General features: G+C 45.9%; 1 protein-coding gene across 3 annotated transcripts; it reads right to left on the reverse strand.

The window, feature by feature from the left end:
* Window positions 1-15,241: 15,241 nt before the first annotated feature.
* On the reverse strand, window positions 15,242-51,911 carry GIPR (gastric inhibitory polypeptide receptor). 3 transcript variants are annotated; one of them, XM_073561205.1, is made up of 13 exons: window positions 51,842-51,911; window positions 38,356-38,452; window positions 35,884-35,991; window positions 35,663-35,787; window positions 34,745-34,848; window positions 33,874-34,027; window positions 28,661-28,820; window positions 28,323-28,383; window positions 27,722-27,791; window positions 19,540-19,628; window positions 18,008-18,146; window positions 15,520-15,561; window positions 15,242-15,445 (listed from the first exon to the last, which is right to left on the reverse strand). In XM_073561205.1, exons 1-13 carry the CDS (start codon window positions 51,902-51,904, stop codon window positions 15,323-15,325), a joined length of 1,335 nt encoding a protein of 444 aa, XP_073417306.1. In that variant the 5' UTR covers window positions 51,905-51,911; the 3' UTR covers window positions 15,242-15,322. The 3 variants fall into 3 exon arrangements, with proteins under 3 accessions (XP_073417306.1, XP_073417307.1, XP_073417308.1); XM_073561206.1 differs by lacking the exon at window positions 51,842-51,911 and adding an exon at window positions 49,757-49,805; XM_073561207.1 differs by lacking the exons at window positions 18,008-18,146; window positions 19,540-19,628.
* Window positions 51,912-72,089: the final 20,178 nt, after the last annotated feature.

Below are 72,089 nucleotides of genomic sequence, written 5' to 3' on the forward strand. Positions count from 1 at the left end.
ACTCCGGATTCAATGGATCCTTCTCAGCTTTAGGAATGACCACAACAATGGCCTCTCTCATAGATGTAGGTAACATTCCCCTCTCCAACGACTCATTAAATACCTTCTCCAATTTAGTTATTCTTCAGTAAAAATTTTATACACCTCTGCCGGAATGCCATCCGCCCCCGGGGCCTTACTACCCGCCATGTTCGCCAGTGCCACCCTCAACTCCTCCGCTGCAAGCGGCCTATCCAACCATTCTCTGTCTTCATCCACTAGTCTAGGAAGCTTAATCGCAGTCATATACCTGTCCATCTCCTCTTGACCTTTATGTATCTTTGAGGAGTATAGCTCACTGTAAAATTGTTTAAATATATCCACGTGTAACCACATTACCTTCCTTAGTTTTAATTGCATACACATGTGAGGATTCCCGTTGAGCCGACGCTACCACTGAGAGCAGGTGCCCCACTTTTTCACCCGCCGCATAGAATGCCTCTTTCTGAAATGCCCGCAGTCTCTCTGCCTTACGGATGTGAAGTTTATTAACTTCCGACTGGGCCACTCTCATGCGGGTCTGCGTAGCTTTTGAACACTGCGCACCCAATGCCTCCTCCGCTGCCCTCAATTCCTCCATCACTGCTTTGTCTAGATTTTGAGACCTAGTCTTATATCGAGATACTTCTCTGAATAAAATCCCTCTCAAAAACGCCTTCATAGTATCCCAGACTATATGACCCTCTGCACTACCTTCGTTTATCCTAAAGAATTCTCCCAATTCCTCTCCTATCTTTCCCATATCCAGCAACCGTAACCAAAAGGGGTGAATTTTCCAACGCATACCTGCCAACCTCCCCCGTTCTCCCAATTGTAGAGATACCACCAGTGGACAATGATCCGATAGGACTCTGGGCAAATATTCCACTTCCTGTACCAAGTTATCCATCCCCTCATTTCCCAAAGCCACATCAATGCGAGACAAGGAACCATACGTCGCCGAGTAGCACGAGTAAGTGTAGTTCTCCATATTTCGAACTCTCCACAAGTGTATCCATCCAATTTCCCTCATGTAGTTTCCAAAAGGTGTCACATTCCCCTCCTCTCTGTTCCCTGTATGTTTACCCTTATCCCAGTGATCATTTGCAATATTATTCACATCGCCCATTACAAGCAACGGGACCCCAGTCCATTTCCCCGATATGTCCAGAAATTTCCTTTATCTTTTTTCCAGAAAATGGTGGAGGGATATACAAAGACACAATACATAATAATCTATTCAATATCTTACATACAATAAACACGTATTACCCATCCTTGTCTATTATAACCTCCACTTCATATGGAGTAGAAGTGTGGATTAAAACCGACACTCCCCTAGCATAGGCTGAGTACGTCGAGTGATAAGCCTTCCTCACCCATCTTTTTTGTAACATAGCTACTTTATCTTCTACCAGGTGTGTTTCTTGAAGGCAAATCACTGAGGGCCTCAGCTTCAGCAAATATTGTAAAATTGCAGCCCGCTTTGAGACGTTAGCGAGACCCCTAACGTTCCAGCTTAGAATTTTAATTCTACCCCCCATGATATGTTACAATACCAAACATTTGACTCGTTATAACTGAGATCTCGATCCTCCCCCCTGCCCCCCCACCTTCCCGCCTCTACCCCCTGTCCCAACCTTCCAACTGAAATCACTCCCATCCTTCCCTTCCATCCCCCTCCCGAAAAATTGATTGTCTCCCACAACTTTTAAGCTGGTAAGAATTCTCTCTCCCTCTCTATTTGAGATCTAGGAGGGCGTTTTTACAGCCTAACAATACAAGCTCTATACTCCAACTACTCTCCCGTCCACATTTATCAAACTGCAATAACCGTTGCACCGCCGAACACAACCCACATATACCAACATAGCATTATGTCATCACGGAGATGACCATTAACTTATCAAATTCAAACTGAATAACAGTTAGTCACTGTTTCAACATCACTCAGAGTATGCTTCAACGGGACCGTCCCGCTCTGATATTTTTAATGTTAGAGTCAAGCCAGTGTGTCGCCTCCTCTGGATTTTGAAAAAATTGCACCCGATCCAAGGCTACGACTCTCAGCTTAGCTGGGTAAATCATTGAATAGCGCAAATCCATGTCCCGTAGTCGTCCTTTAACTTCTCCAAACGTCATCCGGAGCTTTTGGACCACTGCAGCATAATCTGGATATATGGAGATGCGATTGCCGTCTATGGTTAGTTCTGCACAGTTCCTGGCTTTCCTCCGCAGAGTATCCCGGTCCCGATAGTTCAAAACTTTAGCCAAGATGACTCTTGGGGCTGATCCTGGGGGCAGGGGTCTAGTGGGCACACGATGTGCCCTTTCAACGGAAAACATTTTAGTGAGACCATCCCCTCCTACAGTATTTTTCAGCCATGACTCAATGTACTCAGTGGGGTTATTTCCTTCCGCTTTTTCTGGCACCCCCACAATCCTCAGGTTGCTCCTGCGGGAGCGGTTCTCAAGATCATCGGTTTTAAATTCCAGTTCAGCTATACGCTGCACATACTTTTTTTCCCTTTTCAACAGTTCATTAACCTGGTCTTCAGCGCTTCCCACCCGTTCTTCCACCACCTCCACTCTGTTCAACTTTGCGCACTGCAGCATTAATCGCAACCATCTCTCCCTTTTAATCATCCACACGACTGTTCAGAGCCGCAAGGGCTGACTTGTTGTACATTACCACAGAGAATATATCTTTGAGCGTCGGCTCTGCTATATCTAATGTGTCCGGCTGTTCAAGCTGGCCAGCACGTGCAGCCACATCAGGGGATCTCTGCTCCTCCCCACCGCTCCGCGGCTGGCCCCCTTCTTCCTGCTGTTTCCCAGGGACATGTGTTGTTTCAGGTCTCTCACCTTCAGCCGCTGACCGCTCATTAGCAGCCTCCTCTGACCTCGCAAAGCGCTCCAGCCGAGCGATCACCTCCATCTTTCTTTGATATGCCGCGCTCGCCCTTGCCGCCTCCTCTGCAGTCTCGGCGCCATCTTGGGTCTGAGAGCTTCCCGACACTGGCGGCTCCTTCTGTCTCCTGCGCGTCATCCTCGTGCGGGACTCCTCTCCGCCAGACCACACTCCGCTCACTGCTGCTCCCCGGGTCTCTGCACAGTCCTTAGAGTGATTTCAGCATTCGGCGGTGCCTCAGGTACCAATATTAAGGGAGACTGTGGCAGGAGAGCTCCACCGCACGTCTTCTCACATCGCGCGCTAGGCCACACCCCCGAGGATAACCATACCTTATCCCCCACCTGATAAGTCGGCCCCACCGAGCGTCGTTTATCCGCAAAAAACTTATATTTGCCCTGACCCTCCCCAATGTTTCTCTGAACCTCCCTCTAAACCTCCTCCAACCGCAAAAAGGCCGAATCAGTCCCTGGACACTCCGAATCTAGTCTGGAGAATTCACCAAAATGAGGGTGAAACCCATAGTTGCAGAAGAAAGGAGAAGTACCAGTAGACTGATTGACCCGATTATTGAAGGCGAATTCAGCTATAGGTATCACAGAGCACCAATCATCCTGTCTGGATGTGACAAGACACTGCAGGATCTGCTCCAAAGACTGATTGGTCCTTTCAGTCTGACCATTGGTCTCGGGATGGTAGGCCGATGAAAAGGTCAGACTGATGCCCAGCCTTTTACAAAAAGCTCTCCAGAATTTTGCCACGAATTGCACGCCTCTATCAGACATCACACTGACAGGCACACCATGCAACCGAATCACATGCTCAATGAATAGCTTAGATAGAGTCTCAGCATTAGGAAGGCCTGTTAAGCGTACAAAATGTGCTTGTTTACTGAACCTATCCACAACTACCCAGATCACGGTTTTGCCATTAGAGGTTGGGAGATCGGTGATGAAATCCATGGACAGGTGAGTCCACGGTCTATCCGGAATTGGCAGTGGCACCAATTCCCCGGCCGGCCGGTTGTGGGAGGCTTTCGCGCGGGCACAAATTTCACAGGAGGACACAAAACCAGTGACGTCAGAAGTCAACGAGGGCCACCAGAACAGCCTAGTGATGGCTTTACGAGTGGCCGAGATTCCAAGATGCCCACTCAGAGCTGAGTCGTGGAACTCCCGAAGCACCCTTAACCGATACTGGACAGGCACAAAGAGCTTATTTTCAGGTATGGACGGAGGAGCAAGAGATTGGGCCTCACGAATCTCCTGCTCCATTCTCGGGAACACCACAGCCACCACCACCCCACGCTGAAGAATGGAGGAAGGATGCTCAGGAGGCGATACCGGATCTAGGCTGCGAGACAAGGCATCCGTCTTCACATTCTTGGAACCTGGTCTGAAAGTGATGGAAAACTGAAATCGGGAAAAAAAAAGTGACCACCTTGCCTGTCTCGGAGTCAGACGTTTGGCGGATTCGATGTAAGACAGGTTCTTGTGATCTGTAATGACAGTGATACGATGGACAGCCCCCTCCAAAAAATGCTCCATTCTTCAAAAGCCATTTTAATGGCCAACAACTCTCGGTTACCCACATCATAATTTCTTTCAGCAGAGGAAAATTTTTTAGAAAAGAAGGCACAGGGTCTTAAGTTAGTTAATGTGGTGGGCCACCGGGACAACACAGCCCCCACTCCCACCTCAGAGGCATCGACTTCTATGATGAATGGTTTAGACAAGTCAGGTTGAACCAGTACCGGAGCAGTCATGAAACGTTCTTTTAACAAAGAAAACGCCGCCACAGCTGGAGCTGACCAGTTTTTGAGATCCGCCCCTTTTGGGTGAGATCAGTGAGGGGTTTGACCACTTGAGAGAACCCCTTGATGAATTTTCTATAATAATTGGTGAAACCCAGAAATCGCTGAAGACCCTTGAGATCTCTGGGTTGCACCCAATCCACAATGGCCTCTAGCTTCCTAGGGTCCATACAAAACCCCTCAGCGGACAGGATGACCCCTAGAAAGGACAATTCTGGAGTAAAAAGTTAACATTTCTCCAATTTGGCAAAGAGTGAGTTCTCCCTGAGCCTCTCTCGAAACGCATGAAGATGACCCATATGACTTTGTCTATCAGAAGAATATATGAGTATGTCATCAAGATAAACAACTACAAAGCGTCCAATAAAATCAGAAAAAACATGGTTAATGAAATTCTGGAATACCGCTGGTGCGTTAGTCAAACCGAAGGGCATAACCAAATTTTCAAACAGACCCTCAGAGGTGAGAAACGCAGTTTTCCATTCATCTCCCTCCTGCACACGGATGAGATTGTACGCTCCCCTGAGGTCCAACTTAGAGAACCACTTGGCCCCCGACAATTGATTGTACAAATCAGGTATCAGTGGGAGAGGATAAGTGTTTCTTATGGTTATTTTATTCAGTTCTCGAAAAGTGAGGCATGGGCGTAAACCACCATCCTTTTTTTTTTACAAAAAAAAGAACCGCGCTGCCACGGGAGAGACAGATGGCCGTATATGCCCTTTACGGAGGCTCTCAGAGATATACTCCTTCATAGCAGACCGCTCAGGGCCGGAGAGATTGTACAGCGGGGCTTTGGGCAATTTGGCACCGGGAACAAGATCCACGGCACAATCGAATGGGCGGTGTGGTGGTGGAACCTCAGCCTCCTTTTCGGAGAACACATCCTCAAAATCCTTCAGGTACTCCGGAATACCCTCCAGACTGACGGATGACATAGACACAGTAGCAAGACAATTTTCAGAACAACCAGGTCCCCATTTAACAATATCCCGGGACCCCCAGTCAATAACCGGGTTATGCCGTTGCAACCAGGGAAACCCTAACACCAGGCCAGCAGGGAGGTTATCCAAAACAAAGCATGACATGCGCTCCTGGTGTAGGGCCCCCACCCTGAGGATGAATTCTTTAGAAGTGAAATGGAGACCATCCTTAGTGAGAGGTGTAGAGTCTATAGCCACAATTTTTAAGGGAGTCCCCAACCTAACTGTCCCTAATTTACAGCGAGCCACCAGCTTAGAGTCAATCAGGCTCAGGGATGACCCACAGTCTACAAAAGCCGACATATGGAAAAAGCCGTTTTCAACACCAAGTTCCACCTTTAGCAGTATCTTTGAAAATGAAGAAAAAGGTACATGAGAGTCTGGGTGACCTCCACGATTATCACCCAGACTCAGCCGCTTGTTAGTCGGAGGACAGGAGGGGCAGTCTTTTTTCCAATGTCCGGGATCTCCGCAGTAAAAACACAACTTTCCATCCTGTCGCCGTTTCCTCTCCTTCTCCTGGGGGTTGGTGGCTCCCACCTCCATAGGTTCAGATGGAAGCAAAACATCAGGGTTAGCAGGGAAAAACGGAAACCCTCGCTGAGTAACACCTCTCTCCCGCAGTCTCCGATCCATATGGATAGCCTGAGTCATAGCCTCCTCCAATGAGCTGGGAGGTGGATGGAGAGCCAGAGTGTCCTTCAAGCAATCCGACAGTCCCTTCTTGAACAGACATCTCAGTGCGGAGTCGTCCCAGGTCACCTCAGTGGACCATCGACGGAATTCGGAGCTGTACCATTCGGCTAAGTGCTTCCCTTGCCCCAGACCCATAATAGTGTCCTCTGCCACCCTGGTTGGGGACACGTTCGTATGGCAACTCTGGGGAGGATCATTTGGTCGCGTTGCTGGCGTGGTTGGGTTTTGGGGCGGAAGAAAGTTGGTCGGTGTCTAAGGTGGGGCAGGTTAGGGCGGGTTTAGCTTTTGGATTTAAATTGAGGGGTCAAGTTGATTTGACCAAGTGTTTTTTGGTCAGCCAGGCCATCAAGGGGTTCAGACGTCGGGGCAATAGGGAAGATTGTCGGCTTCCGCTGTCATTTGGTATCCTTGAACGGTTGGGGGCGGTGTTGGTTGATGTTTGTGTGTCACAGTTTGAGTGTTCGCTTTTTCGGGGGGGCTTTTTCCCTTGCCTTTTTTGAGGCATTGAGGGTGGGGGAGTTGGTATCTCCAGGACGGTATTCCGGTGGGGGTTTGTTGGATAGGGACGTGTTGGTGGGCGCCAGTGGTTTGGAGTTTTGGATAAGGAGGTCAAAAATGGACCAGGAGGGTAGGGGAAAGAGTGTAGTTTTGGGCGCAGTGCCAGGATCTTTGATGTGCCCGGTGTGCTGCTTTCAGGATTACAGGTCGTGGCAACGGATTGGCGAGGGGCCATTGCTGCGTCATGCTGACTGTTCTTTTTTGTCAAGGTTTCAGTTTGTGGCGGTTTTGCGTAAAGGCCTGGACAGGTTGGGTATTGATGGGTCTAGGTTCGCTTCTCACTCTTTCAGGATCGGGGCAGCTACGGAAGCAGCAGTTTGGGGTTTGGGTTCTAAGGTAATACAGCGGATTGGAAGGTGAGAATCGGGACGTTACAGGTCGTACGTTCGCACTGGGGCTTTGGGTGCGGAGCTACGTTAATTGAAGGACGTTTGGTTATTTTGTCTGCGCTGTGGTTAATGTGGTTTCTTTGTCATTACAGGTTGCACTCCATCGCTGGTGTGGATCCTGGGCCATTCCTTTGTGTATTGGGGAGCTCGACGTGCGAATGTTCGGCGAGAAGGGCGGCAGCTGGGTTTTTCGCAAAATGTGGCGGTAATCAGATGGTTGGGTTTTAGGGGTATGGGTTGGAACAGGGTTTTGCAGGAGGTACATAATAGCGCTAGGCTTGACATGGACCCAGATATTTTGGTTCTTCACGCAGGGGGAAATGACATGGGGGTTCGTCCTTTTCGTGAATTAGTCAAGGATAATAAGCACGATCTTCTGCGGTTGTGGTTGTCGTTTAGAGGGTTAACTGTGGTATGGTCGGAGATTGTCCCGAGAAAGACTTGGCGACATGCGAGATCGGTTGTCAAGTTAAATAGGGCACGGATAAAGGTTAATAGGGCGGTGTCTAATTTCGTGGTTAGGAATGGGGGGGTGGTGGTTCAGCACTTTGACCTGGAGAGTGGGAGTGGGGAGTTTTGGCTGACTGATGGTGTTCATCTGAATGAGGTGGGCATGGATTTGTGGGCATTGGGTCTGCAGGATGGTATTGAGAGGGCCATAGCTTTTTGGTGTGGGGGGGGTCTCAGGCAATCGAGGTTTTCAATTGCCTTCGTTGTGGCGTTTGGGGGGAGGGGGTCCTTGAAGTTGGTGCTAAATTGGTTTTGGGGGATCTGTGGTAATATGGATTCCTCAATGTAATTATCCGTGGTTTGGGTCTGGTGATTTGGGGGGACTTCCGGCAGTGGTTGGTCGGATCCCCTGGGATTAAGTGGACAGTGCAACCCCGATGGAGTTTTGGTGCTTCCGAGCCAGTGGGGTAACGGCTGGGAGTAATTTATGGTATGTGTTTGTCCACAAAAAGTATTCTTTACGTTTTGGTCACGAGATTTGGAGCTTCAAGGACCCTCCTCAAAGTTGCGTTATATATTTACAAATGTGTATGTTACTTAAATAAAAGGCTGCTGTGGCCATTATATTCCATTCTGGTGTCCTGGTGTTATTTGGGGCTCAGGTGGGTGGGGAGTTTACTTGGGGTTAGGGGTTGGAGGAGGCAACTCAGCCGCACATCGCCAACTCCAATGTCAAGACAGGGGCCGGAGCGAGCTGCAAACCCCCCCAAACAGCGGCTAAGTGGAAGCCCTCCATGACGGTGGGTTGGAGGGAAGGGGTTAATGATCCCAGGGGGTGGAGGAGGTGGAAAGAGGGGATATATTAAGAGGCTCTAGGGGCGGTTACCTTCAGTTCCCGCTCTGGAGCCACGAGGGATTGTCCCGCCCGCCCTAATTTTGTGCAGAATTGGTATACAGGGGGCATGTTATTCAATATCACGGGTCATGGTGGCCGGTTGGCGTTTGGGGGGGAGGGGGTCCTTGAAGTTGGTGCTAAATTGGTTTTGGGGGATCTGTGGTAATATGGATTCCTCAATGTGATTATCCGTGGTTTGGGTCTGGTGATTTGGGGGGACTTCCGGCAGTTGTTGGTCGGATCCCCAGGGATTAAGTGGACAGTGCAACCCCGATGGGGTTTTGGTGCTCCCGAGCCAGTGGGGTAACGGCTGGAAGTAATTTATGGTATGTGTTTGTCCACAAAAAGTATTCCTTACGTTTTGGTCACCAGATTTGGAGCTTCAAGGACCCTCCCCAAGGTTGCGTTATATATTTACAAATGTTGTATGTTACTTAAATAAAAGGCTGCTGTGGCCATTATATTCCATTCTGGTGTCCTGGTGTTATTTGGAGCTCAGGTGGGTGGGGAGTTTACTTGGGGTTAGGGGTTGGAGGAGGCAACTCAGCCACACATCGCCAACTCCAATGTCATGAATGGAACAAAGGTTGATATGGATAAAATCCTGGATAGGAATGGTTTGTGTGTGTCAGGTGAGAATGTGATAAAGGAGGTGAATAGGTTCTATAGCAAGTTACATGATAAAAAATGGATTAATTCTGGTCTTGTTTCAGAAGTGCTGAATGGGTTAAAGAACAAGTTGGATAGTGGAGAATGTGATATTTTGAATGAGGACGTAATTATGGAATAAGTAGAAAATATGATGAAGAATGCTAAAAAGAATAAGACACCAGGTAAAGACAGATTGCCGGTAGAATTCTATGTGAAGGCGTGGGATTTTCTGGGTGCTGATTTGACTGAGATATGTAAGTATATGTGGGAGAGTGGTAAGTTGTGTGAATCAATGAAAGAGGGGGTGGTTGTGTGTGTTCACAAGAATGGTGAGAGAAAGTGTTTAGAGAATTGGAGACCTATAACATTGCTGAAAGCAGATTACAAAAATCTATAGCAAATTGTTGGCGAATCGTATGCGTGAGGTGATTGGTAGTATTGTGGATGAGCATCATGTGTGTGCTGTGCCTGGAAGAAGTATGAGTGATAACTTATTGTTATTAAGGGATTTGATTGGAGACTGCATGGGAAGGAAACGGAAGTGTATGGTTCTGTCAATTGTGTTTTTGTTTAAAGTTCTGGATAGAATGGGATTTCCTCAAAAATTTGTGAATGGGATAATGTCTTTGTATGATTGTGTGTCAAGTGAGTTTCTTGTTAATGGGTGGTTGAGTGAGAAAGTGAATATTTAGTCTGGTGTAAGGCAGGGGTGTCCCATGTCCCCTGTCTTGTTTGTATATGTGATTGAACCTTTGTTGTGCTTGGTGAGACGTGATAAAATGATGCGAGGTTTGTTGGTACCTGGGAGTGGTGGGAAGCATGTGAAAGTTCTTGGATATATGGATGATGTTGTGGCTGTGAGTGAAAGTGTTGCGTCTATGAGTAGGGTTAAGTTGCTTCTGGAGTTTTTCTGTGGTGCATCTGGCTTTAGAGTGAATTGGAATAAATGTAGATTTAAATGTTTTGGGGATGACAGGGTTAAAATGGAGGGGGTAAAGTGTGAGGAGGGTACTATCAAAGTGCTGGGAGTATTATTTAATAAGGACTTGGAAGGTAAGGAGAGCTGGGAGGAGTGTGAATTGCGCATAGAGCGTAAGTTAAATTTTTGGCGACTGAGAGACCTGACCTTGAGTGGTAAGATTTTGGTCATAAAAGCGGTGATTCTTCCGATTTTGCTTTTTATTGCAATAGTTTTTCCATATATGGCTTATGTTGGAGAAAGAGGCATGCTAGAGTGCCTGTTGCTTTCCAGTGTCCGGTCTGGTATGAGGTGATTGAGAAGTTTGTGAGGAAGCATGATTTACTGAGTGTACCAATGAATGATTTTAGAATGGCTAAGAATGTGATGAAAATAATACGCAAGAGTGAAGTGGAATGTAATATTGTGGGGTTAAGAGGGAATGAAGTTTCGGTTGCATGGAAGAGTTTGGGTGACCCGTTGAAGCGCTCGAGCAGCGCGAAACGGCTGTTGTCAGCCTTTCTTGCACTCCTTGTCACTCCCCCGACTTGACATGTTCATGATATGTCAATAAATCAGTGAAACTTCCATCTCGATGAGTGCGACCTTTTCTCTTTGCATGGATTCCCAGGATTGACTGTTTCCAGGTCTGGCACCCGAGATTCCCAGCTGCTGGGCTTCTGTATGCCGCACATCATTTGAAGTCACACGGTAACAGCGGTGCCGTCCGCTTTTTATCTTGAGTTTTGTGCTGTGAATAAGTGTGTCGGGCTGATCCTTTCTAGATTATACTTGATTTATAAATTAGACAGCGAAGGCGGTGGTGGTTCTGATGCAGAGGGTGTCTGGAAATTTAAAAAATGGCAGCACCTGATCAAATATCAGTGAATTTTAGTGATGTTTATTGATGTTCAGGATGTCTTTTGTGTATACCCTTGGTTTGTTATACTAAAATAAATATGAACCATGATGATGAGAGTTGAAACAACGATGTTTAAGTTGATGAGCTTATATTGAGTTATTTATAACTAACCTGAAAAAAAAAGAAACAGCTGTCTGTGGATGGATACCTGGGCCTTGGTATTTCCCTCGTCATATCTGTAAACTCGTAAAGAGCTGGATATTGACTTAAAGGGCCACTTAATATGGTGGTAATGGTGGTTTCCGAATGGAGCCACCCTTTGGTTGGGTCCTTCCCTGGAGAAAGATCTGGCTAGTCCCGTGTTTGAGACTCTTAAATGAGGCTCCACGGACTTTATTTGCATATTTGTATTTCCCAGGGAGCATTGCACCTAGGATTTCACTGATTGAGCGCCTTTAGCCGCTACTGCAGTGTTTTCTTTGACTGGTCTCCCTGAGGTCAGTGATTGTTTCGTGATGTTGGTCTACTAGTCAATACAAAATCAGTAATGTAATGTATAGACACAGTGACTGCACCAGCAGAACAGTGAACACAGCTCTGGAGTATAAAACAGGATGTAGCTCAGGGTCAATGGAGGAGTGTCTGTGATGTCACCAGCTTCAATCATTCAGCTCATCTCCAGGATCATTCCTTAGGTCATACAAGGATGAAATGCACTCTAGAAACCTATAATATATATATTTACAGTATATTAAGGTCACTCGATCTCCACCGGTATAATGAATCTTCCCCACCATTGGAGCAAATCCTAAAATCTCCACATAAAGCCGAGTAAACAGTGAGGTTATAAACCTGATCCCGCAGCCTCCTCCCCCTGCACAAGAGGTCAATGACTGGATTAGAGGAATGGAGTGTGAGCCCTGAGGGACAAGTGGCTTAATCTCAGCAAAGGTCATGGCACAATTGCAGGATTAACCAAGCAAACCTGAGAGTGATAGCAGCTCATCAGCCAGCGAACACATACAGGGGCCATGGACCCTGCAGACCAGAGACCAGATCTGCAGCTGAGACCAGTTTGCTGTGCAGATGGAAATATCTGCGGAGGGTCTCAGCACTGGAGATTTGGGATCAGGGACAAGTTGGTTCATTTCCTCTCACTCATCTTATTGAAGAACGCTAGAATTCAGTATCTGGCCTGAAATAGCTGATAGCAGAGAGCAACAGACTGGAATCTCACGAATTTACACTCACCAAGAAAATTGTAAACTAGTGGAAAATGACAAAATAAAACAAGATGACAAAAGGCGATAGTGAGCCCCGAAATATAGGAACCTGCCACATGGTGAGGATTACCATCGAGAATTAGAGGACAATGGAAACATCACAAAGAGAAGACGAGAGCACAATGCCAGTATATAACCACCAAAGAGGGGACACACCAGCCCTGACACCCAACCTAGCGTCTGAAACCCAACCTAGCATTTTACACCCTGACAACCAATCTAGTATCTGACCGCCTGACAACCATCCTAGCATCTGACACCCTGACAACCAACCTAGCATCTAACACCCAACCTAGTGTCTGAAACCCAATATAGCATCTGACTCCCAACCTAGCATCTGACACCCAACCTAGTATCTGACACCCAAACTACTATCTGACACCCAACCTAGCATCTGATACCAAACCTAGCCTCTGACACCCTGACAACCAACCTCGTATCGGACACGCAACCTAGTGTCTGACACCCAATCTAGTATGTGACACTCTACCTAGCATCTGACAATGAACCTAGCACCTCATACCTAACCTAGCATCTGATACCCAACCTAGAATCTGGCACTCAATCTAGTTTTTAACGCCCAACCTAGCATCTGACACCCAAAATAGTATTTGATACCCAACCTAGCATCTGACACCCAGCCTAGCATCTGACGCCTTCTTCCAACTTAGTATCTTACACTCTGACTTCAATCTTAGTATCTGACACCCTGACTCCCAACTCAGTATCTGACACCCTAACTCCCAACTCAGTATCTGACACCCTGACTCCAATCTTAGTATCTGACACCCTGACTCCAGTCTTAGTATCTGACACCCTGACTCCAATCTTACTTTGTATATGACACCTTGACTCCAATCTTAGAATCTGACACCCTGATTCCAATCTTAGTATCTGACTCCCAACTTAGTATCAGACACCTTGATGTCAAACATTACGCCTCATGCAAACGCTTTCCTTTTTCTATGTGATAAATACAGGCCAGCCTTCATCAGTGTTTGTTTCGTGCTTCCGCTTTTACCTTCATTATTTTCTTGAATGCCAGGAAAGAAAAATTGCCCGTTACAATTCTAAAACCAGACAGCGAACAGACAGCATCCGTGATTATCACCGACCCACTTGTATGGCAAATTTTGACTAGTGACTTGGATGAAAAACAGGAATATCTCCATGATGTTTTTGAGTACACACGGCTTGCAAAAAAACACGGACATGTGAACAGCCCCATAGTCTACGATGGATCAGTGTAAATGTGAAGAACGAGAGGCTAATGGCGGAAATATGCAGAGTTCCATCATTAGCATCAGACTCTTGTATCAGCAAACCCTCACTCCTGTGTTACACCCTGACTCCTGTACCTGACACCCTGACTCCTGCTATTGTTATTTAACACCCTCATTCTCTAACACCTTGAATCCTGTATGTGACACCCTAAATCCTGCTATTGTTATCTGACTCCTTGACTCCCAACTTAGTACCTGACACCATCATTCCCGACAGTTGTTATTGGACACCCTGACTCTTGCTATTTTTATCTAACACCCTGACTTGTGGATCTGACACCTTGGCTCCTGTATGTGACACCCTGGCTCCTACTATTGTCATTTGACACCCTGACTCCTAGATCTGACACCCTGGCTCCTACTATTGTCATCTGAACCTATAGCTCCTGTATGTGACACCCTGGTTCCTGCTATTGTTATCTGACATCCTGGCTCCTACTCTTGCTGACACCTGACTCCTGGATCTGACACCCTGGCTCCTACTATTGTCATCTGAACCTATAGCTCCTGCATGTGACACCCTGGTTCCTGCTATTGTTATCTGATACCATGACTTCTGTATGTGACACCCTGGCTGCTACTATTGTTATCTGATGCCTTGGCTCCTGTATGTGACATCCTGACTCCTGTGTGTGTCATGATACAGCTGTCAGGTGACCCGGGGCTTCTTCCCTGACCCTACCACTACCTTGCTGGGTACCCTCCACCCTTGCCTTTTCTCATGAGCTAGCCCTCCGTCTGTTCTCTTACCCCACCCAAGGAAGAGGGGCGCTACTGTGCACCGTAGTTCACCAACCTGACAAACAAGGCTACACAAACAAGGGTTAACAAAACACTCCAGGCATACAAAATATTCACTCACATATAACAGAGGAATGCACTGAGGAGTGGAGGATGGGGAATAAACAAAAGTAGAGAAGGGAAGGGAATTACCACACTTACAAACCACATAACAGTCACAGATAATTCCTACTATTGTTATCTGACACACAGGCTCCTGTATGTAACACCCTAGTTCCTGCTATTGTTATGACACCCTGACTCTTGTACGTGACACCTTGGCTCTAACTATTGTTATCTGACACCCTGACTCCTATATCTGACACTCTAGTTCTTACTGCTGTTATCTGACACCCTGTATGTGACATCCTGACTCTTGTACTTGACACCCTGGCTCCTGATATTGTTATCTGACACCCTAACCCTTGTAACCAACACCCTGACTCCTGTGACACCCTGGTTCCTGCTATTGTTATCCGACACCCAGACTGCCTGTATCTGACACCCTGGCTTCTTCTATTGTTATCTGACACCATAGCTCCTACTATTGTTATCTGACACCCTGACTCCTGTCTCTGACACCCTGGCCCCTACTATTGCTATCTGACACCTAGACTCCTATTGTTATCTGACACCATGGCTCTGGTCACTGGTATCTGACATCAGTGATTTGTGTAGATGCAAGGAGAATATGAATCACTCTTTGCTCACTGCATTGTACCAGACTTTACTGCAGACTGGCCATACAAGCAATAAATAATTGGGAGGAGAATGTTCTGGGCCCTGGAGTTTTCAGACTTCAGGTTCCCGGCAGCGTGGGCTCTTCTGGGAGGGAGGCCGCAGGGATCTGGGAGTGCACGATGTGTGTTCTCCTCTGAATGTGTCCTGTAACTTCCTGCGCAGCTCGGCCTGAACCTGGCGGAGAAAAACATGAGAAGCTGGAGAGACCTTGCGGAAACGAGGGGCAGGACAAGATGGTGGGCTCTCACCTCCTTATTACAGATACAGTACAGCACAGCCACCAGCAGCCCCTGCAGGAGACACAACAACACATCATTGTGGTGTGGGGTCTGCAGAGCTGTGAAAAAGTATTCACCCCCTCCCCATCATTACTTCTATAGCACAAAAGAGACATACCAGGAGAACCAATGGTTCGGCACTGCCCCCTCACAGATGAGCCCCTCGGGGGCAAGGTGAGATTACTCAGCAAACAGCACAATGCACCGCCATATACAGTTGTGGCCAAAAGTATTGACACCCCTGCAATTCTGTCACATAATACTCAGTTTCTTCCTGAAAATGATTGCAAACACAAATTCTTTGGTATTATTATCTTCATTTAATTTGTTTTAAATGAAAAAGCACAAAAGAGAATGAAGCAAAAAGCAAAACATTGATCATTTCACACAAAACTCCAAAAATGGGCCAGACAAAAGTATTGGCACCCTCAGCCTAATACTTGGTTGCACAACCTTTAGCCAAAATAACTGCGACCAACCGCTTCCGGTAACCATCAATGAGTTTCTTATAATGCTCTTCTGGAATTTTAGACCATTCTTCTTTGGCAAACTGCTCCATGTCCTTTATATTTGAAGGGTGCCTTCTCCAAACTGCCATTTTTAGATCTCTCCACAAGTGTTCTATGAGATTCAGGTCTGGACTCATTGCTGGCCACCTTAGAAGTCTCCAGTGCTTTCTCTCAAACCATTTTCTAGTGCGTTTTGAAGTGTGTTTTGGGTCATTGTCCTGTTGGAAGACCCATGACCTCTGAGGGAGACCCAGCTTTCTCACACTGGGCCCTACATTATGCTGCAAAATTTGTTGGTAGTCTTCAGACTTCATAATGCCATGCACACGGTCAAGCAGTCCAGTGCCAGAGGCAGCAAAGCAACCCCAAAACATTAGGGAACCTCCGCCATGTTTGACTGTAGGGACCGTGTTATTTTCTCTGAATGCCTTTTCTTTTTCTCCTGTAAACTCTATGTTGATGCCTTTGCCCAAAAAGCTCTACTTTTGTCTCATCTGACCAGAGAACATTCTTCCAAAATATTTTAGGCTTTTTCAGGTAAATTTCGGCAAACTCCAGTCTGGCTTTTTTATGTCTCGGGGTAAGAAGTGGGGTCTTCCTGGGTCTCCTACTATACAGTCCCTTTTCATTCAGACGCCGACGGATAGTACGGGTTGACACTGTTGTACCCTCGGACTGCAGGGCAGCTTGAACTTCTTTGGATATTAGTCGAGGTTCTTTATCCAACATCCGCACAATCTTGCGTTGAAATCTCTTGTCAATTTTTCTTTTCCGTTCACATCTAGGGAGGTTAGCCACAGTGCCATGGGCTTTAAACTTCTTGATGACACTGCGCACGGTAGACACAGGAACATTCAGGTCTTTGGAGATGAACTTGTAGCCTTGAGATTGCTCATGCTTCCTCACAATTTGGTTTCTCAAGTCCTCAGACAGTTCTTTGGTCTTCTTTCTTTTCTCCATGCTCAATGTGGTACACACAAGGACACAGGACAGAGGTTGAGTCAACTTTAATCCATGTCAACTGGCTGCAAGTGTGATTTAGTTATTGCCAACACCTGTTAGGTGCCACAGGTAAGTTACAGGTGCTGTTAATTACACAAATTAGAGAAGCATCACATGATTTTTCGAACAGTGCCAATACTTTTGTCCACCCTCTATTTTATGTTTGTTGTGGAATTATATCCAATTTGGCTTTAGGACAATTCTTTTTGTGTTTTTTTCATTTAAGACAAATTAAATGAAGATAATAATACCAAAGAATTTGTGTTTGCAATCATTTTCAGGAAGAAACTGAGTATTATCTGACAGAATTGCAGGGGTGTCAATACTTTTGGCCACAACTGTATAATTAGAGTCACAGTCAGCTGCACCCAGGGCGGTTCTAGGATCATATGGGCCCTTGGGTGACAGAGTCCCCATGGCCCCTCATTTTTAAATTTTCCCCTTCACCTTACAAATTTAATATCATTTTACCTATCTCCTAGGAAGCTGTGTACAAACATAGCAGACACTGGGTTCTTCACAGGCCTCCGGGCTGCCATGACAATGCCATCAGCACCCCACAATTTTGTTACCGGGATAGGGAAGCTCAGAAATGAGCTCACTCCACTCACAGCAGTAAGACTCAAGTGTCAGCTGTATAACACAGCCATCTCCTGGGCTGTAAGGAGCAGGATCAGCTCCTGAGCCTGCTCCATACAAGAGTGCACATATTGGCCGTACATGTACGGGCAGAGACGGACCTCCCAGGTGCAGGCGGCAGCAATACTTGCCCGGGTTCGCTGAGTGCTGGCATACACTCTACCTTCACCTTTGCAAAATTAATTAAAGGTCTGTGCCGAAAACGGATTTAAAAAAAAACAAAAAAAACTGCAACAATGGCAATAACAGAGAGATTTCATAGGCGGTGAAAACCTTCCCCCCCCAGGCAGAAGGGCAGGCTGTCGTACATGGACGGAGCTGAGCAGAAGTTCCAGGCCCAGTTTACTGTATCGTACTCGGCCCGTCGCACTTTCCTCAGGAATAAGGTTGAAAATGGCTTCATGGATCCCAAGGAGCGGAATCAGCGTCAGGGTGGACTTGGCCAGCCTGCGGAGCAGAGCGAGAAGTTCTAAGAGACTCTGGCTTTATGAAGAGATGCAATGTAGGGGATGATGCTCTGCAGGGATGTGTTCTGTATTGTGGAGGAGATGATGCTCTGCAGGGATGTGTTCTGTATTGTGCAGTGGATGATGCTCTGCAGGAAGGTGTTCTGTATTGTGCAGTGGATGATGCTTTGCAGGGAGGTGTTCTGTATTGTGCAGGGGATGATGCTCTGCAGGCTGGGTTCTGTATTGTGCAGGAGATGATGCTCTGCAGGCTAGGTTCTGCATTGTGCAATGGATGATGCTCTGCAGGTTGGGTTCTGTATTGTGTAGGGGATGATGCTCTGCTGGCTGTGTTCTGTATTGTATAGGGGATGATGCTCTGCTTGCTTTGTTCTGTATTGTGTAGGGGATGATGCTCTGCAGGCTGGGTTCTGTATTGTGTAGGGGATGATGCTCTGCTGGCTGTGTTCTGTATTGTATAGGGGATGATGCTCTGCATTGTGTAGGGGATGATGCTCTGCAGGCTGGGTTCTGTATTGTGTAGGGGATGATGCTCTGCTGGCTGTGTTCTGTATTGTATAGGGGATGATGCTCTGCTTGCTTTGTTCTGTATTGTGTAGGGGATGATGCTCTGCAGGCTGGGTTCTGTATTGTGTAGGGGATGATGCTCTGCTGGCTGTGTTCTGTATTGTATAGGGGATGATGCTCTGCTGGCTGTGTTCTGTATTGTGTAGGGGATGATGCTCTGCAGGCTGGGTTCTGTATTGTGCAGGAGATGATGCTCTGCAGGCTAGGTTCTGCATTGTGCAATGGATGATGCTCTGCAGGTTGGGTTCTGTATTGTGTAGGGGATGATGCTCTGCTGGCTGTGTTCTGTATTGTATAGGGGATGATGCTCTGCTTGATTTGTTCTGTATTGTGTAGGGGATGATGCTCTGCAGGCTGGGTTCTGTATTGTGTAGGGGATGATGCTCTGCTGGCTGTGTTCTGTATTGTATAGGGGATGATGCTCTGCTGGCTGTGTTCTGTATTGTATAGGGGATGATACTCTGCTGGCTGTGTTCTGTATTGTGTAGGGGATGATGCTCTGCAGGCTGGGTTCTGTATTGTGTAGGGGATGATGCTCTGCTGGCTGTGTTCTGTATTGTATAGGGGATGATGCTCTGCTTGCTTTGTTCTGTATTGTGTAGGGGATGATGCTCTGCAGGCTGGGTTCTGTATTGTGTAGGGGATGATGCTCTGCTGGCTGGGTTCTGTATTGTGTAGGGGATGATGCTCTGCTGGCTTTGTTCTGTATTGTGTAGGGGATGATGCTCTGCCGGCTGGGTTCTGTATTGTGCTGGGGATGATGCTCTGAAAAATGGTTTGTAGGATGCAGTGCTCTGCACTATCACCTGTATTTGCGATCACTCCTCCTCATCTGATTGGCTCGAAGTTTCAGGACCAGGATGCGCACTATACGCAAGAAGATGATGAAGTTCACCTGATGACATCACAGAAGAGAATCCAATCAGATCTGTGCACTGTGGACTAGAAATAGGTTTATCTCGAAACGATCAGCTTCCATCGATGCCGGATTACAGGAGGAAAGACACCCGCATCCCAAAAATGGGCCAAAGCCATAAAAGTATATGGCATCACCCACAAAGATCCAAACACTTTATAGACAGCCCCACACCTTCATACAATACACAGTCATAGCCGAAACCTGGGCCAAGGAGAAAAAGAACTGGACTGTTGTCAGTGGTCCAAGATGTACTTTTCAGATGAAAGTAAATTTTGCTTTTCATTTGGAAATCAAGGTCCCAGAGTCTGGAGGAAAAGTGGAGAGGCCACAATCCAAGCTGCTTGAGGTCTAGTGTAAAGTTTCCACAATCAGTGATGGTTTGGTGAGACATGTCATCTGCTGGTTTAGGTCCACTGTGTTTTATCAAGACCAAAGTCAGCGCAACCGTCTACCTGGAAATTTTAGAGCACTTCATGCTTCCCTCTGCCAACAAGCTTTTTGGAGATGGAAATGTCATTCTCCAGCAGGACTTGGCACCTGTCCACACTGCCAAAAGTACCAATACCTGGTTTATAAACAATGGTATCACTGTGCTTGATTGGCCAGCAAACTCGCCTGACCTTACCCCCATAGAGAATCTATGGAGTATTGTCAAGCAAAGGATGAGAGACACCAGACCCAAAAATGCAGACGAGCTGAAGGCTGCTATCAAAGCAACCTGGGCTTCCATAGCACCTCAGCAGTGCCACAGGCTGATCGCCTCCATGCCACGCTGCATTGATGCAGTAATGGATGCAAAAGGCGCCCCGACCAAGTACTGAGTGCATTTACCGAACATACATTTCAGGAGGCCAACATAACAGATTTTACAATCATTTTTCAAGCTGGTGTTATAAAGTATTCTCATTTATAGAGATAATTACTTTTGAGTTTTCATTGTAAGGCTCGTTTCACATTAGCGTTTGGAGGCGCAGCGGACGCTCGCCGTGAAGCTCCGCCCCCTGCCGCGTCTCCTCCGGTCAGCTCCGCCTGCGCCAAACGCAATGTGTTGCATTTTGGTGCGATCGCCGCATCATCAAAAGGACGCATGCGGCGGCAAAAGCATACCTGTTCACAGCCTGCGTACCCAATGCTAAAGATAGGGTACGCAGGTCGCATGCAGAGTCATGTGCCCATAGGCGGAGCTGACCGGACGAGGCGCGGCAGGGGGTGGAGCTTCACGCCGAGTGTCTGCTGCGCCTCCAAACGCTAATGTGAAACTAGCCTAAGCCATAATCATCAACATTAACAAAAATAAACACATGAAATTGATCACTCTAATGAATCTATATAATATATGAGTTTCACTTTTTGTATTGAAGAACTGAAATAAAATTAACTTTTTGATGATATTCTAATTTTGTGAGAACCACCTGGAGATCTAGACTCATTTCTGCCACTTCAGAACTGCTTTGTTTCCATCCATTTCTGGGGGCTTCTTGATGTATGTCTGGACTCCCTGTCCTGCTGGACTTAGAAAGCAAACCCAGCTTTCTGACACTGAGCACTACATTGACACCTAAAATCCTTTGGTAATCTTCAGAATTCATGATGCCTTGCAAACAGTCAGAGGCAGCAAAACAACCCAAAGCATCTGACCCTCCACCATATTTGACTGTAGGTACTGTGTTCTTTTCTTTGTAGGCCTCATTCTCTTTTTCGTAAACAGTAGAATGATTTGCTTTACGAAAAAGCTCTATCTTGGTTTCATCTGTCCACAAAATGCTTTACCAGAAGGATTATGGCTTACTACCGTACATTTTGGCAAACTGCAGGCTTGCTTTTTTTATGTCTGTGTCAGTAGTGTGGTCTTCCTGGGTGTCCTTCCATAGCATTTCATTTCGTTCCCATGTGAACGGATAGCTTGCACTGACACATGCACCCTGAGCCTGCAGGTAACATATTTCTTTGGACCTTGATTGGGGCTTACCCACCATTCAGACTAACCGGCGTTGCAAACTTTCACCAATTTCTCTCTTCCCTCCATGCCCAGGGAGACTAGCTGCAGTGCCATAGGTTGTAAACTTCTTGATTATGTTGTACACCGTAGACAAAATAGCATAAAGATCTCTGTAGATGAACTTGTAATCTTGAGCTTGTTGATATTTTTCAACAATTTTGGTTCTCATGTCCTCAGATAACTTGCATTTCTTTCTCATTTTTTTCATGTTGTTCCAATATACACAAAGAAAATAAACATGTGTATAACAAAACATGTGTAATTACAATAATTTTCTTTGAGAAATACTTCATTTTCAAGGGTGCCAACACTTTTGGCCATGACTAATTATATATATATATATATATATATATATATATATATATATACATATACACACACACACACACACACACACACACACACACACACAGTACAGACCAAAAGTTTGGACACACCTTCCCTTTCAAAGAGTTTTCTTTATTTTCATGGCTATGAAAATTGTAGATTCACTCTGAAGGCATCAAAACTATGAATTAACACATGTGGAATTATATAATTAACAAAAAAGTGTGAAACAAATGAAAATATGTCTTATATTCTAGGTTCTTCAAAGTAACCTTTTGCATTGATTACTGCTTTGCACACTCTTGGTATTCTGTTGATGAGCTTCAAGAGGTAGTCAGTCACCAGAAATGGTCTTCCAACAGTCTTGAAGGAGTTCCCAGAGATGCTTAGCACTTGTTGGCCCTTTTGCCTTCACTCAGCGGTCCAGCTCACCCCAAACCATCTCAATTGGGTTCAGGTCTGGTGACTGTGGAGGCCAGGTCATCTGGCGTAGCACCCCATCACTCTCCTTCTTGGTCAAATAGCCCTTACACAGCCTGGAGGTGTGTTTGGGGTCATTGTCCTGTTGAAAAATAAATGATGGTCCAACTAAACGTAAACCGGATGGAATAGCATGCCGCTGCAAGATGCTGTGGTAGCCATGCTGGTTCGGTATGCCTTCAATTTTGAACAAATCCCCAACAGTGTCACCAGCAAAGCACCCCCACACCATCACACCTCCTCCTCCTTGCTTCATGGTGTGAACCAGGCATGTAGAGTCCATCCGTTCACCTTTTCTGCGTCGCACAAAGACACGGTGGTTGGAACCAAAGATCTCAAATTTGGACTCATCAGACCAAAGCACAGATTTCCACTGGTCTAATGTCCATTCCTTGTGTTCTTTAGCCCAAACAAGTCTCTTCTGCTTGTTGCCTGTCCTTAGCAGTGGTTTCCTAGCAGCTATTTTACCATGAAGGCCTGCTGCACAGTTGTTGTAGAGATGTGTCTGCTGCTAGAACTCTTTGTGGAATTAACCTGGACTCTAACCTGAGCTGCTGTTAACCTGCGATTTCTGAGGCTTTTGACTAGGATGAACTTATCCTCCGCAGCAGAGGTGACTCTTGGTCTTCCTTTCCTGGTGCGGTCCTCATGTGAGCCAGTTTCTTTGTAGCGCTTGATGGTTTTTGCCACTGCACTTGGGGACACTTTCAAAGTTTTCCAATTTTTCGGACTGACTGACCTTCATTTCTTAAAGTAATGATGGCCACTTGTTTTTCTTTACTTAGAATTTGTATTATGGCAAGAAAAAAGCAGCTAACAGGCTATTCAGTAGGACTATCAGCTGTGTATCCACCAGACTTCTGCACAACACAACTGATGGTCCCAACCCCATTTATAAGGCAAGAAATCCCACTTATTAAACCTGACAGGGCACACCTGTGAAGTGAAAACCATTTCCAGTGACTACCTCTTGAAGCTTATCAAGAGAATGCCAAGAGTGTGCAAAGCAGAAGTTAAAGCAAAAGGTGGCTACTTTGAAGAACCTAGAATATAAGACACAGTATTTTCAGTTGTTTCACACTTTTTTGTTAATTATATAATTGCACATGTGTTAATTCATAGTTTTGATGCCTTCAGAGTGAATCTACAATTTTCATAGTCATGAAAATAAAGAAAACTCTTTGAATGAGAAGGTGTGTCCAAACTTTTGGTCTGTACTGTATATACAGTGCCTTGCAAAAGTATTCGGCCCCCTGGAACTTTTCAACCTTTTCCCACATATCATGCTTCAACCATAAAGACACCAAATGTAATTTTTTGGTGAAGAACCAACAACAAGTGGGACACAATTGTGAAGTTGAACGAAATTTATTGGTTATTTTAAATTTTTGTGGAAATTCAAAAACTGAAAAGTGGGGCGTGCAATATTATTCGGCCCCTTTAACTTAATACTTTGTTACGCCACCTTTTGCTGCGATTACAGCTGCAAGTCGCTTGGAGCATGTCTCATTCAGTTTTGTACATCGAGAGACTGAACTTCTTGCCCATTCTTCCTTGGCAAACAGCTTGAGCTCAGTGAGGTTGGATGGAGATCGTTTGTGAACAGCGGTTTTCAGCTCTTTCCACAGATTCTTGATTGGATTCAGGTCTGGACTTTGACTTGGCCATTCTAACACCTGGATACGTTTATTTGTGAACCATTCCATTGTAGATTTTGCTTTATGTTTGGGATCGTTGTCTTGTTGGAAGAAAAACCTCCGTCGCAGTCTCAGGTCTTTTGCAGACTCCAACAGGTTTTCTTCAAGAATGGTCCTGTATTTGGCTCCATCCATCTTCCCATCAATTTTTACCATCTTCCTTGTCGCTGCTGAAGAAAAGCAGGCCCAAACCATGATGCTGCCACCACCATGTTTGACAGTGGGGATGGTGTGTTCAGGGTGATGAGCTGTGTTGCCTTTAAGCCAAACATATCGTTTGGCATTGTTGCCAAAAAGTTTGATTTTGGTTTCATCTGACCAGAGCACCTTCTTCCACATGTTTGGTGTGTCTCCCAGGTGGCTTGTTGCAAACTTTAAACAACACTTTTTATGGATATCTTTGAGAAATGTCTTTCTTCTTGCCCCTCTTCCATAAAGGCCAGATTTGTGCAGTGTACGACTGATTGTTATCCTATGGACAGACTGTCCCACCTCAGCTGTAGATCTCTGCAGTTCATCCAGAGTGATCATGGGCCTCTTAGCTGCATCTCTGATCAGTCTTCTCCTGGTTTGAGATGAAAATATAGCGGGACGGCCGGGTCTTGGTAGATCTGCAGTGGTATGATACTCCTTCCATTTCAATATGATCACTTGCACAGTGCTCCTTGGGATGTTTAACCCCTTAGCGACAGAGCCAGTTTGTAGCTTAATGACCAGGCCAATTTTTACAATTCTGACCACTGTCCCTTTATGAGGTTATAACTCTGGAACGCTTTAATGGATCCCGCTGATTCTGAGATTGTTTTCGTGACATATTGTACTTCATGTTAGTGGTAAAATTTCTTCGATAAGATTTGTTTATTTATGAAAAAAACGGAAATATGGCGAAAATTTTGCAATTTTAAAACTTTAAATTTTTATGCCCTTAAATCAGAGAGATATGTCACACAAATTTCTTAATAAATAACACTTCACACATGTCTACTTTACATCAGCACAATTTTGGAAGCAAAATTTTTTTTTGTTAGGAAGTTATAAGGGTTAAAAGTTGACCAGCGATTTCTCATTTTTACAATAAAATTTACAAAACCATTTTTTTTTTAGGGACCACATCATATTTAAAGTAATTTTGAGGGGTGTACATGACAGAAAATACCCAAAAGTGGCACCATTCTAAAAACTAGACTCCTCAGGATGCTCAAAACCACATTCAAGAAGTTTATTAACCCTTTAAGTGCTTCACAGGAACTAAAGCAATGTGGAAAGAAAAAATTAACATTTAACTTTTTTTTGCAAAAAATTTAGTTCAGAACCAATTTTTTTATTTTTACAAGTGTTAAAAGAGAAAATCAAACACAAAATTTGTTGTACAATTTCTCCTGAATACGCCGATACCCCATATGTGGGGGTAAACCACTTTTTCAGCACACGGCAGAGCTCGCAAGGGATGGAGCGCCGTTTGACTTTTTCAACGCAGAATTGGCTGGAATTGAGATCGGATGCCATGTTGCGTTCAGAGAGCCCTAAATGTGCCTAAACAGTGGAAACCCCCAACAAGTGACCCCATTTTGGAAACTTATATAGATGTGTGGTGAGCACTTTGAACCTTCAAGTGCTTCACAGAAGTTTATAACGTAGAGCCGTGAAATTAAAAAAATCCTTTTTTTTTTCCACAAAAATGATCTTTTTGCCCCCAAATTTTTATTTTTACAAGGGTAACAGGAGAAATCATACCCCCACAGTTGTTGTGCGATTTGTCCTGAGTATGCCGATACCCCATATGTGGGGGGGAACCACTGTTTGGGCGCATGGGAGAGCTCGGAAGGGAAGGAGTTCCATTTTGGAATGCAGACTTTGATGGAATGGTCTGCGGACATCATGTTGCGTTTGCAGAGCCCCTGATGGGCCTAAACAGTGGAAACCCCCCACAAGTGACCCCATTTTGGAAATTAGACCCCCTAAGGAACTTATCTAGATGTGTGGTGAGCACTTTGAACCCCCAAGCGCTTCACAGAAGTTTATAAACACAGAGCCGTGAAAATAAAAAGTCTTTTTTATTTCCACAAAAGTGATTTTTTTAGACCCCAATTTTTAGACCCCCAAAATTGGTAAATAGTGGAAACCCCTCAATTCTTGCTCCAACCCTAACCCCAACACACCCCTAACCATAATCCCAACCTTAATCCTAATTCTAACCCTAATCCTAGTTCGCCCTAACCCTAATTCTAACCCTAGCCCTAACCCTAGCCCAACCCTAACCCTAACCCTAATGGAAAACTGAAAAAAAAATATTTTCTTTATTTCATTATGTTTGCCTATATAAGGGGGTGATAAACGGGGGGGTTATGTACTATTTTTTTTATTTTGATCACTATGATCGTTTTTCATAGTGATCAAAATAATGAATGGAATCTGCCAGCCGGAGCCGGCAGATTCCCGGCGGGTGCACTGCGCATGCGCCCGCCATTTTCAAGATGGCGGCGCCCATCGGAGGACGCCAGCGGGACGTGGGACCACTGGGAGGGGACGGAGGACCACGGAGAGGTACCGGGGGGGATCGAGGACCCTATTTCTCTCTCCTCAGATGTGCGATCACATCAGAGGAAAGAGAAATTTAATGCATAATCGCGGCTTTTTTTTTGCGGTCGCCGTTACAGGGTTAATAGCGGCGATTGCAAAAGCGGGGTCGGTGAAAACCGACCGACTCATGTTCTTTGGGGTCTCGGCTACCCCTGGCAGCCGAGACCCCGGAGAAAATCCGACACTGAGGGGCACTATTCACTTAAATCACAGCGCCGTGAATTAACGGCGCTGTGGTTTTAGTACCCTTAACTACCGCCGTTCCAAGGCGTATCGGCGGTCGTTAAGGGGTTAAAGTTTTGGAAATCATTTTGTATCCAAATCCGGCTTTAAACTTCTCCACAACAGTATCACGGACCTGCCTGTTGTGTTTCTTGGTCTTCATGATGCTCTCTGTGCATCAAACAGAACTCTGAGACTATCACAGAGCAGGTGCATTTATACGGAGACTTGATTACACACAGGTGGATTATATTTATCATCATTAGTCATTTAGGACAAGATTGGATCATTCAGAGATCCACAAGTGAGTTTGCTGCACTGAAAGTAAAGGGGCCGAATAATATTACACGCCCCACTTTTCAGCTTTTGAATTTTCACAAAACTTTAAAATAACCAATAAATTTCGTTCAACTTCACATTTGTGTCCCACTTCTTGTTGTACATTTGGTATCTTTATGTTTGAAGCATGATATGTGGGGAAAGGTTAAAAAGTTCCAGGAAGCCGAATACTTTCGCAATGCAGTGTGTGTGTGTGTATATATATATATATATATATATATATATATACATACACATACCTGTAAGGGGGTAACTTGCCAAGTTTCGCCACAGCCTCTTTCACTTTGTCTCTTCAGTTTCTCAGAATTGCATTTCATAGACTAATCACACAGACAAGATGGCGTCTAACGAGGACACAGTATATGGGGGCAATGCTTGGGATGGAAAATGTCTGGAGATTTATACAGAGACTGTGCTGAACTTACCAGCACAGCCAGCAGGATGGGGGAGCGGATGATCCACCAGTGCGAGCGGTTGTCGTTTCTTTCCCAACAGCTACAAGACAAGTGACAGGAGTAAGAGCTCCGTATACCGTAACTCACACCTCATGTTGCGTGTACTGCAACTCACACCTCATGCTCCGTATACTGTAACTCATTCCTTATGTTCTGTATATGGCGCCTCTTTATTCATGCTACGTATACCGTGCCTCATGACTCGTGCTCCAAATACTATTCTTCATGCCTCGTGCTCTGTATACCGCGCCTCACGCTCCGTATACCATGTCTCATGCTCCAAATACTGCATCTTATGCCTCCTGCTCCGTATACCGCACCTCATGCCTCTTGCTCTGCATACCACACCTCATGCCTCATGCTCCGTATACCCTGCCTCACACCTTGTGATCAGCATACTGCACCTTCAGGAAACTTCTCTCACCCTCACATATAAGGGATACGTTTCTGCTTTACAAGGGTCAGTGACCTGTTTAAGTCTACACACTGGCACCACCTCTGTCACCTGGGGAGAGATGTCATTATTCCTAGAGGAAAGAGACCTCCGAGGCGTGGAAGAAGTGGTACTCACTGTGTGTTCTCGTACAAATGCCGCATGACCACCCACGGGATGACAAACAGGATCGGAGCCCCTGCAGCCAAGCAGAAAAATGAAGACGTGTGAAGGAGAGGAGGGGCGACGGCAGTCTACCTCTCATCCGTCTGCCCCACCAAGGCCAGTATGGACATTTCACGGGTTCTTGTTTATATTTAGAGGTTGAAAACTCTCCTGCCCTAATGCTTCTCACAAGAGAGTGGTTGTTACAGTGTTCAGACTTTGGAAGTATCAATTAATGTTTCCATTCAACAACAGCAAGCAAAGATATTAAAATGGGTTGGAACTGAAACATAAAGCGATGAGACGCTCACCCCAGCCCAGCACCATGTATCGTGGCAGCGCTGCCTCTTCCGAGAACGACAGCACTAGCAGCAGGTTGTGCAGGTACAGCCCCTCCACCAGCAGCCAGTAGTAATTGGCAGCTACACAATATTGTGTGATGGTCTGTGCCACGCGGCAGCCAACCAGGGTCTGAGCAGGAAAGAGGGAGATGGAGGATTAACTCCATGGAGAAGCAGCAACGTATCAGAAAACAGTAATGAGGGAGCCTCATAGCTCCACCTCCTACATGTCACACTATTAGCTCCGCCTCATACACATCACACTGGTAGCTCCGCCTCCTACACGTGTCTCACTATTAGCTCCGCCTCCTACACGTGTCTCACTATTAGCTCCAACTCATACCTTTCACTACTACCTCTGCCTCCTACACGTGTCTCACTGTTAGTTCCTCCTCCTACATGTTTCATTATTAGCACTCCCTCCTACATGTATCACATTAGCTCCGCCTCACTCGTTTCACACTATTAGCTCCTCCTCTTACATGCGTCTCACCATTATCTCCACCTCATACACGTCTCACTATTAGCGCTGCCTCCTACATGCGTCTCACTATTATCTCCACCTCACAAACGTCTCACTAGGTCTTCCTCATACACGTGTCTCACTATTAGTTCCTCCTACACGCGTCTCACAATTAGCTCCTCCTACACGTGTCTCACTATTAGCTCCTCCTCCTACACATATCACATTAGCTCTGCCTCACTCGTTTCACACTATTAGCTCCTCCTCTTACATGCGTCTCACCATTATCTCCACCTCATACACGTCTCACTATTAGCGCTGCCTCCTACATGCGTCTCACTATTATCTCCACCTCACAAACGTCTCACTAGGTCTTCCTCATACACGTGTCTCACTATTAGTTCCTCCTACACGCGTCTCACAATTAGCTCCTCCTACACGTGTCTCACTATTAGCTCCTCCTCCTACACATATCACATTAGCTCTGCCTCACTCGTTTCACACTATTAGCTCCTCTTCCTACATACGTCTCACTATTATCTCCGCCTCATACACATGTCTCACCATTAGCTCCTCCTCCTACACGTGTCTCACTTAGCTCCATCTCATACACATGTCTCACTATTAGCTCTGCCTACTACACGTGTCTCACTATTAGCACCACCTCCTACACGTGTCTCACTATTAGTACCGCCTCATACACATGTCTCACTATTAGCACCGCCTTCTACATGTGTCTCATTATTAGCTCCACCTCCTACACATGTCTCACTATTAGCTCTGACTCCTACACGTGTCTCACTATTAGCATCACCTCCTACACATGTCTCACTATTAGCTCTGACTCCTACACGTGTCTCACTATTAGCATCACCTCATACACATGTCTCACTATTAGCACTGCCTCCTACACATGTCTCACTATTAGCTCCTCCTCATACATGTTTCTCACTATTAGCACCACCTCGTACACGTTTCTCACTATTAGCTCTGCCTCCTACATGTGTCTCACTATTATCTCTGCCTCATACAGAAGTCTCACTACACGTGTCTCACTATTAGCCCCGCCTCCTACAGGAGTCTCACTATTAGCACCGCCTCATACACGTGTCTCACTATTAGCCCTGCCTCCTACACGTGTCTTGTTATTAGCTCTGCCTACTACACATGTCTCACTATTAGCCCGCCTCCTACACGTGTCTTACTATTATCACTGCCTCCTACATGTCTTGCTATTAGCTCTGCCTATTACAAGTGTCACACTAATAGCTTCTCCTACACGTCTCACTGGTAGCGCCTCCTCCTGCATGTGTCTCACTATTACCTTTCACTATTAGCTCCGCCTCCTATAGTGTCTCATTATTAGCACTGCCTCTTACACGTCTCACCGTTAGCTTTGCCTCCTACATTTGCCTCACTATTAGTACCGCCTCCTACATGTGTCTTACTATTAGCTCCGCCTCCTACATGTATAGCACTATTAGTTCCACCTCATATATGTCACACTTCTAGCTCCGCCTCACCCATCTATCACACTTGTAGCCTTTTCTCACACACTTCACACTTATAGCTATGCCTCACACATGTCACACTTGTAGCTCCGCCTCATGCACAGGTCACACTTGTAGTTCCGCCTCATGCACAGGTCACACTTGTAGCTCTGCCTCATGTACAGGTCACACTCGTAGGTCCACTTCATGCACAGGTAACACTTGTAGCACCGCCTCATGCACAGGTCACACTTGTAGCTCTGCCTCATGCACAGGTCACACTTGTAGCTCCGCCTCATGCACAGGTCACACTTGTAGCTCCCCCTCATACACATGTCATACTTGTAGCTCCCCCTCATGCACAGGTCACACTTGTAGCTCCGCCTCATGCACAGGTCACACTTGTAGCTCCGCCTCATGCACAGGTCACACTTGTAGCTCCGCCTCATGCACAGGTCACACTTGTAGCTCCGCCTCACGCACAGGTCACACTTGTAGCTCTGCCTCGTGCACAGGTCACACTTGTAGCACCGCCTCATGCACAGGTCACACTTAGCTCCACCTCATGCACAGGTAACACTTGTAGCACCGCCTCATGCACAGGTCACACTTGCATGTTATGAATGGGTCACCGAGGAGAAAAAAGCAAAACAAGCCAAGTCACAGAAAACCAGAGAGGTTGGTAACTATGCAGATTGCAGATCCCTGATCTTACCACACAACTAGCAGTAGCCGTGGAGCGTGCCTACGATGTTCCTAGACGCCTCGTCACGGCCGGAGGACTAAATAAGCCTAAAGCAAGAAAAGGGAAAACTAACTGCCCCAGAGCAGACCCCAAAGGAATAGACAGCCCCCACACATGTATTGACGGTGAAACAAGATGAAGGCACAAACACAGGCAGGAAAATAGGCTGAGCAAATGATGGGGCCCAAACTAACTAGACAGGAAAGGAAAGGAGAGATACTGTCTGCAACCTGCAAAAAAACCTACAAAAATCATGTCCAACACTTCTGATAGCAAAATTAACCCTGAAGTCACTAGACTTCTCCCACTATATCAGCACTCTGAAATATTCTGAGACAGAGCAAAAAGAGATCGAACTAGTAAGGGACAAAGAGCCAATTGGCAAAATACTGATAAATAAGAGTGGAAATTCAGCACAGCCCCCAGCAGGGGCTGGCTGACCACACCAAAAAACTGAATAGATCAACAAAATCAAGTGTGAACATTAGCAGAAAAACTTAGCTTTAGATGACTGGAACAGAGCTGAAAACCAAGAGCTGACAAGCCAGAAGGAATCACCACCAACTGAATAGGTCGTCAGCTGTCTTAAATCCAATCTGAGACTCCTGAGATCCAATCGTCATCCTCATTCTCAGGTGGCAGATCTCCACCGATCAAATCAGCCTCTCTACCTCCTGTTACCACCAGAGGGAGTCTGGAAGGAGAACTCACAACTGGTGAACCAGAGAATGAACTCACAACACTTGTAGCTCCGCCTCATGCACAGGTCACACTTGTAGCTCCGCCTCATGCACAGGTCACACTTGTAGCACCGCCTCATGCACAGGTCACACTTTTAGCTCTGCCTTATGCACAGGTCACACTTGTAGCTCCGCCTCATGCACAGGTCACATTTGTAGCTCCGCCTCATGCACAGGTCACACTTGTAGCTCCGCCTCATGCACAGGTCACACTTGTAGCTCCGCCTCATGCACAGGTCACACTTGCAGCACCGCCTCACACACAGGTCATACTTGTAGCTCCGCCTCACGCACAGGTAACACTTGTAGCTCCGCCTCACGCACAGGTCACACTTGTAGCTCCGCCTCATGCACAGGTCACACTTGTAGCTCCGCCTCACGCACATGTCATACTTGTAGCTCCTACTCATGCACAGGTCACACTTGCAGCTCCACCTCATGCACAGGTCACACTTGTAGCTCTGCCTCATGCACATGTCACACTTGTAGCTCCCCCTCATGCACAGGTCACACTTGTGATACAGACAAGGCATGCACTCTGTGGATATGAGGTAGGTGCAAGCTGAACCTGGAACTTAGTCCAGACAGTCATCCAGTGAAGAGAAAACAGCTGCACTCTGGGAAATTTTGATTTTCAATGCAAAATTTTTTTTTTTATTGAAGACACCACAGGGGAACGCACTATTCCCCTGTGGTGTCTTCAATAAAAAAAAAAAAAATTTTTGCATTGAAAATCAAAATTTCACAGAGTGCAGCTGTTTTCTCTTCACATGTCAGACTTGTAGCTCCCCCTCATGCACATGTCATACTTGTAGCTCCACCTCATGCACAGGTCACACTTGTAGCTCCGCCTCATGCACATGTCACACTTGTAGCTCCCCCTCACGCACATGTCACACTTGTAGCTCCGCCTCACGCACATATCACACTTGTAGCTCCGCCTCACGCACATATCACACTTGTAGCTCTGCCTCATGCACAGGTCACACTTGTAGCTCCCCCTCATGCACATATCACACTTGTAGCTCTGCCTCATGCACATATCACACTTGTAGCTCTGCCTCATGCACAGGTCACACTTGTAGCTCCGCCTCACGCACATATCACACTTGTAGCTCCGCCTCACGCACATATCACACTTGTAGCTCCGCCTCACGCACATATCACACTTGTAGCTCCGCCTCACGCACATGTCAAACTTGTAGCTCCGCCTCATGCACAGGTCACACTAGTAGCTCCGCCTCATGCACAGGTCACACTTGTAGCTCCGCCTCACGCACATATCACACTTGTAGCTCCGCCTCATACACATATCACACTTGTAGCTCCGCCTCACGCACATGTCACACTTGTAGCTCCCCCTCATGCACATGTCACACTTGTAGCTCCGCCTCACGCACATATCACACTTGTAGCTCTGCCTCATGCACAGGTCACACTTGTGATACAGACAAGGCGTGCACTCTGGATAAGAGGTAGGTGCAAGTTGAACCTGGAACTTAGTCCAGACAGTCATCCAGTGAAAAGAAAACAGCTGCACTCTGGGAAATTTTGATTTTCAATGCAAAAAATTTTTTTTATTGAAGACACCACAGGGGAACGCACTATTCCCCTGTGGTGTCTTCAATAAAAAAAATTTTTTGCATTGAAAATCAAAATTTCCCAGAGTGCAGCTGTTTTCTCTTCACAGGTCACACTTGTAGCACTGCCTCACACTTGCTTGGCATGTCAGTCCCCTTCCTTACTCTCTCACGCAGCAGGGCAGTCAGATCTTCCTCGCCCTGGATGGTGCCGTGCGGCTGCTCCAGCAGAGCGTCCCGGGTCAGCAGTGACACCGCGCGGAGGATGAACGACACAAACAGGTTACAGTGGATGAGATTGCGGGTACAGCAGAGACGCCTGGAATATGAGAGAAACCCAGAATGACCCAGGATCCTGGACACCCTTTACAACATGCAGGGGGGCTCATCATGAGATAGACAAAACCACTAAACCTGAAAGATCAGGGCGCCTCCAACCAGGATATTGCTGTGAAAACTAAACCCAGTCCACACAATCCATTACACGATGGAGACCCTGACATAGAATGCTCCATGCCAGCTCGGTCCCACTGCACATATACACAGAGAGGAGCGGAACTGTAAAGTACAATGGAAAGTCTGGGTTTAAAAAGGACCTGTCTCTAGGTCAAAAGTGGCCACATTTTTATTCCTGCTGCTTCCTTTAGTATTTTGCTTATTTCTTTCTTATAATCCACCATTCTGTTACATAGATATGGGATTTCTTATTTAGTGTGACTTTTTATGGCCTTTACATGGGGGAGTGGGTGCCATATTCCTTGGGGGCGGGTCTTTAGACCACACTTTTGAAAATACCATCAGCATTAGAACTAAATAAAAGACCCATATCTCTGGCAAATTGTTGAAAAGGAAAAAGCGGATTACTCAGGGGAGCAGCGGGAATAAAATAATTGCAAATACTGGACACTTTTGTTCTCTTTAAGGGATTCTCCAGAAATGGAAAAAGAAGTCTGCTTTTTATTAGAAATAGCAGAATGTTAACTGCACATATGGTCCCAGTGATCCCACAACAAATACACTGATGGAGGGAACTGACCTGAGCAAAGTCAGGATGAGGAGTGCCACCACCAGCGCAGCCAGAGAAATACCGTATCCCACACTGTACATGACCCGCAGCTGCGACAGAATCCAGGCCTGATGCTGCAGAGACAAACAGTGCGACAATCAGCAGGATGCGGTGAAGGAACTACAGGCTTTCACCAGAGGGCGCTGCTGCCATGAGTATACATAATATACATAGATACCTGGTCTATGAACTATAACACACAACCATCACTATACGGGAGTCAGGGACTGTTTATCATATAGCCTGGTGCATAGGGATCTACCAACACGGGATCTATGGCCACAAGGATCTAGCATCATGGGGATCTATGACCATGGGATCCACCATCATGGAAATCTATAGCCACAAGGATCTACCATCATGTCACAAGGATTTATGGCCACAGGATCTACCATCACAGGAATCTATGGCCACAGGGTTTACCATCACGGGAATCTATGGTCACAGGATCTAACATCACAAGGATTTATGGCCATAGGGTCTACCATCACAGGGATCTATGGTCGCAAGGATCTACCATCACAAGGATTTATGGCTATAGGGTCTACCATCACAGGGATCTATGGCCACAAGGATTTACCATCATGGGAATCTATGGCCACAGGGTCTACCGTGGCCACAGGGTCTACCGTCATGGGGATCTATGGCCACAGGCATCTTCTCTATGGTCACAAGAACCTATGGCCACTATGATAAGTACATGTTCACTAGGGTTTATGGTCAGAGGTATCTCTTGGCAGAAAGGAGGATCTATGGTCATATGGATCTATGATCAAAGAGATCCACAGCCTCCGGGAGGTATCTGTGGTCACTGGGCTCTATGGCCTTAGTGGGTGATCTATGGGTGTAGTTGTCTATGGCCACAGAATACAAATGGGTACCACTTACATGTGACTGCTCCTCTTCAGGGTCGATGTTCTCACACTGAGAGTGATCTCTCCAGGGCATATCTGTATCGTCACGAACCCACTCACCATCTGAACCACAGCGCCGGAATACAAGACCATCTCTTACTGAGGAATGGAGCAGAGAGAAGGTTGGGTAAGTACCAGTTGTCCTACATTACCCCAATCCCTCCAAAATATTCTTTCCCCAACTTATCCTCTCACCTTGAGGGTACCAGGGCAGGTAGGACGGACAAGGCTCTGCGTGGGTTGTGTTGGCAGCAGCATCTCCCCAGCACACATATCTATCGAACGTGCGGTTACAAAACACTCCTGCAATTATCAGGACAGAAGTTGTGAGTGTGGTACACAGATCTGATGGAAATCTAGGGTCACAGCTCACTTTGCCATACAGTGGAGGCACAATTACTGTAAAAATCTCAACTGTTACAAATGAATGCCAATGTAGATGGATCCTGTTTACAATCCAGGCAGTGTGAGCCGGTGTATACAGTCCAGGCAGTGTAAGCCGATGTGTGTACAGTCCAGGCAGTGTGAGCCGGTGTGTACAGTCCAGGCAGTGTGAGCCGGTGTGTACAGTCCAGGCAGTGTGAGCCAGTGTATACAGTCCAGGCAGTGTGAGCCGGTGTATACAGTCCAGGCAGTGTAAGCCGATGTGTGTACAGTCCAGGCAGTGTGAGCCGGTGTGTACAGTCCAGGCAGTTTGAGATGGTATGTGCAGTCCAGGCAGTGTGAGCCAGTGTGTACAGTCCAGGCAGTGTGAGCCGGTGTGTACAGTCCAGGCAGTTTGAGATGGTATGTGCAGTCCAGGCAGTGTGAGCCAGTGTGTACAGTCCAGGCAGTGTGAGCCGGTGTGTGTGCTGTCCATGCAGTGTGAGCCGGTGTGTATAGTCCAGGCAGTTTGAGCCGGTATGTGCAGTCTAGGCAGTGTGAGCCGATGTGTACAGTCCAGGCAGTGTGAGCCGGTGTGTGTTGTCCAAGCAGTGTGAGCCGGTGTGTACAGTCCAGGCAGTGTGAGGTGGTGTGTACAGTCCAGGCAGTGTGAGCCGGTGTGTGTACAGTCCAGGCAGTGTGAGCCGGTGTGTATAGTCCAGGCAGTTTGAGCCGGTATGTGCAGTCCATATATGATAAAATGAAAACCTGGCACTCAACTTAATGCTTGGTGAGGCAGTTTATTGTAGTACCAGAAAACGTTTTGGTCGATATAGACCTTCATCAGTTACGTGCTAGTATGTTTGAAAGTAGCTTGAAGGAGGGCGCTTTTTATGTTATTCACTGATAACGCCAGTAATCAAATGGTCAGAAAGCTGCTGTAACGCAGGATAATCTTAATAGTTGAAAATATCAGCGCAGCCTGTTCCTCCTGGACGTGGTAAACACCACTGTGTGAGCCGGTGTGCACAATCCAGGCAGTGTGAGCCGATGTGTACAGTCCAGGCAGTCTGAGCTGCTGTGTACAGTCCAGGTGCACACGTTTACTGTGACAGAGAGGAACCAGAAAACCGCAGAGTCTGATTTCTCATACTCCTGCACTGATTAGAAGCACATCACCTTCATATTAAATGGTACAGGTTTCTTTTAGCAGTACAGGGGTGTGTACAGTCCATTCAGTGTGAGCCGTTGTGTACCATTCAGGCAGTCTGAGCCGGTGTGTACAGTCAAGGCAGTGTGAGCTGTTGTGTACAATTCAGGCAGTATGAGCCAGTGTGTACGGTCCAGGCAGTATGAGCCGGTGTGTACAGTCCAGGCAATATGAGCCGGTGTGTACAGTCCAGGCAGTGCGAGCCGGTGTGTACAGTCCAGGCAGTGCGAGCCGGTGTGTACAGTCTAGGCAGTGCGAGCTGGTGTGCACAATCCAGGCAGTTTGAGCCGGTGTGTACAGTCCATTCAATGTGAGCCAGTGTGTGTACAGTCCAGGCAGTCTGAGCCGGTATGTACAGTCCAGTTAGTGTGAGCCGGTGTGCACAGTCCCGGCAGTCTGAGTCTGTGTGTACATTCCAGGTAGTGTGAGCCAGTGTGCACATTCTAGGCAGTGTGAGCAGGTGTGTGCAGTCCAGGCTGTATGAGATGGTGTGTGTGTGAGAAAGGAGAGCAACTAGGTGGATATAATAAAATATATCACTTTATTGAACAATTCATTATCAAAAAGTACAATGTATAGAGTAACAATAAATATAAGCATCAGAAGACCATAGCAAGATAATCCAGATAAACCACAGGGAAGTAGCAGTGCCCTATGATGCATGCAAACAGCGTGAGATCATAGGCTTAAATAGAAAAGCTAGTGCCTGACTTGCCTCATGCATATAGGAGAGCTCCAAGCAGCGGTCCATAATAGAGATAAAATGTGAACAAAACTGTCCATGAAAAGTATAGGACCAGAAGGCAGGAAACTCACCAAAATCTAGGGGACACTGCAGGCAGCCCTGGGCCAGGTATGGAACGTCCCGACACACGAGAGAGAGAGAATGATGGACGCAACGGAAGGCCATCCGTCACAATCTGCCGCATATACAAATCTATGGGGAAAAAACGGATCTGCCAGATCCGTTTTTTCCCGAAACGGCGGACTATGACTGACGCCTGAAAACGGAAGTGTGAAACAGGCCTTAAAGAAAAGCATAATTTCCCATCTCTGAATGCAGATTTACTTCCTATCAAAATTATTTCTCTTACCAGCCAGTGGAGGTTCCATCCTCATCTTCCTCTCGCAGTCTTCCTGATATTCCTTCCAGGCCTGCACCGTCTCCTGCACAGTTATCGCTCTGCATGCCTGCCCCACAACATGACGCAATGTCAAAAAAGAGCAGAACGTCACCAACATTAGGATGGCTTTAAACTAGAAGAAGAGGGGCTGGGAGGAAAAACAGCAGACAAGAACATGCAGCAGAAGGACAAACTAATCAAGGATACTAGATGTGGTAAAGAGGACCCAAGACAGGGTACTCAGAAGGAAGCTAAGAAAAAGGAAGCAAAACTTCTTTCCTGCATGCTGACCAACGCAAGAAGCCTGACCAATAAGATTGAAGATCTGGAGTTGGTAATGTATGAGGAAAAATACGACATAGTAGGAATAACTGAGACATGGTTAGACGACAGCTATGACTGGGCGGCTAACTTGCAAGGATATGATTTGTTTAGGAGGGATCGTAAAAAAAGGAAAGGGGGTGGAGTCTGTCTATATATAAAGTCCACTTTAAAGCCCACACTAAGAGAAGATATACAAGAGGGAAATGAAGAGGTGGAGTCTCTATGGGTGGAGATACAAGGAGGGAAAAGTAATAAAATCCTCATAGGGGTTTGTTATAAGCCACCAAATATAACAGAAACCACTGAAAATGTATTATTGAAACAAATAGACAAAGCAGAAAATCACAGTGAGGTGATTATTATGGGGGACTTCAACTACCCCGACATAGACTGGGAAACTGAAACCTGCGTATCTCAGAAAGGAAACCAATTTCTGCCAGTGACCAAGGATAATTATCTGTCACAACTTGTGCAGGGCCCAACTAGAGGGACAGCCCTTCTGGACTTAATTTTAAGCAACAGGCCAGATAGAATAACAGAAGTACGAGTCGATGGGCACATAGGGAACAGTGACCACAATATAATACAATTCCACTTGTCCTTCAGTAAGGTGCCCTGGAAGGGGGTTACAAAAACGCTGAATTTCAGGAAAGCAAAGTTTGATCAGCTTAGAGAAGACCTTCTCCGAATTGATTGGGACAATGTCCTTAAAAATAGGAGCACAGAAAATAAATGGGAAATATTTAAATCCGTTTTACACACCCACTGCGAGCTAGCCATACCGTACAGAAATAAAAGGGCTAGGAACAGGAGAACACCAATGTGGCTAAATAAGGACGTAAAAAGGGCAATAAATAACAAGAACAAGGCATTTAAGAAGCTAAAACAAGAAGGCAATGAGGAAGCATTAAAAAGTTATAGAGAAAAAAATAAAATGTGTAAAAAACAAATACATTTAGCAAAAGTGGAAACTGAGAGACTCATTGCTAAGGAAAGTAAAACAAACCCCAAACTATTCTTTAATTATATAAACAGTAAAATGATTAAAATTGATGGTGTCGGCCCTTTAAAGAACAATGAGGGTGAAATCATAGAGAGCGATGTGGGAAAAGCAAATGTTTTAAATACTTTTTTTCTCAACAGTGTTCACACAGGAAAAGGATTTGCCAGGGGAAATGCAGAGTGATAATGTAAACTCCCCATTAAGCATTACCTGCCTAACCCAGGAAGAAGTGCAGAACCGCCTTAGTAAGATTAAAATTGACAAATCACCAGGCCCTGATGGCATTCACCCTCGGGTATTAAGGGAGTTAAGTAATGTGATAGACAGGCCTCTATTCCTTATATTTAACCCCTTCCTGACATCAGACGTACTATCCCGTCCATGGGACCCGGGCCCCTATGCCCATGGACGGGATAGTACGTCTACCGCGATCAGCGGCGCCCACGTGGTGAGCGCTGCTGATCACGGCCGGGTGTCAGCTGATTATCACAGCTGACACCCGGCACAATGTGTCAGGGGCGGTCACGGACCGCCCCGACACGTTAACCCCTTGCACACCGCGATCAAACATGATCGCGGTGTACCGGGGGTTAAAGGGAAGCATCGGCAGGGAGGGGGCTCCATCCGTGCTTCCCTGAGGCCCCCACGGCAGCGCAATGTGCAGTGCTGCTGCCGGGGGCTCCTTTCCTGCAGGCCCCCGAATCCAAGATGGCGACAGGGGCCTTCGGGGGCCTACAGGAAGCTGGCACCTCAGTGCCTGCAAAGCGCAGGCATGAGGAAGCCTTGTGCACTGCCTGTGACAGATTGCTGATCTGTCACAGTGATCTGTGATGTCACAGATCAGTGATCTGTCACAGAACAGTGATGTCCCACCTGGGACTATTTAATAAAGTTAAAAAAAAATAATTTAAAAAAAAAAAAAAAAAAAAAAAAATCGCCAAATAAATTACAAAAAAAAAAAAAAAATATTCCCCCAAATAAATCCATTTTTTGAAAATAAAAAAAAAAAAAACCAATATAAGTACACATATTAGGTATTGCCGCGTGCGTAACAACCCGCCCTATAAAACTGCCCAATTAGTTAACCCCTTTAGCGAACCCCTTAAAAAATAAAAATAAAAAACGAAGCAAAAAATAGTGATTTATTATCATACCGCCAAACAAAACCTGTAATAACGTGCGATCAAAAAGACGCATATAAATATCCATGGTACCGCTGAAAACGTCATCTTGTCCTGCAAAAAACGAGCCTCCACACAGCATCATCAGCGAAAAAATAAAAAAGTTATAGCTCGCAGAATAAAGCGATGCAAAAATAATTATTTTTTATATAAAATAGTTTTCATTGCATAAAACCGACAAAACATAAAAAAACTACCTAAATGAGGCATCGCTGTAACCGTACTGACCCGAAGAATAAAACTGCTTTATCAATTTTACCGCACGCGGAACGGTGTAAACGCACCCCCCCAAAAGAAATTCATGAAGCGCTGGTTTTTGTTCATTCTGCATCCCAAAAATCGGAATAAAAAGCGATCAAAAAATGTCACGTGCCCGAAAATGGTATCAATAAAAACGTCAACAAAATTATAGCTCTCAATGTGTGGTGATGCAAAAACTATTTTTATAATAAAAAGCGTCTTTTAGCGTGCGACAGCCGCCAAACATAAAAACCGCCATAAATAGTAAATCAAACCCCCCCGTTATCACCCCCTTAGTTAGGAAAAAATAATAAAATAAAAAAAGTGTATTTATTTCCATTTTTCCATTACGGTTAGGGTTAGGGCTAGGGTTGGGGTTAGGGTTAGGGCTAGGGCTGAGATTAGGGTTAGGGGTGTGTTGGGGTTCGGGTTGGAGTTAGAATTGGGGGTTTCCACTGTTTGGGCACATCAGGGGCTCTACAAATGCAACATGGTGTCTGATTTCAATTCCAGCCAATTCTGAGTTGAAAAAGTCAAATGGTGCTCCTTCCCTTCCAAGCTCTGCCATGCGCCCAAACAGTGTTTTACCCCCACATGTAGGGTATCAGCCTACTCAGGACAAATTGCAAAACAATTTTTGGGGTCCAATTTCTCCTGTTACCCTTAGGAAAATAAAAAATTGGGGGCAAAAATATCATTTTTGTGGAAAAAAATGATTTTTTTTTTATTTTCACGTCCAAGCATTATAAACTTCTGTGAAGCACTTGGGGGTTCAAAGTGCTCACCAGACATCTAGATAAGTTCCGTGGGGGGTCTAGTGTCCAAAATAGGGTCACTTGTGGGGAGTTTCAATAGTTTAGATACATCAGGGGCTCTCCAAACACACATGACACCCGCAGACCATTCCATCAAAGTCTGCATTCCAAAACGTCACTGCTTCCCTTCCGAGCCCCGACGTGTGTCCATACAGTAGTTTTCTCCCACATATGGGGTGTCAGCGTACTCATGACAAATTGGACAACAACTTTTGGGGTTCAATTTCTCCTGTTACCCTTGGGAAAATGAAAAAATTGGGGACTAATTGATCATGTTTGTGGAAAAAATACGATTTTTTTATTTTCATGCCCGGGCATCATAAACTTCTGTGAAGCCCTTGGGGGTTCAAAGTGCTCACAAAACATCTAGATAAGTTCCTTAGGGGGGTCTCGTTTCCAAAATGGGGTCATTTGTGGGGGGTTTCCACTGTTTAGGTACATTAGGGGCTCTCCAAAGGCAACATGACAACCGCAGACCATTCCATCAAAGTCTGCATTCCAAAACGTCACTACTTCCCTTCTGAGTCCCGACGTGTGCCCATACAGTAGTTTTCTCCCACATATGGGGTCTCAGCATACTCAGGACAAATTGGACAACAACTTTTGGGGTCCAATTTCTCCTGGTACCCTTGGGAAAATAAAAAAAATGGTGACTAAAAGATCATGTTTGTGGAAAAAAAACGAATTTTTTATTTTCACGCCCAGGCGTTATAAACTTCTGTGAAGCACTGGGGGGTTCAAAGTGCTCACCACACATCTAGATAAGTTCCTTGGGGGGTCTAGTTTACAAAATGGTGTCATTTGTGGGGGGATTCCACTGTTTAGGTACATCAGGGGTTTTCCAATCGCGACATGATGTCCGATCTCAATTCCAGCCAAAAAGTCAAATGGCGCTGCTTCTCTTCCGAGCTCTGCCATGCGCCCAAATAGTGGTTTACCCCCACATGTGGGGTATCAGCGTACTCAGGACAAATTGCACAATAACTTTTAGGTCCTGTTACCCTTGGGAAAATAAAAATTGGGGTGAAAAGATCATTTTTGTGGAAAAAATATGATTTTTTAATTGTACCGCTGTACGTTATAAACTTCTGTAAAGCCCTTGTGGGTTCAAAGTTCTCACCACATATCTAGATAAGCTCCTTGGGGGGTCTAGTTTCCAAAATGGGGTCACTTGTAGGGGGTTTCCACTGTTTAGGTACATCAGGGACTCTCCAAACGTGACATGGCGTCCGATCTGAATTCCAGACAATTTTGCATTGAAAAAGTCAAACGGAGCTCCTTCCATTCTGAGCTCTGCCATGCGCCGAAACAGTCGTTCCCCCCCACATATCAGGTATCAGTGTACTCAGGACAAATTGCACAATAACTTTTGCAGTCCAATTTCTCCTGTTACCCTTGGTAAAATAAAAAAAATTGAACCTGAAGTATTTTTTTTGTGAAAAAAAGTTAGATGTTCATTTTTTTTTTAAATATTCAAAAAAATTCCTGTGACGCACCTAAAGGGTTAATAAACTTCTTGAATGTGGTTTTGAGCACCTTAGGGGGTGCAGTTTTTAGAATGGTGTCACTTTTGGGTATTTTCTATCATATAGACCCCTCACAGTGGCTTCAAATGTGATGTGGTCCGTAAAAATAAAATGGTGTTGTATAAATGAGAAATCGCTGGTCAACTTTTAACCCTTATAACTTCCTAACAAAAAAAAATTTTGGTTCCAAAATTGTGCTGATGTAAAGTAAACATGTGGGAAATGTTAGTTATCAAGTTTTTTGGGTGCCATATCTCTGTGATTTAAGGGCATAAAAATTCAAAGTTGGAAAATTGCGAAATTTTCGCCAAATTTCCGTTTTTCTCACAAATAAACGCAAGTTATTTGAATGAAATTTTACCACTATCATGAAGTACAATATGTCACGAGAAAACAAAGTCAGAATCACCGGGATCCATGGATGCGTTCCAGAGTTATGACCTCATAAATGTACAGTGGTTAGAACTGTAAAAATTGGCCCGGTCATGAACGTGCAAACCACCCTTGGGGGTGAAGGGGTTAAAGACTCTATAGAAACAGGGTCTGTTCCTTTTGATTGGCGGCAAGCAAATGTGGTACCAATATTCAAAAAGGGGTGTAAAAGGGAACCTGGAAACTATAGGCCGGTAAGCTTAACATCTGTTGTTAAGGGCTGGCGGAACACACCAAATAATAAGATGGTGTTTAGGTGCGTTCGCAGCCCGAGGTCCACCGTGCAGAGGTGTTAACTGCTGCTCGGTAATGGCGGACGCGATATGGCGGTGAAATAACACACACGGGTTAACCTCACCCAAGGTGTACCGAGGCGAACTCTTATGACTTAGAGCCGCACTACCGCAAATAATAGATGCCGTAGCCTGTTTTCGCTCACAGAGCTCGGCAGAGAAAGCGCTAGCGTAACGTCACAGAACTCAGCCCTTAGACAGCAGGACTGAAGTCCCTCTAGACCGCTAGCGCCCGGCACCGCGACTGCGATACCAACAGGGATCAAATAAATGGCGTGTGCAAGTGTGCAGACAGCCGGTATGCACTGTGGCCTACAGGCTAGCCACTAGCAGGCGCTGACTCAGTCTCTAAACCCCAACAACAGACGTATCAAAGGGTAGGGGTTTCATAATGAGTCAGACACCAGATACATGCATCCATCATCATACACACCAAACTATTTGAGTCTATCTTAGCGCATGGCCGAGCGGCCATGCGAACCTTTTATAGCCGCAGGTGTCCGTGATCCTCCTTGCTTTTCGAATGGGCCAATCCGAACACGATCAGGACCTGAGCACATGACCTTTGATCTCCAATGGGAGATCACTCCACAGGTATGCTCAGTGGCCCGACATGAGGATTTAGTCCCTGGAGGATCTTGCTGCTGAGCAGCATGCGTTGCCAAATCTGAACCAGGGGTGGCAGCAGCAAGCAAACCCACGGAGCTGGTCTGGACAGAGCGCCGGGACCGACGAGTTTGCTGAGCAAGCTCCTCTGCGGCTGGGGAGGAATGGGAGACCGTCGGAGGCAAGGCTCGGGATTCCTGCTGTGCAGCGCCGGAAATCCGACGCCTAACATAGGGCCCCCTCCTCTCTGAGCCTCGCTCCGCTCAAACTCTGCAATGAGAAGAGGAGCGTGGATATTCTCCACCGGCTCCCAGGTCCGGGCCTCTGGACCATGACCCTTCCAATCCACCAAGTAAAACTTTTTGCCCTGCATCACCTTGCATCCCACGATGGCATTGACCTCAAACTCGTCAGACGACAGATCTGATGTTCTGGCAGCTGGCTCAGAAAACCGGGACATGTGAACTGGCTTGAGGAGAGACACATGAAACGTGTCCGAGATAGCCAAGTGTGGTGGAAGGGCTAGACGGTAGACCACAGGATTAATCTGCTCGAGGACCTTGAAAGGACCGATGTAGCGTGGTGCGAACTTAGCGGATTCCACCCGCAGCCTGATGTTACGGGCAGAGAGCCACACTAAGTCACCAGGGGCAAAGGTCAGAGCAGGGCGCCGGCGGGTATCAGCGGAGGACCTCATTCTCTCCTTGGAGACCCGGATAGCATCCTGTGTGCGGTCCCAAATGTCACGTGCTTCCACCGCCCAGTCTGCCACCCTAGCGTCGGTGGATGACATGGGCATGGGCACGGGGACGCGCGGATGCTGACCGTAATTTAAGAGAAATGGGGTCTGACCGATGGAATCGGCTACCGCGTTGTTCAAGGCGAACTCCGCCCACGGCAGTAATGATGCCCAATCATCCTGCCTAGCCGAGACAAAATGTTGCAGATATGTCACCAGGGTCTGGTTGGCTCTCTCCACCAACCCATTTGTCTCGGGATGATAGGCCGAAGAGAGATTTAGCTCAGTGCTGAGCAGAGAACAGAGCTCTCTCCAGAACCGAGAAGCAAACTGGGGACCCCGGTCGCTGACAATCTTATCCGGCATGCCGTGTAGGCGGAAAACATGTTTAATGAACAATGCTGCTAGGCCTCGTGCCGACGGTAGCCGAGAGAGTGGTACTAGGTGCACCATCTTGGAGAAATGATCGGTGATCACCCAGATGACGGTGCTGCCACTGGACTTGGGCAGACCCACCACAAAGTCCATACCAACCATCTCCCAGGGCCTGTCCGCAACCGGCAGAGGATAGAGTAACCCAGCGGGCCGCTGCCGAGAGGGCCGATTCTGGGCGCAAGAGACGCACGCCTGAATATAGTCCTTGACGTCACGGGCCATATGCGGCCACCAGTACGTCCTCGCCAGTAGTTCAGTGGTCCGTTTGATCCCGAAATGACCTCCCACTCTGGACGAATGAGCCCACGAGAGGGCCTCCGGTCGCAGATGGACAGCGACAAAAGTCTTGCCCGGAGGTACAGACTCAAGAGCAACTGGAGCCACGGTCCTCAGGCTCTCCGATGGGACTATCAGTCGAGGCTCCTCCTCCTCCTCCGATGACACCACAGAGCGAGAAAGAGCATCAGCTCGGACGTTCTTCTCCCCGGAGAGAAAATGTAGTGTGAAATGGAACCGGGAGAAGAACAAGGACCATCTGGCCTGACGAGAATTCAGCCGCTGAGCCGTCTGCAAATAGACCAAATTTTTGTGATCGGTGAACACCTGGAAAGGATGGCGAGCCCCCTCCAGGAGATGTCTCCATTCTGAGAAGGCCAGCTTCATTGCTAGCAACTCCCTGTCCCCGATGGAATAATTCCTCTCCGCCGGTGTGAAGGTCTTGGAGAAGAAGAAGCATGGGTGCTTCCGACCTTGAGAGTCCTTCTGGAAAAGGACCGCCCCAGCACCGACGGAGGAGGCATCCACTTCTAGAATGAATGGCTTATCTACATCAGGGCGATGTAGAATGGGAGCGCTAGCAAAATGGGACTTAATGGAGGCGAAAGCCTTGGAGACAGTCTCCGACCACAGTTTGGGGTTCGCACCCTTCTTGGTGAGGGCTACCACGGGTGCAACCAAAGTTGAGAAATGGGGAATGAATTGGCGATAGTAATTTATGAACCCCATAAAGCGCTGCACCGCTTTGAGAGAATGGGATTCCTGCCAATCCATCACCGCCTGTAGCTTGGCAGGATCCATGGCCAAACCCTGGGCTGAGATGATGTAACCCAGGAAAGGCAAGGACTCCTGCTCAAACACACATTTCTCCAATTTGGCATAGAGGGAGTTGGCCCGCAGGAGATCGAAAACTATGCGAACATCTCACCGGTGGGAGTCAATATCTGGAGAAAAAATAAGAATATCATCCAGATAGACTACTACCGAGGTGGCAAGCATATCCCGGAAGATATCGTTCACAAAATCTTGGAAGACGGCTGGGGCGTTACATAGCCCGAAGGGCATCACCAGATATTCATAGTGCCCATCTCTGGTGTTAAATGCCGTCTTCCATTCGTCCCCATCACGGATGCGAATCAGGTTATAGGCTCACCGCAGATCAAGCTTAGTAAACACTCTCGCTCCCCGTAGCCTATCAAATAGTTCCGATATCAGGGGCAGAGGATACTTGTTCTTAACGGTTATGGCGTTAAGTCCCCTGTAATCGATGCACGGACGTAATTCCCCATTCTTCTTTTGGACAAAGAAGAATCCCGCTCCCGCCGGGGACACCGACTTCCTAATGAATCCCCTTGCCAGATTCTCCCTGATATACTGCGACATGGCCTCTGTCTCTGGGAGAGATAGGGGGTATACTCGACCCCGAGGAGGCTCAGCGCCGGGCAAGAGGTCAATAGGACAGTCGTAAGGGCGGTGCGGCGGAAGGATCTCTGCCGCCTTCTTGGAGAAAACGTCTGCATACTGCCGATATGGCTTGGGAAGCGAGGAGAGATCTGCAGGAACCTCAGAAGTAGCGACCTGAATGCAGTCCCTCAGACACCTACCCTCGCAGGACTTACTCCAAGCGAGGATTTTCCCCGAGGACCAGTCTATGTGGGGAGAGTGGGCCCGTAACCAGGGAACCCCTAGGAGGACCTGGTCGATACCTTCTGGCATCACAAGGAGAGACAGCATCTCCTGATGAGACGGAGACAGTGAGAGTCTCAGTGGAGCCGTCTGGTGGGTGATTTGGGACGGGAGTGTCGCCCCATTCACCACCCTAATGGTGACTGGCTGAGGTAGCAAGACCAGAGGGACTGCGTGTTGTTGAGCGAAGGCAGATGACATAAAGTTGCCCTCCGCCCCAGAGTCCACGCAAACCTCCACCATCAGAGTGGAAGACTCAAACTCTAATGCCCCTTTAAACAGGAGCTTGGAGGAGAAATTAGCTGTGTCTAGTAGGCCCCCTCCGATAACCACTAGACGGGGGCGTTTCCCGGCCGCTGTGGGCACTGGTTAGCGTGGTGCCCAGTCTGCCGACAACGGAAGCAGACTGGGGGTACCCGCACGGACAGGGCCCTGGACCCTGTGCGGGACACATCCATGGCCTCTGGAGGCTCAGGCGGTGGGCCGAGGGGTTCCAGCGGTCTGGCAAAATTTGGAGCCAACTTATAGCGTTGGCGGGACCTGGAGTGCTCCAACCCTCGCTCAGTGAAGCGAACGTCAATCCGGGTGGAGACTGTAATGAGCTCCTCTAAGGTGGTGGGCACCTCCCTGGTGGCCAGGGCGTCCTTGACATGATCAGCCAGGCCTCTCCAGAATATGGGTATGAGCACCTTATCTGGCCACTCCAGCTCAGAGGCCAGAGTTCTGAAGAGGATGGCATACTGGCTGACCAAAGACGAACCCTGGGTTAGCGCCAGCAACTGGAGTGCCGTATCATGTGTGACCTGAGGTCCCAGGAACACCTGTTTCAGAGCGACCAAGAAGTGGGTGGCACTCTGTACCAGGGGATCCCCACGCTCCCACAGTGGAGTGGCCCATTCCAAGGCCCTGCCCGACAGGAGGGAGATGATAAATCCCACCTTGGCCCGCTCAGAGGGGAATCGTGTAGCCAGCAGCTCTAGGTGAATGGAGCACTGACTCACGAAACCCCTACACGAAGCACTAACCCCTGAGAACTTCTCGGGCAGCGGGAGGCGGGACAAGGTCGGGGCAGGACTGGCCGTGGAGACACGAGCGACAGCCTCTGTAGCTGCCTGAACGGCGACCGAGGTAACATCCGCAGCTGAGGTGGAACGCTCTAGCGCTGCCAACCTACCCTCCAGCTGCTGGATGTACCTATGCAGTCGTTGTTCATCCGCCATTATCGGCCAGACCCTGGAGCTAAGATAATGTTAAGGGCTGGCGGAACACACCAAATAATAAGATGGTGTTTAGGTGCGTTCGCAGCCCGAGGTCCACCGTGCAGAGGTGTTAACTGCTGCTCGGTAATGGCGGACGCGATATGGCGGTGAAATAACGGCACACACGGGGTTAACCTCACCCAAGGTGTACCGAGGCGAACTCTTATGACTTAGAGCCGCACTACCGCAAATAATAGATGCCGTAGCCTGTTTTCGCTCACAGAGCTCGGCAGAGTAAGCGCTAGCGTAACGTCACAGAACTCAGCCCTTAGACAGCAGGACTGAAGTCCCTCTAGACCGCTAGCGCCCGGCACCGCGACTGCGATACCAACAGGGATCAAATAAATGGCGTGTGCAAGTGTGCAGACGGCCGGTATGCACTGTGGCCTACAGGCTAGCCACTAGCAGGCGCTGACTCAGTCTCTAAACCCTAACAACAGACGTATCAAAGGGTAGGGGTTTCATAATGAGTCAGACACCAGATACATGCATCCATCATCATACACACCAAACTATTTGAGTCTATCTTAGCGCATGGCCGAGCGGCCATGCGAACCTTTTATAGCCGCAGGCGTCCGTGATCCTCCTTGCTTCTCGAATGGGCCAATCCGAACACGAGCAGGACCTGAGCACATGACCTTTGATCTCCAATGGGAGATCACTCCACAGGCATGCTCAGTGGCCCGACATGAGGACTTAGTCCCTGGAGGATCTTGCTGCTGAGCAGCATGCGTTGCCAAAGCTGAACCAGGGGTGGCAGCAGCAAGCAAACCCACGGAGCAGGTCTGGACAGAGTGCCGGGACCGACGAGTTTGCTGAGCAAGTTCCTCTGCGGCTGGGGAGGAATGGGAGACCGTCGGAGGCAAGGCTCGGGATTCCCGCTGTGCAGCGCCGGAAATCCGATGCCTCACATTTGTTGTGGGTAAAATTTTTGAAGGGTTTCTAAGGGATACCATTATGGAATATCTCAATGTTAAATGTTTAACTCCATATCAACATGGATTTATGAAGGATCGCTCCTGTCAAACTAACCTGATCAGCTTCTATGAGGATGTAAGCTCTCAAATGGACCAAGGAGAATCATTGGATATCATTTATCTCGACTTCTCTAACGCATTTGACACTGTCCCACATAAAAGATTGGTAAGTAAGATAAGAAAGCTTGGGCTAGGGGAAAATGTGTGTAGATGGGTAGGTAGCTGGCTTAGTGATAGAAAACAAAGAGTGGTTATTAATGGGGCATACTCAGATTGGGCCAGAGTTACTAGTGGGGTACCACAGGGAGGGTTCTGTATTGGGCACCCTATTATTTAATATATTTATTAATGATCTAGTGGATGGCTTACACAGTAAAATATCAGTATTTGCAGATGATACAAAACTATGTAAGGTAGTTAACACAAAGGAGGACAGTTTGCAACTACAGACAGATTTGAGTAAATTGGAGAATTGGGCTGAAAAATGGCAAATGAGGTTTAACACAGATAAGTGTAAGGTTATGCACATGGGAAGGAGAAACAGATGCTACAATTACTTACTAAATGGGAAACTGCTGGGGAAATCAGACATGGAAAAAGACTTAGGCATCTTAGTCAATAAGAAGCTAAATTGGAGTGCCCAGTGTCAGGCAGCTGCCACCAAAGCAAATAGGGTCATGGGATGCATTAGAAGAGGTCTGGGGACACGAGATGAAAACATAATTCTCCCTCTGTACAAATCACTCGTGAGACCACACTTGGAGTATTGTGTGCAATTTTGGACGCCGGTGCTCAAGAAAGACATTACTGAACTTGAAAGGGTTCAAAGGCGGGCTACTAAAATGATAAATGGAGTTGGTTCACTACAATACCCAGAAAGGTTATCAAAATTAGGTCTATTCACTCTAGAAAAGAGAAGACTTAGGGGAGACCTAATATATATGTACAAGTATATCAGAGGGCAATACAGAGATCTCTCCAATGAACTGTTTGTACCAAGGACTGTTACAAGAACAAGGGGACATTCTCTTCGTTTGGAGGAAAGACAATTTCTGCACCAGCATAGAAGAGGGTTCTTCACGGTAAGAGCAGTGAGGCTCTGGAATTCTCTTCCTGAGGAAGTGGTGATGGCCAACTCACTGAATGAATTTAAGAAAGGAATGGATGCTTTTCTTGTGAGTAACAATATAGAAGGTTACGAATAACAGAATATTATTGGTAGATGGTTGACCCAGCTTAGGGGAAGGAATTTTTTTCCCTATGGAGAAAATTGGCTTCTACTCTGTGCGTTTTTTGCCTTCCCCAGGATCAACAATGCAGAACAGTTGCACTAAAAATAGGCTGAACTAGATGGACATAAGGTCTTCCTTCAGCCGTCAAAACTATGTTACTATGTTACATTACTGATATAAAACAACATCACCCACATATCACACAGCCACCAACACAACCCCACTAACGTAGCACAACATCAATCATAGCACGAAACCCACATAACCGTGCTGCCCACACATCACAACGTCACTAATATGAGACAAAACAACCCACAAAATATGTTACCCACATGGCGAGTCATCCACAAAGAACATCACCTACTGTACCACTGCATCACCGACATAATACAATGTTCCCCACGAATCACTGCATCAATCACATATTTTTACCTGCAGCCACAAGAGAATCAGCACGGTCAGCTGACTCCACATCCCCCCATTCCCGGACGGCATCAAAACTTTGCTGTGGATAAAAACAAATGACAATGAGGATGGTGATGATTCACTATTGGGATATTTCTCCTTTTCAGGACTCTAAAGGCCCCATCACACACAGCGAGATCGCTGATTTTGTGACGCATCAGCGATCTCGCCAGCGACACACATCAGCGACCGGCCCCCCCGCCGGGTATCGCTGATCGTGCTGGATCGTCCTGGGCCATTTTTTGATCGTTGGTCTCTCGCTGGCCAGCATGCTTCGCTGTATGTGGCAGCGGGGGACGAACGATCAGCGACAATGCACGCTGGTATGTAAGGTAAACAGCGGGTTTCTAAGAGTCGCTCAGCTCTTAGAAACCCGCTGTTTACCTTAGATACCAGCTTGCTCGCTGGTCCTGATCGCTGGAGGGGCTGTCTATGTGACAGCTCACCAGCGATCAGCCTATATTTAGCAGTGGGTACGCTGGTGGTGCGCTGGCACACTTTTGCCGGTGCATCCGCCCTTTTGGCGCTGCGCTGAGTGCACAAAATGCAACACAACACAGTGCGTTTGGCGCAGCGCCACAAGGGCAGATGCGCTGGCAAAAGTGTGCCAGCGCACGACCAGCGTACCCAACGCTAAATATAGGGTACGCTGATCGCATGCAGCGTCATGCGATCAGAGGAGGAGCTGACCGGAGGGGGCGCGGCTGGGGCGGAGCTTAGCAGCAGCCCTGCGCTGCGCACGGTAACGCTAGTGCGAAGCTAGCCTTAAAGGGGTTGTACAACTACGTAAATAAGAAAGCTCAGACAAGTGTAAAGTAGTAAAACAAAAAATACTTACCTTACTGATCCCTCGCTGTTTCCATTCTGCTTCTTCCCAAGTTGCCCCCTGGTCTCTTTATCTCCTGCTTTGTCTGGTTGTAGTAGAGATGTGTTTGGTGTTGATCTTTTTGGTGTTGATCTTGTAAACTGTAGGAAAGCCTTTTTCATATTTTTTGGGGAGGTGGATGACTCTGGGAACCAACTTATCTCACAGCCCTCAGCAAACCCTTCCAGTGCCATCTCTGCCATCTACTGCGGCTGAAAGCACATTCAGGCCACACCGTCTTAGTAACAGTCCGCACGGATCTTTGCACACTGTCCCTTACAGCGGCTAAGACTATCTCATCCAACTACTCTGAGGTTGTGACAGCTCTGCTCATTAGCTCACTGTCTGGTGACGTTCCCCAGGCCTTGCTAGACGAGACTATGATAGCACCTCTTGCCTAAGGGTCTTGCAAAGCATGCTACGCCACCCTGTCACACTGTGACTGTACATAAATAGGGAAATGGGCCCTGCACAGTCCATAGGGTTGGTGGGACCCTAACTATCCCTGTCCCAAAGGTACGTCGTAAGGTGAAGAGGTTTGGGCCACCAGCCATACTGTTTTCCTGTTATACCCTAAGCTGGGCCCGGGACAGAAATGCTATTGCAAAAAAACGTAAAACAAACAGGGATAACAAAAAGCAACTAACATACAAAACACTCACCAAAGGTAGAGAGGTATATAGGCAAGGGTAAGAATGTACCAACCAAATGGGAATAGGAAAATAAAGGAAGCATACACCAAAAACAGCATGGAAGAATCTCCAGCAGCAACAACGATCTCCAGCTCAACACAGCGACTCCAAGTAACTAGGAAGTAAAACTTTCACAGGCAATGAACAGAAGGTCTGGCCAGATTTTATAGCAATAGGAAATGATCAGGATAGGAAAAGCTGTGAGAGGGAGATGCAAGTTTCTAAACAGCATAGAAAGGGATGTTAACCTCTTCAGTGCTAAAGGAAACAAAATCCATTTAATATGAAACACAAACACACAAGCTAAATGGAAGATCTGCGATTCACAACATGTAGTGATCTTCTAACCCAAGATCTCCCAGGAGGACATGACCCACTTTTGTGACACATCCACTTCACAATCATTCTGACTTCTAATAACCAACTCTAGAGCCTGCCAACAGGATGGACAAGCTACTCAGGCCTCACAATCACTGACAATTTCATAATGGACTCCCAGCTCACCTGCAATGAACAATGGTCTCATATAAACTAATAAACTCCTTTAATTGGAGCCAATATTGTTTAATTAATTACATTGCTTTGGTGCCATGACCACAGCCAGCCCATAACTAAGGTACTGTCCCCTTCCCCATTATACTGTAGAATGTAAGCCCCCAAGGGCAGGGTCATCTCCCCCCGTATCAGTCTGTGATTGTTAGTTTGTTTACTGTGAGGCTGTGTTCACACATTGCGTTTTTTTTCGCGGATTTACCAAAAACGCTTAAAAGAAGCTTCCCATTCATTTTAATGCATTTTGCACTTTTTGTGCATATTGATGCGTTTTTTCCGCGAAAAAAAAACACTTCGCGGTAAAAAAAAACGCAGCATGCTCATTAATTTCACAGAAAATTCCGCATTTCTTGCTATTTTCTGTGTGTCTGGGGATGCGCGGAAAAAACGCATAACAAACGTGCTTTTTTGCGCAAAAAACGTGAAAAAACGCACGGAAAAAAACGCGCGTTTTCTGGGAAGGAGTGCTGTTTTTATGCAGAAATTTTCTGCATACGTGTGCACATAGCCTAAGTGATAGCGTATCTGTAATTTGTATGTAACCCCTTCTCATGTACAGCACCATGGAACCAATGGTGCTATATAAATATATAATAATAATAATAATACACAAGATGCTCAGACAATGGAGGGCACAACACTTCAGAGGACATCACAGATAGGACATCTACAAGGCAGCGACATCACAAAACCCACCAAGGCAAGCACAGTTCATGAGCTTGTCTTACACACTGCAGTCCATCCTCCTGAAAACTGTTGTCCTTCTGCACCATAGTCTCTCACGGCCTCAGGTGTATACAAGGGCTAGAAACAACAACTATTTCATCAGTACTATGTCCCATGGAGCTGTAGCATTTGGTCCAGACCCTGCTGAGATTCCCCCATTCTCAGACATATTCACTGGGAACTGCTGCATTTCTCCAGCCTAGTTTTTGGCGAAGTGCACACGTAGCAGAAATTTTTTGCAGAAAAACAGGACTCCCTTCCCAGAAGCCGTGTGGTTTTTTTCTGCGCGTTTTTACGCGTTTTTTTCAGCGCAGTTTCTAGACACATGGAAAAAGCCAGAAATGCGGAAAAAAAACCCCACGAAATTAATGAGCACGCTGCGTTTTTTACCGCAATGCAGTTTTTTCGCAGTAAAAAACGCATCAATGTGCACAAAAAGTGCAAAATGCATAGAAATGAATAGGAAGCTTCTTTTTCACGTTTTTCCCGTGGATTTTTTGGCAAATCCGCTGGAAAAACCGCGAAAAAAACGCTGTGTGTGAACACAGCCTTAGTCTTTCCTCAATAACAGGGTTCTCTGCCTCCTTCAGCCACACATACACTCACTTCCTGCTACCAGCTTTTATATATACTGTGAACTCTTCAAAAGACCACTGCTATCAGAAAACTACCAACAGTCCAGATTTCCAGTGATGTATTTTCAGTTCCACCACATATGACAGACTGGTCATCTCCGAGAAGACCACTACTCTAGAAGACAGCTTTTCGGTGTAATTTAGGGCAGTCTTCATGATGTACAATAACAAATTATAGTGTGGTACCGTGTTAGCCAGAAAAATCGATGTGAATACTTTTCTGCCCAATGATGACAAAAGTATTCTCGGAGTGATACCTTTATTGGCTAACCAGAAAATAATACATGTTTGCAAGCGCAATCATCTATTATTTTCTGGTTAGCCAATAAAGGTATCACTCCGAGAATACTTTTGTCATCATTGGGCAGAAAAGTATTCACAGGGCAAGTCTTCTGAAAGATGAGTCACTGTATATCCTTCTATATTCCAGTGTGCCATCTAGTGGTGATGGTTGATATTACAGTACTAATCACAACCTGGCCTGGTGAAGGACCCTCTGTGCTCTGAAAACTTACAAATATATTTTTTCTGGTTAGACAATAAAAAGGTATCACTCCTAGAATACTTTTTCCTTTTTTTTGGCATAAAAGTATTTGCAACGATTTTTCAGGCTAACATGGTACCACAATATCATTTTTATTGTACAATGTATTAATCACAGAGAACTGTAAGAGGGACAACAGCCAGATTTTAAGGCTTTCACCATTTAACTACCTTCTTATAAGGCTCATGCCGAAGCAGAGAAATAGTAACACTGGTCCGTGGTTGTTAGTGATGAGTTAGAACTAAAATGCTCGGGTGCTAGTTGTTTGGGTCGAGCAAATTGGAATACTCGGGTACTCGACCCGAGCAACGAGCCTGTTATTCTATAGGAAACCCAAGCTTTTTTGCCGCGACCCCCCCAGAGGTCTTTCTAGGGCAGGGGTGGGCAATTAATTCTCCCAAGGGGCCACGTGAGAGACCGTGACTAACGAGGGCCGAACCAATAGGCCGAAATTAATTCTTCTCAATATTAATATTGATATAATTATTATATTGTTGATAATTTTATTAATATTAATTGTATCACTTAATATTGAGCAGAATTAAATATGCTGACATCCCCCTATATATGCATTTGAACCCGAGTACAGCCCCTTCTGTATATCATATGAGCCCCCAACAACCCCTTATATGCAGCATGAGCCCCACACAGCCTCCCCCCATATATGTCATGAGCCCCACCCTGCCTCCCTATATACACTGCATGAGCCCCACACAGCCTCATCATATACTGCATGAGCCCCATACAGCCTCCCCCATATACAGCATGAGCCCCACACAGCCTCCTCATATATGCATGAGCCCCGCACAGCCTCCGTATATACATTGCATGAGCCCCACACAGCCTTCCTATATGCACTGCATGAGCTCCACACAGCCTCCCTATATACACTGCATGAGCCCCACACAGCCTCCTCATATACTGCATGACCCCGCACAGCCTCCCTATATACACTGCATGAGCCCCACACAGCCTCCTCATATACTGCATGAGCCCCGCACAGCCTCCCTATATACACTGCATGAGCCCCACACAGCCTCCTCATATACTGCATGAGCCCCGCATAGCCTCCCTATATACACTGCATGAGCCCCACACAGCCTCCTCATATACTGCATGAGCCCCGCATAGCCTTCCTATATACACTGCATGAGCTCCACACAGCCTCCCTATATACACTTCATGAGCCCCACACAGCCTCCTCATATACTGCATGAGCCCCACACAGCCTTCCTATATACACTGCATGAGCCCCGCTGAGCCTCTCTTTATACACTGCATGAGCCCCACACAGCCTCCTCATATACTGCATGAGCCCCACACAGCCTCCCCCATATACAGCATGAGCCCCACACAGCATGAGCCCCACACAGCCTCCCTATATACGCAGCATGAGCCCCGCTGAGCCTCTCTATATACACTGCATGAGCCCCACACAGCCTCCCTACATACACTGCATGAGCCCCACACAGCCTTCCTAAACACTGCATGAGCCCCACACAGCCTTCCTAAACACTGCATGAGCCCCACAAAGCTTCCCTATATACACTGCATGAGCCCCACACAGCCTCCCTGTACACGTTGCATGAGCCCCACATAACCTCTCCCATGTGCAGCATGTTGCCCCATAGCCTCCCCATGTGCAGTATGTTGCTCCCATATACAGCACCATGTGCAGCATGTCGCCCCCATATGCAGCACCATGTGCAGCATGTCGTCCCCATATGCAGCACCATGTGCAGCATGTCGTCCCCATATGCAGCACCATGTCGCCCCCATATGCATCGTTTGCACCATGTAACCCCACCATGTGCAGCACCATGTCACCCCACCATGTGCAGCGTTTGCACCATGTCACCCCACCATGTGCAGCACCATGTCACCCCACCATGTGCAGCACCATGTCACCCCACCATGTGCAGCACCATGTCACCCCACCATGTGCAGCACCATGTCACCTTCTCATGTGTAGCACCATGTCACCTCCATAGCCTCCCCATGCCCACCCAAACAGCCCATACTTAGAATCATAGAATCGTAGAGTTGGAAGGGACCTCCTGGGCCATCTTGTCCAACCTCCTGCTCAAAACAGGATTCGCTAAATCATCCCAGACAGATGTCTGTCCAGCCTCTGTTTGAAGACTTCCATTGAAGGAGAACTCACCACTTCTCGTGGTCGCCTGTTCCACTCATTGATCACTCTAACTGTCAAAAAGTTTTTTCTAATATCTAATCTGTGTCTCCTCCCATTCAGTTTCATCCCATTGCTTCTAGTCTTTCCTTGTGCAAATGAGAATAAAGATGATCCTTCTACAATGTGACAGCCCTTTAGATATTTGTAGACAGCTATTAAGTCTCCTCTCAGTCTTCTCTTTTGCAAGCTAAACATTCCCAAATCATGCAACCTTTCCTCATAAGACAGGGTTTGCAGACCGGTCACCATTCTGGTCGCTCTTTTCTGAACTTGCTCCAGTTTGTTGATGTCTTTTTTAAAATGTGGCGCCCAAAACTGGACACAGCATTCCAGATGAGGTCTGACCAAAGAGGAGTAGAGGGCAATAATGACTTCACATGATCTAGACTGTATGCTTCTGTTAATACATCCTAGAATTGCATTTGCATTTTTTGCTGCTGCATCACACTGTTTACTCATATTCAGTCTGTGATCTATTAGTATACCCGTTGTTTTCACATGTGCTGTGCTTAGCCCTATTCCTCCCATTCTGTATATGCTTTATTCATTTTTATTGCCCAGATGTAGTACTTTGCATTTTTCCCTGTTAAAAACCATTCTGTTAGTTGCTGCCCACTGCTCCAGTTTATTTATATCTTTTTGAATCCTCTCTCTTCTCTAGTATTAGCTATCCCTCCTAGCTTTGTGTCATCAGCAAATTTAATCAGTTTACCCTCAATTCCTTCATCTAAATCGTTGAAAAAGATGTTGAACAATACAGGGCCCAGGACAGAGCCCTATGGTACCCCACTTGAGACATTCTTCCAACTGGATGTGCAGCCATTTAAGACCACTCTTTGGGTCCGATCACTAAGCCAGTTATGAATCCACCTAACAGTTGCCTTCTCCATTCCATACCTAGTCATTTTTTCAATAAGGATTGTGTGAGATACTTTGTCAAATACTTTGCTAAAGTCAAGATATACTATATCTACAGGATTTCCCTGATCCACGCAATCAGTGATTCCGTCATAGAAGGAAATTAAGTTAGTCTGACATGACTTATTAGTTACAAACCCATGCTGACACTTCATTCTTATCCAGGTACTGACATACATGTTGTTTAATAATTTGTTCACATATCTTTCCTGGTATAGAAGTCAGACTCACCGGCCTATAGTTGCCTGGGTCCACCTTCTTCCCCTTTTTGAAGATAGGAGCAACATTTGCTCTTCTCCGGTCTTCTGGGACTTCTCCTGTTCTCCAAGATTTTCAAAGACTATGGAGAGGGGTTCAAAAATTTCTTCTGCTATCTCCTTCAGTACTCTGGGGTGTAATTCATCTGGACCTGGAGACTTGAATTCATTTAGGTTAGCTAAGTGTTTCCTCTCTATCTTTCTGATATAGATATCCTGGATTCTTCTATTCCCTTAATAGGACAGTGAAGAACAGTTGATGTTACATTTACTTTCTGAGAGAAAACAGATGCAAAATAGGAATTTAAAAGTTCGGCCTTCTCAACATCCTGTCTTACCATTTCATCATTTTCATCCTGTAAAAATCCTATAACATCTTTGACTTTTCTTTTACTTTTGACATATCCCCAAAATCCTTTATTATTGCTTTTGACGTCTCTTGCCAGCATCAATTCATTGTCAGCTTTAGATAATCTGATTTGTGCCCTGCAGGTTCTGCAGACAGCATTATATTCTTCTTTAGATATGCCTCCCTCTTTCCATTTTATAAACATTTCTTTCTTCCTTTTTAGCACGTGCTTAAGCTCTGTGTTCATCCATCCTGGTTTCCTTAAATGCTTCCTATTCTTCCCTCTTTTTGGAATTGTTAACAATTGTGCTTTGAGAATTTCATTTTTCAAGATTTCCCATCCTTCCTGGACATTTTTGTCTTTAAGGATATCCAGCCATTGGATCCCTCCAATTCTCTTTCTGAATCCCTTAAAATCTGCCTTTCTGAAATCTAACCTTGACGTCTGAGTCTTCACAGGTCGTCCTCCTCTAGTTATCCAAAATTCTAAAATAGCATGGTCGCTACCTCCTAGGGTCACAGCCACTTTTACCTCCTCCACCATTTCCTGCCTGTTTATAATAATTAGATCCAAGGTAGCAGATCCCCTTGTTTTCTCCCCTACCTTTTGGAAGATAAAGTTGTCAGCAAGAGAGGATAAGAATTTCCTTGACCTGCTAGTTTTGCCTGAGAGTCCCAACAAATGTCTGGATAGTTGAAATCTCCCATGACAACTATGTCATATTTTTTGGAGAACTTGGCCATTTGATGCATAAAGAGTTCATCCATATCTTCATCTTGCACAGGCAGCCTGTAGTAAATGCCTACAATGGTGTCCTTTCCATTGTTCTGTCCTTGTATTCTTACCCAAACAGTTTCCACAGAACTCCCGGTCTCTGAAGCTTCAATCTCTGTGCAAATAAACGCGTTTCTAACATACAATACGACACCTCCTCCTCGTTTATCAAGTCTGTTTCTTGCAAATAAGTTGTATCCTTCTAGCCTTGTATTCCAATCATGTGTAGCGTCCCACCAAGTTTCAGTGATTCCAATGACATCATTTTTCTTTTCCTGTGTTAGTAGTTCCAATTCTCCTTGTTTGTTGCCCATGCTTTGTGCATTAGTATAGAAACATTTTAGTTTGTGATTGGTTTCTTGTTCTCCAATATTTTTATTATTTAGATTTTTTTGTCTTTGTTCTTTCCTCCCACTTCTAATACCAGAGTTCTCAATAGCATTTGCCAGGTGTATGGCTTTTTCTGGCCTTTTGCTTCCCTTCTCACATTGTTCTAGTGAGACATGAGAAAGGAAAAAAAAAAAAAAAAACACCACATACTCACCTCGCTCCCATTCCCTAGTTCATCGTGTCAGCTGTTTCACACACTGATTGGTGGAGGAAGTGGCAGGAGGCCCCTGCTCCACCAAAGGAGTTAGCGGCGCAGAGCCACAGATAGGAACAGCAAGCGGGTGGGCACCGTGTGGCCCGTGGACCTCTGATTTCCAGCCGCACAGCTGTCTCGGTCTGCGATCCGGACTAAGACAGCCAGAGGGCCGGATGTGGCCCACGGGCCGCACTTTCCCAGGTCTGTTCTAGGGTATCAAAACGTCAGAAATCTATGGGAACAGTGCACAAACTACATGGGAACATCATGCCCCTGGAAGCATTTCTGACTCCTAGGGCACCGCTGTGACCAATGTTGTCAGAGTGTGACACCACTTTTACAGGCGCACAGTAAAACATAGAAAAACTAAACCAAAATGGATTTTACAGGAAAATATGTTAAGGCACATCCTTTCCAGGGTAAAAGTTTGTATTTAAGGCAAAATAAATAATCCCCCAAAAAATGCTCCTCCACCAATTTGGCAATGTTCACACGTAGCATGTTTGCGTTTTTCAACTTTACCATTGCTTTCAACCAATACAAATGCATTTCCTGTGAAATGTCATTGTAGCATTTAACAACCCTAGCTGGCCATGTGGTGTATGACACATCATCAGACACATCATGTTTCATTTATGAAGGAGTAACTTTAAATTTCACAAAGCCTATTTTTATAGGGGCATCAGTCGGCATTACTATTTTTAAAGGGCCATTATTAAACAGTGGGTCTCCTATACTGTTATTGCCTATGCAGTGAGTGGCTGGGCTGCCAAAAATTAGGATGCCCTCCAATACTCCTTTCACGAGACGTACAGGAGGGCCTACTGAAAAAATGTTCCCATTTTAAGAAAGTGGGTCTCCCATAGTGTTTGCCTGTGCATTGAATGCAAGGGCTGCCTTGCCCCAAAGTTACACACACCCCAATAACCCTTGGAACAAATGTACTGGATGGCCACATTAAATAAAAGTTCCCATTATTTTTCCATTTGGTACTGCCATACTGTTAGCCTATGCATTGAATGCGGGGCCCGCCCTGCCACAAAGTCACATGCACCCCAATAAGCCTTTGAACCCACGTACTGGATGGCCACTTTTGTACTCACATACTGTTTGCTTATGCATTGAATCCAAGGCCTTCCCTGCACCAAAATTACATGCACCTCATTAAGCCTTTGAACCCACGTACTGCCACAAAGTCACATGCACCCCAATAAGCCTTTGAACTAACGTACTGGATGGCTACAGGAAATCTAAGTTCACATTATTCTTTTTTGTACTCACATACTGTTTGCTTATGCATTGAATGCAAGGCCTTCCCTGCACCAAAGTTACATGCACCCCTCTCTGATGAAGAGACCAGAGTAGTCTCGAAAGCTTGCAATGTGTTACCATCTTTTCAGTTAGCCATTAAAAGGTATCAATCACTGAGGACTCTCAATTCTGAATATTTTTCATGCACCCCAATAAGCCTTTGAACCCACGTACTGGATGGCCACAGGAAAACCAAGCTCACATTATTCTTTTGGTACTGCCATACTGTTAGCCTCTGCATTAAATGCAAGGCCTGCCCTGCCACAATGTCACATGCACCCCAATAAGCCTTTGAACTCACTTACTGGATGGCCACATGCAACCATAGTTCCAATATTCACTTGCTACTCCCATACTGTTTGCTTATGCATTGAATGCAAGGCCTGCCCTGCACCAAAGTTACACGCACCCCAATAAGCCTTTGAACACACGTACTGGATGCCCACATGCAGCCATACTTCCCAGTACTCTTTTGCTACTCCCATACTGTTTGCTTATGCATTGAATGCAAGGCCTGCCCTGCACCAAAATCACAAACACCACAATAACCCTTGGAACTGAGGTAGAGTTGGCCTCCTGAAAACAATGTTCCCATTATTAGGAAGTGGGTCTTCCATAGTGTTTGCCTATCCATTGAATGCAAGGCCTGCCAAAAATTAGGAGGTACTCCAATACCCCTTGAAAGAGACATGGAAGAAGGCCTCATAAAAAAAATGTTCGCATTATAAAGGAGCGGGTCTCCTTTACTTTTTTTGAATGCCCATACACTAAGTGTATGGGCTGACAAACATTTCCCCCTGTGGGGTACATTTTTTAAAACTATTTTTTACGGGCATCATAAACACCCTTTCAAAAAACTAGAGTTGCTGTAGCATCACAGAACACGTTCACCATCGTTTTCTAGTGGTGGTAGTCTAGTGGATGATGAGGATGAGGAGAAGGAGGAATATGACACCAAATAGCCAAAATCAGGAAGCATATACCCATGTGTGGGTGTAAAAAGGTGCATGGGAATATACCTCCCAAAAAAAAAGACACTGTATTGGAGGTTATGTTTCACTTTCGGTGGTGTAGAGAAGTCTGGCCCAATCCAGGCCTTGTTCATTTTTATAAGAGTCAGCCTGTGCATTTTCAATTGACAGGCGGATGCGCTTATCTGTTATAATTCCACCAGTGGAACTAAAAACCCGCTCTGACAAAACACTAGCGGCAGGTCAGGCCAGGACCGCCAAGGCGTAGAAGCCAGATCATGCCAGGTGTCCAGCTTGGATACCCAATAATTAAAAGGCACAGAGGAATCACGGAGGACGTTGGTACGGTCAGAAAGGTACTCCCTCAGCATCTTCCAAAACATTCCATTCCTTGTGACATTACCTCGCGCCTCTGGGCCAGGGCGATGGGAGGGTCTGAGAAAACTCACCCAGATAAATTTTTGCTAGTGTTCCCCTGCCTCAGCTGGATTGGAGTTGTGTCTTTCTAACCTGTACTCCTTGGTTGTCCAACGAACTGTGACGTCTGCTGCCAGCTTTTTCAGATGGGAATTTTTTTAATAATTCAGCAACAAGGGCCCACTGGTACTGCACCATTTTAATATACCTGTCTGCCTCTGGAAGAGGAGATTGAAAGTTCTCCTTGTAGTGTGGGTCTAGAAGTGTCACCAACCAGTAATGAGTGTCACCATAAATTTTCATAATGCGAGGGTCACGGGAAATGCAGTGCAGCATAAAGTCAGCCATGCGTGCCAGACTAGTAACAGTCAAGCCTTCCATGTCCTCACCAACAGGACAACTGACCATGGTGTCTTCCTCCTCCTCCTCCCTGTCCTCAGGCCATCCCCGCTGAACAGACGGTATGACAGCTGTCCGTGTAGTACCGTCTATAGCGCATGAAAGTAGCTCCTGTTCTTCCTCCTCCTCCTTATTGTCTACCAATCCATGTTGCGACGACATGAGGCTGGGCTGAATGTAATCATCCTGTATGGTTCCTTGCTCCATGTCCTCTTGCTCTGCCTGCAATGCATCATCTTTCATTGTGAGCAGAGAGCTTTTCAAAATGCAGAGAAAGGATGGGTGACGTTAATTATGTTGTCATCGCTGCTCACCATCTTGGTGGATTCCTCAAAGTTTTGGAGGATGGCACATATGTCTGACATCCATGTCCACTCCTGAGGTCTTATGTGTGGAGTCTGACCTAAATACGGACGGCCTTGTTGATGCTGGTAGTCAACAACTGCCCTCTTCTGCTCACAATTCCTTTCCAACATATGCAGTGTAGAGGTAGAGTTCCAACGCGTGGGCACATCACACACCAGTGGGTGAGCCGGATGCTGCAAATGCTGCTGAAGAACGGCAAGGGTGGCGGAAGCTGGAGCTGACTTTCTGAAATGGGCACACAGGCGGCGTACTTTCACAAGCAGATCCGGCAGCTCTGAGTAGCTTTTGAGAAACCGTTGAACATCGAGTTTAAGCACATGGGCCAACAACAATGACAGGTGCAGGGCAGGAGGCATCTTCGCATGCACCGTGGACAGGGGATTGGCTTGCATGCACAACAGTGGAAGAAGAAGTGTTTTCACCCACAAACACTGTTCCTGAAGCCTGGGGTTCGGCCCACAAAGTCGGGTGCTTTGCTGCCATGTGCCTGATTATGCTGGTGGTGGTCAGGCTGTTAGTTTTGCTACCCCTGCTGATACGGGCATGACAGGTGGTGCAAATGGCCTGTTTGGGGCAGAGTCTTTAAAAACAATCAGACTCGGGAAGACCTAACAGTTGTACTGGCATCTTCCGACGTGCTGGAGTTACGAGGAACGGTTGCCCGCCTTCTATCTGTGGCCACCACACTGCTTCTTCCTGTCTGTTGGGATGCTACGCCTCCCTCCCCCTGTGTGCTGCTGTCCTCGCTCTGCATGTCCTCCTGCCAGGATGGGTCAATTACTATATTATCCACCACCTCGGACTCCACTTTCGCACCCTGGTCCTCCTCCTGACTTGCTGGCAATTGTGTCTCATCATTGTCCACCTCTTGTGACACGTTCCCACAGTTGCTTTCCTGTGACTGTGGCTACTCAAATATTTGGGCATCGCTACATGTGATCTCCTCTTGCCCCGCTTCAAGTGGACCGGACGAGAAGCCCAAATCTATAATTGGAAAAGTGAACAGCTCTTCGAAGTGTCCAAGTGTTGGATCAGTTGTCTCCTGGCACTTGGCATGGTGGGGGGGGGGAAGGAGGATCAGGGTGAGGAATATGCGGTCCAGGCTCACAGCTACTCAGACTTGACTGTGTGGAAGACAGGGTGGTAGTGGTGGTGGTGGCAAACTGACCGAAAGCATTATCCGCTATCCAACTAACAACTGTTTCACACTGCTCTGGTTTCAATAGTGATGTCCTGCTGCAGGCCCCTAGTAATTGGGTCATGAAGGTTGGGCGAGAAGATGTGGGTGTTTGTTGTGGCACAATTTCAGCTTGCCCACGGCCTCGGCGTCTGCAAGCACCATCACCATCACGTCCACTTCCTCGTCCCTCGCCTTGCACCTTGCCAATTTTAAATGGACTAAAATATTTTCCACGTTCACTACAAATGGATGAATTGGTAGCGAACTTCTTGTATGCGATCCCTGTGCGGGAAAACCACACTTTAAAATATCTGGACTGTAGGTAAAAAATTATTTTTGGTTATCAAACTAGTGTCAATAACTAGGGTAAAACATGCAAAACAGAAGCCGCGGAGACACCATCACGTGTTTCTCAACGCAAGCAATGACCAGCCAGGTCTTTGCCCGGGAAGGAACAACCACGGGAAGGGCAGTCTCCAATGAAGGAAACCACCTATGCCAAAACATGGTATCCATCCACATACAGCTGTTTCGGGGTTTTGCCCCTCATCAGTGTGGAGTAGGAAACTGGCTGGTAGGAGCAATGCCTAGTAAAAAGACTCCCTCGCCTTGCACCTTGCCAATTTTAAATGGACTAAAATATTTTCCACGTTCACTACAAATGGATGAATTGGTAGCGAACTTCTTGTATGTGATCCCTGTGCGGGAAAACCACACTTTAAAATATCTGGACTGTAGGTAAAAAATTATTTTTGGTTATCAAACTGGTGTCAATAACTAGGGTAAGACACAGCAAAAACAGTAAAATGTAGGCCTGAAATGCCACAATTTGTAGCCCACAGATAGATCAGGCGTCTTATGGAGATACAGGCCACATATTCAACAGTGTGGTATCTCCATAAGACGCCTGATCTATCTGTGGGCTACAAATTGTGGCATTTCAGGCCTCCATTCTACTGTATTTGCTGTCTGCTACCCTAGGTTTATACACTATTTTGGGGTAAAAAAAATAAATAAATACAGGCCACATATTCAACAGTGTGGTATTTATTTATTTTTTTACCCCAAAATAGTGTATAAACCTAGGGTAGCAGACAGCAAATACAGTAGAATGGAGGCCTGAAATGCCACAATTTGTAGCCCACAGATAGATCAGGCGTCTGATGGAGATACCACACTGTTCAATATGTGGCCTGTATATTAGTTTTTTTTACAGAAAAATGCTGTATAGAATTACGGTAAGACACAGCAAATACAGTAGAATGGAGGATTGAAATCCCACAATTTGTAGCCCATAGATAGATCAGGCGTCTGACAGAGATACCACACTGTTCAATAAAAATGTGGCCTGTATGTTTGTTTTTTTACAGAAAAAATTACTGCATAGAATTACGGTAAGACACAGCCAAAGAAGGAGAATGGAGGCCTGAAATGCCATAATCAGGGGCAGACGTGCAGACCCCCGTAACCTTCACCGTGCCGCTCACTTGAGGTAACGCTTTATAATAATGCATGGTGATTATTGCGATTCATTGTATTTGACACTTGTCATTTTTTACATGGGCTTGTAGGTATCATGGTCCTGTTTGGTAATTAGATTGGTTTAATATGATGTTCATTAGGTGGTTGTTATTAACACCTTTGTTGGCGTACTTGTGGCTTGGCAACTAGTTAATTATGGACTTACAGTAATACACATGGTACCGTGACCCTACCATCTTATGTCCCATGCATAGGCTTTCGGGGGTCTAAGCATTTTCTCCCATAAGCTGCGTGGGTTTGTCCGTGCCTGCACTTTCATTTGTAACTGTCTCTGTCTATACCTGCATGATATTTAATAAAGATTTATACTCTTTTTGGTTGGATCTGTGGTCGTTCATTTGTGGCTTTTTTCACCCCCCTTTGTTGATGTTTATTGCGATAGATCTATATGGATGTCCTGCACAACGGCATCACGGAGGCACCTTGGTATATAGCTTCATGCCAGTGTCATGCCTTATAATGTTGTTTGTGTTCATGAGCATTATGACATAATGACATAATTTGTAGCCTCGATAGGATCTTCAAGATGCCGATAATTCCACGCTTCTCCAAAACCAGGCAAGGGAATCACAGAGTTCAGAAGAGTTGCATACTTTATTCAGGGCTATAAATCTACGCGTTTCGTGGACGTCCTGTCCACTTCCTCAGGTACATAGCCAATACTAACCACATGGCATTACTCAGCATCACCTTCTCTTCTCCTAACAATCATTCTTTCAGATGTGCCAGACAGTCTGAAAAGGCTTCATCAGAAAAAAGAATTTTATCCCGATCCATTGCAGTCCAATCTCTGTACTTCCTGCAGAACATTAGTTTGCGCTTAATGTTTTTCTTGGAGTTGTGGTGTCTTGCTGACCTTCTCGACACCAGGCAGCCTCCATTAGCCTTGACCACACTGTGTGCAGATGCACTGACATCTGCCTGCTGCCATTCCAGAGTAAGCTCTGTACTGGTGATGAACCAATCCTGTAGCTGAATCCTCTTTAGGAGACGTCCTGGCACTTGCTGCACTTTCTTGGGTGTCCTATAGTCTTCTTAACAGCAATTGAACCTCTCTTTTTGAAATTATAAATAATCCAATAAATGGTTGATTTTGGGGCAATCTTACAATCTGCAACGTTCTTACCTGAAAAGCCCTTTTGATGCAAAGCAATACCAGCTGCACGTGTCTCTTTGGAGATAACAATAGTTAACATAAGAAGACAATGATTTCAAGTACCATCCAATCTGCTCTTCTAATTCAATGAGTATGACAGATTGATATTAGATGCCTTGTCCTTGTTAACACTTCCTTCTGAGTTAGTAAGATTACTAAAATGATGTAAGCAGGTCGTTGTGTGACAGGGCTGAAATTCAGTGGAAATGTTTTTTTTTTGTGATTAAGTTAATTTTCATGGCAAAAAAAAAAACAACTTTGGAATTTTTTTTGTAATTCTTCTGATCTCTCTTCATTACAATATAGAGTTAATGAAAACTGCCACTTTAAAAATTGAAGCAGAAAACTTTGTGAAAACCAAAATTTGTGTCAGTCTCCAAACTTTCAGCCACGACTGTAATAAAGGTGCTTTACAACTGTAGCACATGTTCGCATATAGGATGTGTAGTTATATTATAGTGTTGCGGTAGATGTGCATGGTACGGGTGTAGCAAAGGTACAGTGGCTTGCAAAATTATTTACCCCCTTGGCTTTTTACCTATTTTGTTACATTATAACCTGTATGTAAATATTTTTGTAATCCGATTTGTGTGTGATGCTTCAGCACTAGTCTAAGTTGGTAAAGTGAAGTGAGAAAAATATAGGCGCAAATTAAATTTATGGGATCAAATAATTAAAAATAGGCATTTGCATATGTATTTACCCTTTTGATATGAAGTCCCTACAAAATTCTAATGCAAGCAATTCCCTTCATAAGTCCCATGCTTAGTGACAGGACGTCCCCCTGTGTGCAAACTAAGTATCACATGTCTGTCAGTATATACACTTTACCTTTTCTGAAAGGCCACAGAGGCTACAACACCATTAACAAGAGGCACCACTAACCAAAAACCAAGAAGACCAAGGAGATCTCCAAACAGCACCACAAAGACCAAAGATAACTCCAAACACCACCATGAAGACCAAGGAGATCTCTAAACAACACCATGAGGTTCAAGGAGACCTCCAAACACCACCAAGAAGACCAAGGAAATCTCCAAACAACACCACGAAGACCAATGAAATCTCCAAACAACACCATGAAGACCAAGGAGATCTCCAAACAACTCCATGAAGACCAAGGAGATCTCCAAACAAGTCAGCGACAAAGTTGTTGAGGAGTCAAGTCAGGGATGGGTTATAAACAAATCTCCCAATCTCTGATGATCCCCCAGATCACCATCAAATTCATTATCCTCAAATGGAAAGAACATGGTACCACAACAAACGTGCCAAGAGAGTTCGCCTACCAAAATTCTCAGCTGGGTAAAGAGGGCACGAATCAGAGAGGCAGCACAGAGACCAAAGTTAACCCTGAAGAAGATGCAAATAAAGTAAATAATTATAAAACTTTATTAGGAGCATGCAAAGAATTTAAGATAAAAAGGCACAGTGAGCAAACACTAAGGTGACTGTACAGCAGGAGGAGATGAGTATATCAATGTTATAAACAGTGTGTCAAAAGAGTAAAATGGTAAGTATCCATATAGATGCTGATAAACCATATATAATAAACATTTACATAGAAGCCAGGAGGCCAAATGTAGCATGCATTATTGCCAAAAGGTGAACAATAAACTTAAAGAGTGGGCAGAGAGAAGCCTTTACTTACACACAAAAATTCTAAGGCATATTTTGAGTTTGCCAAAAGACTCCCCAAATATATTGAGGATGGTGCTTTGGTCAGCTGAGACCAAAATTGAACTTTTTGGCCACCAAGGTAAACGAGCTCATTACCCCAAGAACACCATCCCCACAGTGAAACATGCTGGTGGAAGCAACATGCGGGATGTTTTTCGGCACCAGGAAGAGAGAAAATTGTCCGAGTTGAAGGGAAGATGGATGGTGCGAAATACAGGGATATTCTTGAGCAAAACCAGTTTCAGCCTGTCATTGATTTGACACTGGATGGAGGTTCACCTTCCAACAAGACAATGACTAAAAGCATACTGCTAAAGCAACACTTAAGCAGTTTAAGGGGAAACGTGTAAAAGTTTTTGACTGGCCTATTCAAAGCCCAGACCTTAATCCAATGGAGAATCTGTGGCCAGACTTGAAGATTGCTGTTCACTAGAGGAAACCATCTAACGTGTAGCAGCTGGGATAGTTTTACCTTGAGGAATTGGCAATAATCCCAGCGGCAAGATGTGAAAAGCTCATAGAGACTTATCTAAAGCAACTTACAGCTGTAATTGCTTCAAAAGGAGGCGCTACAAAGTACTCTCTTTAGGGGGGTGAATAGTTGTGCACATTGAAGTTTTCAGTTATTTTGTCCTATTTGTTGTTTGCTTCACAATAAAAAGAAAATCAAATGTTCACAATTGTAAGCATGTTCTGTACATGAACTGATGCAAACTCGCAAAATAACCCCAGTGAAATTTCAGGTTGGGAGATAGCAAAACACAAAAAATGCGAAAGGGGTGGGTAGGGGGTGAATACTTTTGCAAGTCACTGTAGATACTTCATAGTGTATTACATTAGTTGTGCTAGGTTTTTCAGTTGTAGAATTAAACAGAGTCAGCATGGGTTTGTAACTAATAAGTCATGTCAGACTAACTTAATTTCCTTCTATGACGGTATCACTGATTGGGTGGATCAAGGAAATGCTGTAGATATAGTATATCTTGACTTCAGCAAAGCATTTGACAAAGTCTCTCATACAATCCTTATTGAAAAAATGACTAAGTATGGAATGGACAAGGCAACTGTTAGGTGGTTTCATAACTGGCTTAGTGATCGGACCCAAAGAGTGGTCGTAAATGGCTGCACATCCAGTTGGAGGAATGTCTCAAGTGGGGTACCACAGGGCTCTGTCCTGGGCCCTGTATTGTTCAACATCTTTATCAATGATTTAGATGAAGGAATTGAGGGTAAACTGATCAAATTTGCTGATGACACAAAGCTAGGAGGGATAGCTAATACTAGAGAAGAGAGAGAGAGGATTCAAAAAGATTTAAATAAACTGGAGAAGTGGGCAGCAACTAACAGAATGGTTTTTAACAGGGAGAAATGCAAAGTACTACATCTGGGCAATAAAAATGAAAAAAGCATATATAGAATGGGAGGAATAGGGCTAAGTGACAGCACATGTGAAAAAGACTTGGGTATACTAATAGATCACAGACTGAATATGAGTAAACAGTGTGATGCAGCAGCAAAAAAGGCAAATGCAATTCTAGGATGTATTAACAGAAGCATACAGTCTAGATCACGTGAAGTCATTATTTCCCTCTACTCCTCTTTGGTCAGACCTCATCTGGAATATTGTGTCCAGTTTTGGGCACCACATTTTAAAAAAGACATCAACAAACAGGAGCAAGTTCAGAAAAGAGCGACCAGAATGGTGACCGGTCTGCAAACCCTGTCTTATGAGGAAAGGTTGCAGGATTTGGGAATGTTTAGTTTGCAAAAGAGAAGACTGAGAGGAGACTTAATAGCTGTCTACAAATATCTAAAGGGCTGTCACATTGTAGAAGGAACAACTTTATTCTCATTTGCACAAGGAAAGACTAGAAGCAATGGGATGAAACTGAATGGGAGGAGACACAGATTAGATATTAGAAAAAACTTTTTGACAGAGTGATCAATGAGTGGAACAAGCTGCCATGAGAAGTGGTGAGTTCTCCTTCAATGGAAGTCTTCAAACAGAGGCTGGACAGGCATCTGACTGGGATGATTTAGCGAATCCTGCTTTGAGCAGGAGGTTGGACCAGATGGCCCAGGAGGTCCCTTCCAACTCTA

This window comes from Dendrobates tinctorius, unplaced genomic scaffold, assembly GCF_039654945.1.
Source record: "Dendrobates tinctorius isolate UK_male_01 unplaced genomic scaffold, ASM3965494v1 ptg000315l, whole genome shotgun sequence".
Taxonomy (NCBI): Eukaryota; Metazoa; Chordata; class Amphibia; order Anura; family Dendrobatidae; genus Dendrobates; species Dendrobates tinctorius.

Excerpts from the sequence above, each read along its gene's own strand:
- GIPR (XM_073561205.1), bottom strand. The coding sequence starts at position 51,904 with ATGCCGTCCGGGAATGGGGGGATGTGGAGTCAGCTGACCGTGCTGATT. Across the intron at positions 35,992-38,355 it reads GATGGAACCTCCACTGGCTG|GAGTGTTTTGTAACCGCACG; the intron begins GTAAGAGAAATA and ends TGATAATTGCAG. Across the intron at positions 15,446-15,519 it reads ACTGTATCTGTAATAAGGAG|GTTCAGGCCGAGCTGCGCAG; the intron begins GTGAGAGCCCAC and ends TTTCTCCGCCAG.